This window comes from Nerophis lumbriciformis, linkage group LG06 (assembly GCF_033978685.3).
Source record: "Nerophis lumbriciformis linkage group LG06, RoL_Nlum_v2.1, whole genome shotgun sequence".
NCBI lineage: Eukaryota > Metazoa > Chordata > Actinopteri > Syngnathiformes > Syngnathidae > Nerophis > Nerophis lumbriciformis.
Window position 1 is genome coordinate 58,587,492 of NC_084553.2, and position 52,500 is coordinate 58,639,991.

Genomic DNA, 52,500 nt, shown 5'->3' on the forward strand with positions numbered 1-52,500 from the left:
TTGTATCCTCTTTGTATATAATTTAGTTTTGCATGTATCATGCATGTCTCGGCATTATCTGTATGTAATATTGGCTGCATTTCAGATAGTTGTTTGTGTGCCATGTTGTTCCAGACCACAGCGAACATTACCTAGCTTGCCAAAGATTGTAATAAATCCATTAGAAGAAGATAGCCTGACGTTTCCTTTAACTTGCACACACATCTATACCGTTGGCCATTAAAAGCCAGTCATTTCCAGAAGTTATCTCACCTTCTGAGTAGCCTCTAATTTACTAATGGTTTCTAATGTTGTAAAAATGGCTCGGGATCTTTCTGTGTGGAGTTTGCATGTTCTCCCCGTGACTGCGTGGGTTCCCTCCGGGTACTCCGGCTTCTTCCCACCTCCAAAGACATGCACCTGGGGATAAGTTGATTGGCAACACTAAGTTGGCCCTAGTGTGTGAATGTGAGTGTGAATGTTGTCTGTCTATCTGTGTTGGCCCTGTGATGAGGTGGCGACTTGTCCAGGGTGTACCCCGCCTTCCGCCTGAATGCAGTTGAGATAGGCTCCAGCACCCCCCGCGACCCCAAAAGGGACAAGCGGTAGAAAATGGATGGATGGATATATACTTATATATAAATATATATATATATATATATATATATATATATATACAGTATATATAAATATATATACATATATATATATATATAAAAGTTAAAGTACCAATGATTGTCACACACACACTAGGTTATATATATATATATATATATATATATATATATATATATATATATATATATATATATATTATATATGTATGTATGTATGTATGTATGTATGCTTGCATGCATATATGTGTGTATATATATATATGTATATATATTTATATATATATATATATATATATATATATATATATTTATATATATATATATATATATATATATAAATAAATATATATATTTATATATATATATATATATATATATATATATATATATATATATATATATATATATATATATATATATATACAGGGGTTAGGGTTAGGGATTTTGGGCCCCATGAAAAGAATCTTTACAGGGCCCCCAACACAGTGTCATTATTTTTTCTGTATTATAATTTCATCATCATTAGGGGCCTCTCTGGGCCCCCCTCCATCATGGGCCCCTAGAATCCGTCTCCTTTACCCCCCCTTTTCGGCGCCCCTGTATATATATATATATATATATATATATATATATATATATATATATATATATATATATATATATATATATATATATATATATACAGTTTGTATATAGATAGATAGATAGATATACCGACCCCCACACACATTTTTTTTCTCTAAATTTGGGCCCCCGAGTCAAAATAATTGCCCACGCCTGGTATATACAGTAATTAACTACTTTTTCTACATAAAGTAATTACTCATTGTACATACAGTAATTAACTACTCCTTTGTACATAGAGTAATTACTCATTGTACATACAGTAATTAACTACTCCTTTGTACATACAGTAATTACACAGTAATTAAGTTGACTAAACAAACATCTTCAGGTCACTTTAAATCTTTTTATTGTAAAAACACACACTCTGCAGAGATGAACATTTGACAACTTCAACCACGGCGCTACATCGTCTTACCTTAAATGCACTTCTTAGCTTATTTTTGTATAATACTGTAAAATATATACATTCTCCATTCCTTTCCGGCTTCATAATTTAACATTTAATGACAAAGAGAAAAGTAAAACAAATTATACTATTATTTTCTCATTTTGAATTTCAGTATTTATTTAAAAAAGTCAACATTAATGCATTGGAAGGTTGTGCAGTGTCAGAGCTTTTGTTTAAAAAAAAATGTTTTGCCCCACTTATTACTTAAACAAAGTGAGACAATTCACACTCATGTAGTTATCATAAACAATTGATGTTCAAATGCCTTATAAGGACTTCCTTCCAGCATGTAATACAAATGTAAGTATGCATTCAAAACAAAGCCATTGACATGTTTCATCAACATGGTGAATTATTATCTGGAAGCTTTGCATGTTTTGCAATGTTTTTCACTAAGTCCACGGCCACCGGTCCAAAGTCTGGACCCACTTTTCCATGCGATGCCAAGTGTGTCCTGAGTCCTGACCTTTGACTGGTGCTGCATATTTGCATGTCAATATTATATTTGTGTGCACGCGAAAGTGTGGTAAAATGCTGTTTGTTATTGTTTGTCAGTGAATGAGAGAAAACATTTTCTTTAAAGGTCCCCTGTTATGCAAAAGTCACTTTTTTATGAGCTAACAGTAACACTTCTGCTTGTTAATAAATACAAAACATGAGGGGAAAAAAACACTAATTAAAAAAAATGTATAGGTGCACGATCGCTCAGTTTTATAGTTTAGTGGACAAAAAAAGGCTTCACTACAATAATGTGCCAAGTAATCCTCACTCAGCCACAAATGTAGTAGCTGTAAATTTTTATCATTTTGTTTCTCCTAAGGGAACAGTTAAGTGTGTCCAAAGTGCGGCCCGGGGGCCATTTGCGGCTCCGAGCTAGTTTTTTAATGCCCATTAGTTAGCATTCTAATATTCAAAACATTGTGTTACTTGACCAATAATACCTCTTAGGATGTTAAGGTGGATACATTTTTCAGGTACACACTTCAGAGTAATATATTTTGGTACTTTTGACGCATGTTACAGTTAGCATTTTAGCATGTTAGCATTAGCATGCCAGCTTTTTTTTGCTAATTTTGTCGGTATATCGTCAAAACATTTTGTTACTTGACCAATAATACCTTTTTAGGATGTTAATGTTGATATGCTAGTTTTTTGTTTGTTTGTTTTTTTAGCAAATTTTGTAGGTATACAACTCACTCATTATACTTTTGATGCTTGTTACAATTAGCATTAGCATGCCAGGTTTTTTTTGTGCTAATTTTGCCGGTATACACCTCAGCGTCAAAACATTTTGTTACTTGACCAATAATACCTTTTAGGATGTTAATGTGGATACAATTTTCAGGGACACACTTCAGAGTAATATATTTTGGTACTTTTGACGCATGTTACAGTTAGCATGTTAGCATTAGCATGCCAGCTTTTTTTGCTAATTTTGTCGGCATATACCTCAGCGTCAAAACATTTGTTACTTGACCAATAATACTTTTTAGGATGTTAATGTGGATATGCTAGCTTCTTTTTTTTAAAGCAAATTTTGTAGGTATACAACTCACTCATATTTTGGTACTTGATGCTTGGTAATGTTAGCATGCTAACATTTTCAGGCACACACTTCATAGTCATATATTTTGATACTTATGACGTATGTTACAGTTAGCATTTTGGCATGTTAGCATTAGCATGCCAGCTTTTTTTGCTAATTTTTCCGGCATACACCTCAGCGTCAAAACATTTGTTACTTGACCAATAATACCTTTTTGGATGTTAATGTGGGTATGCTAGCTTGTTTTTTTAAAAGCTAATTTTGTAGGTATACAAGTCACTCATATTTTGGTACTTGATGCATGGTAATGTTAGCATGCTAACATTTTAAACAACATTTTTAGGTACACACTTCAGAGTAATATATTTTGGTACTTTTGTCGCATGTTACAGTTAGCATTTTAGCATGTTAGCATTAGCATGCCAGCTTGTTTTGCTACTTTTGCCGGTATACACCTCAGCGTCAAAACATTTTGTTACTTGACCAATAATACCTTTTAGGATGTTAATGTTGATATGCTATTTTTTATTATTATTTATTATTAGCAAATTTTGTAGGTATACAACTCACTCATAATACTTTTGACGCATGTTACAGTTAGCATTGGCATGCCAGCTTTTTTTTTGCTAATTTTGCCGGTATACACCTCAGCGTCAAAACATTTTGTTACTTGACCAATAATACCTTTTAGGATGTTGACGTGGATATGCTATATTATTTTTTTAAAAGCTCATTTTGAAGGTATACAAGTCACTCATATTTTGGTACTTGATGCATGGTAATGTTAGCATGCTAACATTTTAAACAACATTTTAAGGTACACACTTCAGAGTAATATATTTGGGGGCTTTTGACGCATGTTACAGTTAGCATTTTAGCATGTTAGCATTAGCATGCCAGCTTTTTTTTTTGCTGATTTTGCCGGCATACACCTCAGCGTCAAAATATTGTGTTGCTTTACCAATAATACCTTTTTGGATGTTAACGTGAATATGCTAGGTTTTTTTTGTTTGTTTTTTAGCTAATTTTGTGGGTATGCAACTAGTCATATTTTGGTACTTGATGCATGGTATTGTTACACACTTAGCATGCTAACTTGTTTAGCTATATTAGCTAGTATATAGCTCAGTGTCATATTTTAATATTTTGCTAATGCTAACTGTAAACATGTTTTTGTTAACATGCTAGCTTTTTTTTAGCTCACATTTTTTGTTACTTTACTATCTGGCCAGTGTGCTAACTGTTAGCAATTCAGTTCGGCTTTGGGTCTTCAGCATTCACACAAAACTTCTACTGAAATTGCATTTTGCAGTTCTTTTAACAATGATCAATATATTATACTGGTTATGAAGGTGAAAATATCAAAACGGCCCGCGCATTCCTTTGATTTGTCGGTCTGTGGCCCTCAGTGGAAAAAGTTTGGCCCCCCCTGGAATAGTTTAACCTTGCTTGATGTAAAAAAAATAAAAATATTACAAAAGGAACAATGTATGTGCATTCAAAGTGTTTATATATCAAAAATATATATATTTTTAAAATGAGTACTTTAATCATTAGCGTGTAAAGCATCAAAACGTCGAAAAAAAAAAATATATATATGTATTTAGTCGAGGTTACTGTGGTTTATCTGTTATACAGTGCTCAATACCGGATTAAAGCGGAATATACGTTACAGAGGCTATTTCATCCCTACAAACCAGCGAAACAGGCTTGTAGGGATGAAATAGCCTCTGTGTTTTTTCCTGACTTAACGCATATATATATATATATATATATATATATATATATATATATATATATATATATATATATATATATATATATATACATATATATATACTTTTAATTATGAGAATACATTTTTTTAAATACATTTTTAGGCCATCTCCATGCAACCAAAAATAGATTTTCTAACTTATAACCTGTTTTGAAAAGGTGTCATTATAATTATTATACCGCATCACACGTTGCGAGAATCAGGCTTCTATCGAGAATCGATTCTGAATCGAATCGTCACCAGATCGTATCGTTAGAAGCCCAAAGAACTCGCACCCTTTTTATTTAGTCACGGCAATGTAATCTCCAATATGCCACCCGGATTGAAAGCTAATATGAAAACTTCAAATGTCAATAAAGAACGATGTGGATGGATAAAAGTTATTTCAATTTTTAAAGTGTTTTTTTTTTATTATTTCAAGTTTTCAATAGATATTTTGGCGAAAAATGTAAAAAAAAAATGTTTTTTTTTTAGAAAAACTGCCATTAACCTCTTAAGGCCCAAGCTGTTGTTTACATGTTGTTGTTTTTTTTTTTCCTCTTTGCTATTTGGGCTTATTGGACCCTAATTAGAATAAAAACTAAGAATCATCTTTTTATATGATGTACTTAGTCCGTAAGTACACAAATGTGTACTTCATGTTTAGTGACATGCACATTTTTATTTTTACACTTTTTTTCCCCAAATTCCATTGTATGTTATACTCTTCTGACACCACCAGATGGCAGTATAAGTGTCCACATAAGCGGCCAAAAGACCCCAATTCAGTAGTGTACACAATTTTGGAAATAAGAGCTAAAAGGTGCTGTCCATGCATGTGGCCACTAAGTCCTTTAGAGGTTAAATAGCTGAGTCAGGTTAGCACTTTATCTCACATAGCAATACTAGTGTTGCTAACACTAACTGTCCCATTCCTTTATATTACGTTGTCGGGCGCGGTATTTCCAGACTGACTTAATCTGCGAGAGACAAACATATGTCGTTAGCATTAAAGCTACAGACGCGTAAACAAGCACACACTGTTTAAGTCAGGGGTGTCAAACATACGGCCCCGGGGCCCACAAACAGGTTTTTATCCGGCCTGCGGGATGAGTTTGCGAAGTATAAAAATGAACCTGAAATTTTTGAATGAAAGAAGCAGCTGTTCTAAATGTGTCCACTAGATGTCACAATAGCAATTCTTTGTATCTTTGTAGATGATGCTACATATGTACAAAATAAACCACATGATGCTAGTACGTCAGTCGAGGAAAATTATCAAACTACCGTATTTTTCGGACTATAAGTCACAGTTTTTTTCATAGTTTGGCCGGGGGTGCGACTTATACTCAGGAGCGACTTATGTGTGAAATTATTAACACATTACCGTAAAATATCAAATAATATTATTTAGCTCATTCACGTAAGAGACTAGACGTATAAGATTTCATGGGATTTAGCGATTAGGAGTGACAGATTGTATAGCATGTTCTATATGTTATAGTTATTTGAATGACTCTTACCATAATATGTTACGTTAACATACCAGTTGGTTATTTATGCCTCATATAATGAACACACATTTTCAGCCTGTTGTTCACTATTCTTCATTTATTTTAAATTGCCTTTCAAATGTCTATTCTTGGTGTTGGCTTTTATCAAATACATTTCGCCAAAAAATGCGACTTATGTTTTTTTCCTTATTTATTGTGCATTTTCGGCCGGTGCGACTAATACTCCGGAGCGACTTATACTCCAAAAAATACGGTACATAAATAACATACTGTAATTTGATTTTAATATAATGCTTTCATCTTGGTAGATTGAAAATTAACACCAATGACTTGACTGATTATTGACATTATCACATCATTTATTCAGAAAATATAAATAGCGACAAAAAAAGTGTACATACCATTGACCGCAACAGGTAATTTAAAAAAAACCCAACAACAACATTACGATTTGTAATACAATTTCAGAATGTGCTTGTTCTATTTTTAAATAACAGAAAACAATCTGAAGTTGTCTTTATTTTTATGTTATCAAAGCTGTGGTTTTACCAGTCCAGCTCACTTGGGAGTGGATTTTTCTCCATGTGGCCCCCCATCTAAAATGAGTTTGACACCCCTGGTTTAAGTAGTATAACATGGGGGCCTTGAAAGAAAATGCAGGTGACACAAAAACCTTAGTCAGCTGTTTCTAATACTTTGCCTTTTCATATTTGACATCATGTAAGCCAAATATTTAGCAATGAGCGTTGTTATTTTTGTGAGGGTGGTGACGAGAAGGTGGAGGAGCAGGGTAATAAAAAGCAGGCGGGGGGGCTATTTGAAGGCGCAAAGTCAGGGGAAGGAAGAGGAAGGAGGGGTGGTGTTCTGGGGAGGAAAAGGTCCATAAAACAATCTCACATGTGGGAACAAGGGGGCCGAATAGGGAGGGAGACCCAGTTGTGTTTGGGTGCTTCAGTTAATTGGAGTACTTGACTTCTGTCCCTATGACAAATATGAATGTGAATGGCGGAGGCCAAATATTTGTCGAAGGTCTTAAAAAAACTCCACTCCGAGGACCATTGACACCAAAGCAAACAAATGGCAGCTGAAACCGAAAAGGCAAAGTCTTAGATGCAGCCGGACTTTAGTGGTGGTGTCGGATTAGATCCTCAAATAACGGTCAGTCCAAAAAGTCTGTGGTAATCCGCAATGGTGGACTTAATCCAGGACAAACTGTCAGTGGGACTCCTGAATATAATGACCGGCAGGTGGGAGGGACCCCACAAGGCACGAGTCCAGGTTGATAGGATGAGGTGGTTCGGGCATCTGGTCAGGATGCCACCCGAACGCCTCCCTGGGGAGGTGTTGAGGGCACGTCCGACCGGTAGGAGGCCACGGGGAAGACCCAGGACACGTTGGGAAGACTATGTCTCCCGGCTGGCCTGGGAACGCCTCGGGATCCCCCGGGAGGAGCTGGACGAAGTGGCTGGAGAGACGGAAGTCTGGGCTTCCCTGCCTCCGCGACCCAACCTCGTATAAGCGGAAGAAATGGATGGATGAGGTTCTTGTTTAGCTCCTGTGTTCTAGTTCCAAACATCAGTCCTGGAATCCAAAAGTCCCCTTCTTCCAGGTGTCAATGCTGGTCTGTCAGATGTCAGGTTGAACGTTCCCAATGAGGAAAAAAGTCCGGTGGTCTTCAGTTCGACTTTTGTTGTAAGTCCTTAAGGGATCCCCCGGGAGGGGATAGACGGAGTGGCTGGGGAGAGGGAAGTCTGGGCTTCCCTGCTTAGGCTGCTGCCCCCGCGACCCGACCTCGGATAAGCAGAAGGAGATGAATGGATGGATGAGGTTCTTGTTTAGCTCCTGTGTTCCAGTTCAAAACATCAGTCCCGGAATCCAAAAGTCCACTTCTTCCAGGTGTCAATGCTGGTCTGTCAGATGTCAGGTTGAACGTTCCCAATGAGGAAAAAGGTCCGGTGGTCTTCAGTTCGCTGCTTCCCCCACAACCCGACCTCGGATGAGCGAAAGAAGATGGATGGATGGATGGATGAGGTTCTTGTTTACCTCCTGTGTTCTAGTTCGAAACATCAGTCCTGGAATCCAAAAGTCCCCTTCTTCCAGGTGTCAATGCTGGTCTGTCAGATGTCAGGTTGAACGTTCCCAATGAGGAAAAAGATCCGGGGGTCTTCAGTTCGCTGCTGCCCCCACAACCCGACCCCGAATGAGCGGAAGAAGATAGATGCATGGATGAGGTTCTTGTTTACCTTCTGTGTTCTAGTTCAAAACATCAGTCCTGGAATCCAAAAGTCCACTTACTCCAGGTCTGTCAGATGTCAGGTTGAACATTCCCAATGAGGAAAAGGTCCGGTGGTCTTCAGTTCGACTTTTGTTGAAAGTCCTGAAAGAGCATTTTCGGTAAAAAAGCTTAGTCCATCCGTCTCAGAGCCACATAAATCCCAAAGAGACGACCAGGAGCGTCCCAAAGCCGGACAACCTTTGAGCGGCCTCGGAATGGTCGCTGGAGTCTTCCTCCCTGTCCTGCCTGGGGTCGTAATCCTCATCCTCGTACACCTCGTCCACCTCCGGCTGGTCCGAGATGACCCCGTGATGGTCCCCCATGGCGCAGAGCTTGCTCATGTTCTCCTTGACCACCTCGCAGAAGGGCCTCTCCACGCCGTCGCACACGCAGCGGTTGAGCAGCGCCCCGTTGGGGATGTAGAGCATCTGCTGGATGGTGGCCTTGCACTTGGACGAGCACTTGCGCCCGTTGAAGAGCTGCCCGCAGTAGGCCAGGTAGGCGGCCAGGGAGGTGTGGCAGTGGCTGTCCTCCTCGCAGCGCTGGCGGGCCTCCATGCAGCCGATGCCGCCGGCGTCCGTGGGGTGCCTGCGCGGGAGGCACGGCTCGATGGCCCGCTTGGCGCCCAGGCACTCCGGGTCCTGGGCGCACTCGCAGCTCTCCAGGTCGGGCCCACTGCGGGTGTGGTTGAGGCGGATGAGGGCGTTGATGCAGTGGCTGGGGCATTGGCGCCTGGTGCCACGGATGTTGCCCTCACAGGCAGCGAAGTACTGGCTGTAGGCGAGGTCGCACTCGGGCTCGTCGTGGCAGCGCAGGAGCGCCTGCCAGCAGATGAGCTGAGCGTCCAAGGCCACCAGCACCCAGGGGAGAAGTGCCAGGGCCCGGCAGCAGCATCTCATGCTTGGGGGGAGCGCTTACCCTTCCAGCAGCAGCAGCAGCAGCACATGATCGGCTCTCACACGCTTAAAAAGTGGGAAAAAAATACAAAGTCTTCGAGAAGTTGTCTCAAGGGGACGCGTGGGCGCGTCGACACGAATTTCCCACCGTCACAACACGCTCCTGAACGCTCCCCCTCGACGTGCCGCTCACCTCCACGATGCGTTCACGGACCGGCCGCGTACACACACGCCGAAACGCCGCGCATATTCTTCTTTTAAACAAACAAAATAACAAAAAAAAGTTACCAAAAGTGTCGCGTTAGGAGCCGCAAATGTGCGCGTCGTTCTTTGTCCCTCCTTTCGCTCGTCTGCCTGTTCCGCTTCGCGCTCCGCCGAGCATTCCCTCACAACACCCCTCCCCCCCCTCCCTCCCCGCCGGGGAAGGAAAAGAGAAAGAAAAGTTTAGACCCCCGCCCCCCCCCCCCCCTCCTCCTGCCCCCCCCCCCCCCTCCTCCTGCCCCCTCCTCTCCTTTCTTTCCTCACTCAAGCATGTCCGTCATTTTCCAACCGCTTCTTCTGATTGGTCGCTTTAGAGCAGCTCAAACCCTCCCGTTGACCGCAGCGAGCAGGGGCGCACCTGCCGTGCCGGGGGGCACACGGGCAAGGCAGGTACAGTCCTGTCAGGAATGATGCATTCATGGACGGAGAGCCCCCTCACTTGTACAGGGGCTGCATTGCATCTAACTGTACACTATGTATGTGCAAGTACTGTAACCCGTGTACAAATACACACATAGAAGTATTTCACACATACTGGAAAAATACTGCAAAACTACAAACCCCGTTTCCATATGAGTTGGGAAATTGTGTGAGATGTAAATATAAACGGAATACAATGATTTGCAAATCCTTTTCAACCCATATTCAATTGAATGCACTACAAAGACAAGATATTTGATGTTCAAACTCATAAACTTTATTTTTTTTGCAAATAATAATTAACTTAGAATTTCATGGCTGCAACACGTGCCAAAGTAGTTGGGAAAGGGAATGTTTACCACTGTGTTACATCACCTTTTCTTTTAACAACACTCAATAAACGATTGGGAACTGAGGAAACTAATTGTTGAAGCTTTGAAAGTGGAATTCTTTCCCATTCTTGTTTTATGTAGAGCTTCAGTCGTTCAACAGTCCGGGGTCTCCGCTGTCGTATTTTACGCTTCATAATGCGCCACACATTTTCGATGGGAGACAGGTCTGGACTGCAGACGGGCCAGGAAAGTACCCGTACTCTTTTTTTACGAAGCCACGCTGTTGTAACACGTGCTGAATGTGGCTTGGCATTGTCTTGCTGAAATAAGCAGGGGCGTCCATGAAAAAGACGGCGCTTAGATGGCAGCATATGTTGTTCCAAAAGCTGTATGTACCTTTCAGCATTAATGGTGCCTTCACAGATGTGTAAGTCACTAATGCACCCCCCTACCATCACAGATGCTGGCTTTTGAACTTTGCGTCGATAACAGTCTGGATGGTTCGCTTCCCCTTTGGTCCGGATGACACGATGTCGAATATTACCAAAAACAATTTCAAATGTGGACTCGTCAGACCACAGAACACTTTTCCACTTTGCATGAGTCCATCTTAAATGATCTCGGGCCCAGAGAAGCCGGCGGTGTTTCTGGGTGTTGTTGATAAATGGCTTTGGCTTTGCATAGTAGAGCTTTAACTTGCACTTACACATGTAGCAACCAACTGTATTTAGTGACAGTGGTTGTCTGAAGTGTTCCTGAGCCCATGTGGTGATATCCTTTAGAGATTGATGTCGGTTTTTGATACAGTGCCGTCTGAGGGATGGAAGGTCACGGTCATTCAATGTTGGTTTCCGGCCATGCCGCTTACGTGGAGTGATTTCTCCACATTCTCTGAACCTTTTGATGATATTATGGAGCGTAGATGTTGAAATCCCTACATTTCTTGCAATTGCACTTTGAGAAACGTTGTTCTTAAACTGTTTGACTATTTGCTCACGCAGTTGTGGACAAAGGGGTGTACCTCGCCCCATCCTTTCTTGTGAAAGACTGAGCATTTTTTTGGGAAGCTGTTTGTATACCCAATCATGGCACCCACCTGTTCCCAGTTAGCCTGCACACCTGTGGGATGTTCCAAATAAGTGTTTGATGAGCATTCCTCAACTTTATCAGTATTTATTGCCACCTTTCCCAACTTCTTTGTCACGTGTTGCTGCCATCAAATTCTAAAGTTAATGATTGTTTGCAAAAAAAAAATGTTTATCAGTTTGAACATCAAATATGTTGTCTTTGTAGCATATTCAACTGAATATGGGTTGAAAATGATTTGCAAATCATGGTATTCCGTTTATATTTACATCTAACACAATTTCCCAACTTATATGGAAACAGGGTTTGTAGATCATTTTAACTCACACATACAAAGATATGTCGGTCAATTCATCCACACATAATGTAAACCTATCTATTCCAATAATGTAGACGTCATTATGATCATTTATATACACACACAAGGTAAACGTGTATGTCCATTCACATAACGTAAACATCAATATGATCATTCATATACACAAATAATGTAACGTGTCAGTCCATTCACACATTGTAAACATTAATATGATCATCCATATGCACACATAAGGTAAATGTGTCAATCCATTCACATAATGTAAATATCAATATGATCATTCATATACACAGGCAATGTAAACATGCCAGTCCATTCACATAATATAAACATCAATATGATCATTCATATACACACATGATGTAAATGTGTCAGTCCATTCACATAATGTAAATATCAATATGATCATTTATATACACACGGGATGTACACGTGCCAGGTCATTCACATAATGTAAACATCAATATGGTCATTTATATACACAAATAATGTAAACGTGTCAGTCCATTCATATACACAAATAATGTAAACGTGTCAGTCCATTCACATAATGTAAATATCAATATGATCATTCATATACACACATAAAGTAAATGTGTCAATCCATTCACATAATGTAAATATCAATATGATCATTCATATACACACGCGATGTAAACGTGCCAGTCCATTCACATAATGTAAACTTCAATATGATCATTCATATACACACGATGTAAACGTGCCAGTCCATTCACATAATGTAAACTTCAATATGATCATTCATATACACACATAGGTTAAATGTGTCAATCCATTCACATAATGTAAACATCAATATGATCATTCATATGCACACATGATGTAAATGTGTCAGTCCATTCACATAATGTAAAAATCAATATGATCATTCATGTACACAGGTGATGTAAACGTGTCAGTTCATTCACACATTGTAAACAACAATATGATCATTCACATACACTGGTAAGGTAAATGTGTCAATCCATTCACATAATGTAAATGTCAATATGATCATTTATATACACGCGTGATGTACACTTGTCAGTCCATTCACATAATGTAAACATCAATACGATCATTCATATACACACATGATGAACATGTGCCAGTTCATTCATATAATGTAAATATCAATATGATCATTCATATACACACATAAAGTAAATGTGTCAATCCATTCACATAATGTAAATATCAATATGATCATTCATGTACACAGGTGATGTAAACGTGTCAGTCCATTCATCATATGTTGTATGTTGTATGTTGTTCCATTCATCATCAATATGATCATTCATACACAAATAATGTAAATGTCAGTCCATTCACACATTGTAATCAATATGATCATTCATATACACTCGTAATGTAAATGTGTCAATCCATTCACATAATGTAAATGTCAATATGATCATTTATATACGCACGTGATGTACACTTGTCAGTCCATTCACATAATGTAAAAATCAATATGATCATTCATGTACACAGGTGATGTAAACGTGTCAGTCCATTCACATAAGGTAAACATCAATATGATCATTCATACACAAATAATGTAAATGTGTCAGTCCATTCACACATTGTAAACAACAATATGATCATTCATATACTCGTAAGGTAAATGTGTCAATCCATTCACATAATGTGAATGTCAATATAATCATTTATACACACACGTGATGTACACTTGTCAGTCCATTCACATAATGTAAACATCAATATGATCATTCATATACACACATGATGTACACGTGCCAGTTCATTCATATAATGTAAATATCAATATGATCATTCATATACACACATAAAGTAAATGTGTCAATCCATTCACATAATGTAAATATCAATATGATCATTCATATACACACGCGATGTAAATGTGCCAGTCCATTCACATAATGTAAACTTCAATATGATCATTCATATACACACATATAGGTTAAATGTGTCAATCCATTCACATAATGTAAACATCAATATGATCATTCATATGCACACATGATGTAAATGTGTCAGTCCATTCACATAATGTAAAAATCAATATGATCATTCATGTACACAGGTGATGTAAACGTGTCAGTCCATTCACATAAGGTAAACATCAATATGATCATTCATACACAAATTACGTAAATGTGTCAGTCCATTCACACACTGTAAACAACAATATGATCATTCATATACACTTGTAAGGTAAATGTGTCAATCCATTCACATAATGTAAATGTGTCAGTCCATTCACACATTGTAAACAACAATATGATCATTCATATACACTCGTAAGGTAAATGTGTCAATCCATTCACATAATGTAAATGTCAATATGATCATTTATATACACACGTGATGTACACTTGTCAGTCCATTCACATAATGTAAACATCAATATGATCATTCATATACACAGGCAATGTAAACATGCCAGTTCATCCACATAACGTAAACATCAATATGATCATTCATATACACACATAAGGTAAATGTGTCAATCCATTCACATAATGTAAATATCAATATGATCATTCATATACACACATAGGTTAAATGTGTCAATCCATTCACATAATGTAAACATCAATATGACCATTCATATACACACGCGACGTAAATGTGTCAGTCCATTCACATAATGTAAACTTCAATATGATCATTCATACACGCATGCGATGTAAACGTGTCAGTCCATTCACACATTGTTGACATCAATATGATCATTCATATACACACATAGGTTAAATGTGTCAATACATTCACATGATGTAAACATCAATATGATCATTCATATGCACACATGATGTGAACGTGCCAGTCCATTCACACAATGTCGACGTCATTACCATCCTCCTAATTCCCACATAATGTAAAGGTGTCAGTCCCTTCACACACCACCACTGTAGTAGTCATAGTTTGGGCAGTGTAGTATGAGAAGTATGTTGTTCTCCACCCAAAGCAGCATGATGGCCTCATCGCTGAGGGTCTTCCTTTTGGCAATCGGTCTAATTGTCAGCGAGGCTCCTCCCTCTCCTGTCACACATTCCTCAGCCCGCCAGAATGCTATTTTCTGGCCCGTTTCACTGCCATTGTGCCACATTGGCCATGCAGTGTCCCCACGGGGAGGATTGTTCACGCACCGCAGCTATGAATGGAGAAGGCCTTCTGCAGCAATATAATTTACAGCCAGCCCCTTTCACGCAGCACTTGAAAACTAGCAATAGCTCGGCCTTTACTGCCATTCACATGCTAATGACCTTCATTTTTTCTTTTTCTTTTTTTTTTAAACAGCATTTTTTTACGTCTGTCTGTCCCCCTGGGAGGCCTTGGCAGGTTTGCACAAAACCAACGTCAGGAGAGTAAAGAGACAGATAAACACTTGTGGACTAAGAATGCGACATAAACACGTGTGCACACATCAACTTAATAAACAATATATATATTTTTTTTATTATGAAGACAAGGTAAAACATACTCTCAACGATTAAAAGCGATGACGTCACACTGCAACCAAAGTCATGACATCATGCCACAGCTATACTCTGCAAAAGTGCCCTCTAGTGGCTAAAATAGGTAACGGCAACTTTAAAAACGAAATACGTCTGTCAAACATGTTTCCATGGAGACAATTAATTGTATTTAAACACTTTTGCGTTCCAAAATACTGGCCTTTTTTTCCTTCAAGATTTTGTTTGAACAGTAACACCAATAATGATGTATTTATTTGGTTTCTGTTGAGGAATTGAACAAACAAATTTGTAAGAAATTGCTATGAAATGGTAAAGTGTAAAATAAGCTTCTTACTTTATTGGCCACTGTATGCATGTTTAAAATAATTAAAACCATAATCTATTTGTATTTCCAAACAATGTAATTATCATTTATTTGCTGAGATGATTTATTATTTTGATCACAGGTTTAACTTAATATAAAAATTTGCAAGAATAATAATAATAATAATAATAATAATAATAATAATAATGATAATACTACTACTACTACTACTACTACTACTACTAATAATAATAATTATTATTATTATTATCTTGTATTACTAATACTTTACTTTAAAAAAAATAATAATTCACTGTCCACAGCAATGCCATGATTTTTGTCTAATATTATAACATGTGTGTATGGATTTAACCTCAAATAATTGATTTTGCCATAATCTGTTGGTGGTGAACCCCAAGATGCAGAGATGGCAGGCGTATCGCAGGTAAACATGACTTTAATGTCAAAAAGGAAATGCAGGGTAAACACGAACCAGGAAACAGGAAACCAGGCAACAGGAAACAGGATACAAGGAAACCAATCATCGAGCCCTGACTGGAGGGCGAGGCAGGCATACAAAGCATAGCCAGCTGCCAATCAGTAACAGGTGAGGGGAAATAGCAGTCAGGGAGCCAAGCAGGAAACGGAACCAAAATAAGAGCGCTGACAGGAAACAAACACCAACCAAGGAAACACAAGCTGACGTGAATGTGACAGATCGTCACAGATTTTTAAATAATGTGATTATTTTCATGAACATGTGTAATATATTTTGATCTGTTTAACTTTAAAATATCAGTACATCTTTTGCATTTAATGTATTTTTTAAATTTCTATTAATTGTTATACGTTTCACTTTTTAAACATACTAAAATTGTTAATTTACACTAAAATAGTGGATTAATTATATTTGTATCTCGTTTTTCTTTTAGTTCACGTTAAAAAAAACTAAATGTATTGTTTTAGGGTCCTCGATAATTTAAGTGAATTAACTCTTTATAAACACTGCTTTGAGAAAAGTAGCAACATCATTAGGATGATAATTAAAACTATACATTATTTAAAAAAGCTAAAATATGGTGAAAAAGACAACAATAATTATGAGGGGCTGTTAGGGACATTATTCAGTATGACCTTTTACATGCACTACTGAAACGCTCTCACATTAACAACTGAAATGTTTTTCTCTCACACACACTACTGAAACACTCTCATACACTCTCATACACACTCATCCACACTACTGAAACACTCATTACATACAACTGAAACACTCTTATACACACTACTGAAACACTCTTGTACACACTATTGAAAAGCTCTCACAAACAACTGAAATGTTTTTCTCACACACACTACTGAAACACTCTTATACACACTACTGAAACACTCTCATACACACTACTTAAACACTGTCATTACACACTTCTGAAACACTCTCATACACACGACTGAAACACTCATCCACACACTACTGAAATGCTCTCACATAAACAACTGAAACGTTTTTCTCTCACACCCACTACTAAAACACTGTCATACACACTAGTGAAGTGAAGTGAAGTGAATTATATTTATATAGCGCTTTTATCTAGTGACTCAAAGCACTTATACATAGTGAAACCCAATATCTAAGTTACATTTAAACCAGTGTGGGTGGCACTGGGAGCAGGTGGGTAAAGTGTCTTGCCCAAGGACACAACGGCAGTGACTAGGATGGCGGAAGCGGGGATCGAACCTGGAACCCTCAAGTTGCTAGCACGGCCGCTCTACCCACCGAGTTATACCGCCCCCCTTCTGAAACACTCTCATACACACGACTGAAACACTCATATACACACTACTGAAACACTCTTATACACACTACTGAAATGCTCTCACATAAACAACTGACATGTTTTTCTCTCACACACACTAAAATGTTTTTCTCTCACACACACTACTGAAACACTCGCATTACCACTACTGAAATACTCTCATACACACTACCGAAACACTCTCATACACACTACTGAAACGCTCTCACATAAAAAACTGAAATGCTTTTCTCTCACACACACTACTGAAACACTCTCATTCACACTACTGAAATGCTCTCATACACACTACTGAAACACTCTTATACACACTACTGAAATGCTCTCACATAAACAACTGAAATGTTTTTCCCTCACACACACTACTGAAACACTCTCATACACACTACTGAAACACTCTTATACACACTACTGAAATGCTCTCACATAAACAACTCAAATGTTTTTCTCTCACACACAGTACTGAAACACTCTCATACGCACTACTGAAACACTCACATACACACTACTGAAACACTCTCATACACTACTGAAACGCTTTCACATAAACAACTGAAATGTTTTTCTCTCTCACACACTACTGAAACACTCTCATACACACTACTGACACACTCTCATCCACACTACTGAAACACTCTCAAACACACTACTGAAACACTCTCAAACACACTACTGAAACACTCTCATACACTACTGAAACAATCTTATACACACGACTGAAACACTCTCATACACAGGACTGAAACACTCTTATGTGCACTACTGAAACACTCTCACATAAACAACTGAAATGTTTTTCTCACACACACACTCCTGAAACACTCTCATACACACTACTGAAACACTCTTATACACACTACTGAAATGCTCTCACATAAACAACTGAAATGTTTTTCTCACACACACACTACTGAAACACTCTCATACACACTACTGAAACACTCTTATACACACTACTGAAATGCTCTCACATAAACAACTGAAATGTTTTTCTCTCACACACACTACTGAAACACTCTCATTCACACTACTGAAACACTCTCATAGACACTACTGAAATGCTCTCATACACACGACTGAGACACTCTTATGCACTATACTGAAATGCTCTCACATAAACAACTGAAATGTTTTTCTGTCACACACACTACTGAAACACTCTCATACACACTACTGAAACACTCTTATACACACTACTGAAATGCTCTCACATAAACAACTGAATGTTTTTCCCTCTCACACCCACTACTGAAACAATCTCATACACACTACTGAAACACTGTCATACACACCACTGAAACACTCTCACACACACGACTGAAACACTCTCATACACACTACTGAAACACTCTTATACACACTACTGAAATGCTCTCACATAAACAACTCAAATGGTTTTCTCTCACACACACTACTGAAACACTCACATACGCACTACTGAAACACTCTCATACACACTACTGAAACACTCTCATACACAACTGAAATGTTTTTCTCTCACGCACACTAGTGAAACACTCATAAATAATAGAACATTCCTATGGTTCTTGTCTACTTATCTAACACGCATGTCGCCCCCTGTTGTCCATTGTTATGAATGCACTCTATGCATAGGAACGTGTATCATTTCCTAATCACACCGCTTACTTGCATTCAAGAGCCCCCAAAAAACATCGAAATGATCACACCAAACGATAACGTTATCTTAAAAATATTTTTTTTTATTGCAGTTTAAACTCCTTCTCACCCACAAAAAACACTCACATATTAAGACAGAAATGACACACATTTATAGGATTTTTATGACCCCCACAACTGGCAGCCACGTCCTGAATAAACCACCTGCACAGGATGACGACAATAATTGTTACATCTGGTAGTCATGGTAACCGTTATTGTTAGTAAGCACGCACACACACACACATACACACACATGTACAGCTTATGGCTTCACTTCCCCATGTATTACTATGATTATGTAAGAGTAGTATTACAGTAGTAGCCATGTTAGAAAAAACCCGACTTATTGCTACTTTTTCTTCTACTGCTCTTCTATCACACGACAAGAAGCTCACCTTTTTTTTTTTTTTTCATGTGACAGACAAAAGCATCGAGACACGTCACAAACGCCCCGACGCTTTCGTCCGCTCCGACGGATAACGACACGTTTCGCATTGAAAACACGCACTAATTTACACGGCGAAACTAAAATGGGCAGGCCTCGGCGCCACCGCCGCACGCACAACAAAAACCACGAAGGAGCGGTTCACCGAGACGTCACGTCAACACGGGCTGAACGACAGCAATCCATCGATACGAGAACGGCACCACTAGGACACGGCGGTTGCGGGCGTGAGGGGTTAAAGGTGACGCGCCCTCCCCCGGACATTAATGACATAAATAACGCCACACGGATATCGGACACGCTTTTTTTTTACAACAAAACCTTTGACCTCTAAAGCCTTACAGCAGCTTTTTATTTTTATATTTACATACCATAAACGCTCCGGTTAATGCATGGAGTCCAGTGGTTCTCAAACTCTTTAGCGCCGCCCTAGTGGCTTTCTGGAGCCTTTTTTTTTTTTTTTAAATTATGAAAATGGAAAAGATGATGGAAAAAAATATAATTTTTGTTTTAATATTCTTTCTGAAAGAGAGCAAACATGACACACACCTTCCTAACTGTCAGAAATCCCACTGTTTACATTAAATATGCTTCACTGATGAGAGGATTCGGCGAGCGCCGTTTTGTCCTACTAATTTCGGCAGTCCTTGAACGCGCCATAGTTTGTTTACACTTAGGTGCCACAGAAAGAAGTGTTTTATGCCACTCCTTTTTTTTTGTCTCATTTTGTCCAACAAACGTTTCATGCTGTGCGTGAATGCACAAAGGTGAGCTTTGTTGATGTTATTGACTTGTGTGGAGTGCTAATCAGGCACGTTTGGTCAGTGATGACTGCAAGCTAATCGATGCTAACACGCTACTTAGGCTAGCCGTATGTGTTTTACTAACGTTTTCCAATGTTACAAAAAATGTGTAGAATAAATATTACATTTAAACATTTCTATCAACAAAGATATGTGGCAGCCTGCGAAACATAGTCATTTTGATTAGGGATGTCCGATAATGGCTTTTTGCCGATATCTGATATTCCGATATTGTCCCACTCTTTAATTACCGATACCGATGTCAACCGATACCGATATCAACCGATACCGATATATACAGTCGTGGAATGAACACATTATTATGCCTAATTTGGACAACCAGGTATGGTGAAGATAAGGTCCTTTTTAAAAAAATTAATAAAATAAAATAAGATAAATAAACTAAAAACATTTTCTTGAATTAAAAAAAAGTAAAACAATATAAAAACAGTTACATAGAAACTAGTAATTAATGAAAATGAGTAAAATTAACTGTTAAAGGTTAGTACTATTAGTGGAGCAGCAGCACGCACAATCATGTGTGCTTACGGACTGTATCCCTTGCAGACTGTATTGATATATATTGATATATAATGTAGGAACCACAATATTAATAACAGATAGAAATAACCCTTTTGTGTGAATGAGTGTAAATAGGGGAGGGAGTTTTTTTGGGGTTGGTGCATTAATTGTAAGTGTATCTTTTTTATGTTGATTTAATAAAAATAAAAAAAACACAACAAAACCCTGATACCGATAATAAAAAAAAACGATACCGATATTTTCCGATATTACATTTTAAAGCATTTATTGGCCGATACCTCTAATTTTGATAGTTGATAGTTAATAGCTAATATAGACACTTACATCATGTGTTGCCTGCATTATCAGACATATATAAGGCTTTTAATTACATTTTTTATTTGTTATTTTTGGTTCAATATGGCTCTTTCAACATTTTGGGTTGCCGACCCCTGATCTAGTGGTACGTCAAAGAATCACTTGATGAAAGTACAGTGTTTTATTTTCCAAACACAGTGTTACTTTTCAAACCGTGTGTGACGTCACAGTGGCCGAAAAACAATATATATACTTCTTAACCTCTTAAGGCCCAAGCTGTTTGTTTACATGCTTTTTTTAAATTTCTCTTTGCTATTTGGGCTTATTGGACCCTAATTAGAATACAAATTAAAAATAATCTTTTAATATGATGTACTTAGTCCATAAGTACACAAACGTGTACATGCAAATTTTGATTTTTACACTTTTTTTTCTTCCAAATTTAATTGTATGTTGTACTCTTCTGACACCACCAGATGGCAGTATAAGTGTCCATATGTCGGCATAAGATCCCAATTCAGTAGTGTACACAATTTTGGAAATAAGAGCTAAAAGGTGCTGTCCACGCATGTGGCCACTAAGGCCTTTAGAGGTTAAATAAAACCTCTGCATTCTTTTTAATGAATACTTAGGCCTACCACGCTACTGGATTCTAATGCTGGTCATTATGGTGGTACTTGGAGAGTGTTTTTTTGAGGTGGAAAAAAGTTTGAGAACCACTGATCTAGGTAATGAAAACAGTCTACTAAAGCAAAAAGCATGAAGGGCTGCGGCTGTAGGCGACCTCCTGATGTATTTTCTTTATTAAAGAACTCCACAAGATGGCGTTATTTGCATGATCTTCCTCTGCATGAGCTATTAATGCTGAGAGGGCAGTTTGTTCCTTGACGCTGTTACAACCTTGGTTGACTTTTCGCCCTCCTTGTGTTTGTAATGTGATAATATTAATAATAATAATAATATAAAACAATAATAATCAGAGCGTTTACAGTATTTCATTAAGACAGCTGTCCTCCCTGGGGTGCACAGTTTGGGGGACGAACACAAACTGTACACAAAGAGCACACTTCCTGCTTGTAGATGGCTGCAGCAAAGATGGTGTAATGCTGCAAGATGCTCTTAATATGCAGAATATTTATTGCACACAGTAAAGTCTAAAAAGAGACCCGTTATTATTTAAAAAGAAAGGTTTGAGTAAACGACAACAAAAAAAAAGGTATGCATTTTTTAAAAGCGGCCACTTTCACGTGGGTGATGTCCTATCAGAGAGGCGGGACTTACTTGATGGACAACAGCAAAAAGTCTGGCTTTATTGTCTTTTATTTGTTATTATTATTTTTTTGCTACCCAAATGATTTACTTTAGCACTTTGAGATGTCATTGAAATGTAAAATACACTATAATTCAAATGTATTATTATTAAATTCACATGTTAGCTACTCTGCCACAAACAAGCTAGCCGCTAATGTTAGTTAGCTATCATTTCGGCCATTTTCCGAAAATGTTTACATTTTTTTCTCTCTCGATCTAACTATAATATAGTCTCGTTGTGGTTTGTTTTCATGGTAACGACGTCCCTGTCAGTGTTATCGTGTACAGTGCGGCCGGATAAACCACGGATACTCATTAGCGTGCCAAAAAAATGTCGGAACTTGTTCTTGTACCGTTTCAAGTACTCTAGCGGGCATTTACTTAACGTACGTCAAACCCTGAACGTCGACAAAGGCGAAAGTTTTCGATAAAATCTGCGAGGTAAAGTAGTTTGTTCGTACATGTGAAGTGTGTCATCGCCTCCTAGTGGCCTGCTATGGGCATTACAACGTTTTCTGTACGTCTGTTTTAATGCCACTTGTTTAAAAATAAAAAATACAAATAAAACGTTTTTACTAGATTGTGTCATGGCACAAAAAAAATGTTTGTGTCGGAGTGTAACTCGATTGAAAACATTGTCTGTAAACACGAAACGCAAAATGACTCCTTTGCCGTTGTAAAATAAAACAAAAAAATGTCGTCATTGTCAAATTATTTCTTCCGTATTTTTCGGCGCTGTAGTGAAAAAACAATCACCCAAAATTGCTACGGACCAGTTGTTTTGTTGGAAACATAAAACTGTTTTGTGGAAACTTGGCCAAATTAAACGTTAAGAAATACATTAGGAAGGGGATTCATATGGCCCCGTTCGTCGCCGTTTACCTGACACGTGAAAAGTGACGAATTTGGGGTGTGCACTATTCACTTAGGCCGTAGAGCGTTGAATATCTTAAAATGGGCTTTGTGGCAATTCCAACTTTGACCACAGTTGCTATGTAGCGTGGCCCTTTCCGTCATTTTCAGCAGATTCAGCAAAATGATCCACCCAGTAATGGGGCGGTATGAATCCCTTCCCTACTGTAAACAAACCAAACGTGCTACTTCCTCCTTCCCAGAAGCTCCGCCCCTTCTGATGCCGTCACTCATCGTCACGACATCACATGAGGCTGCAGTTCTCCGTCTGCTTTTTCAGGTCTTCCAGCGTGGCCTGGGCCTTGTCCTTCAGCTGGTCCATGTCCACGTTCTGCAGGTTGGACAGCTGTCCCAGCACCGACTGCTTGTGCGCCTCCTCCTGGCCGTCCTCGGCGATCATCTTGGCCAGCTCGGTGGGCAGGACCACGTCGTCGCCCGCCTGCTGGATCTGTGTCTCGTCCAGTTCGTTCTAAATAATAGGTACACACACATCATTGAATATCCTGTTTTTACGAACTTTTTTGTTCGCTGAACGCAGGTCACACTTTTACTCGGATCGTGTTCAAACTTGGTATTTTTGGAGCAGTACTATAGATCTCGACATGTGCCAAAAATGATACGTTTAGCTTCAATTTTAAAGGAGTTATGACGTTTTTATTCAATCAAAAGACAGTGTATTTAAATACAGCAGCTGGTGTCCAAAGTGCTGCAAAGTTTTGTTTGTTTTTGTTTGATTTGCTTTGCTTCTTAAATACAACTTAACAAGAAAATTACATAAGAACCCCAAAAAAATGCAATAAGGCGAGAAAAACTTGAAATGTTGATACTAATAACACTAATAATTAATATACTTTGTCACCTGTGAACACAAAATTGAGATTTGAGATACAGGCTATATATATATATATACCGTATTTTTCGGAGTATAAATCGCACCGGCCGAAAATGCATAATAAAGAAGGAAAAAAATATATATAAGTCACACTGGAGTATAAGTCGCATTTTTGGGGGAAATGTATTTGATAAAAGCCAACACCAAGAATAGACATTTGAAAGGCAATTTCAAATAAATCAAGAATAGTGAACAACAGGCTGAATAAGTGTACGTTATATGAGGCATAAATAACCAACTGGTATGTTAACGTAGCATATTATGGTAAGAGTCATTCAAATAACTATAACATATAGAACATGCTATACGTTTACCAAACAATCTGTCACTCCTAATCGCTAAATCCCATGAAATCTTATACGTCTAGTCTCTTACGTGAATGAGATCAATAATATTATTTGATATTTTACGGTAATGTGTTAATAATTTCACACATAAGTCGCTCCTGAGTATAAGTCGCACCACCGGCCAAACTATGTCCGAAAAATATGGTATATAGTTGGTACTTGACGCATTCTGTTAGCATGCTAACTTTTTTAGCTTATTTTACATGCGTATGCTTCTTGGTCATATGACTCGGTACTTGACGCATTCTCACTGTTACCATGCTAACGTTAGCATTTAATTTCGGCTTGCGCATTTCAACAGCTTGCACATTTCATATAAAATGCGTATTGTAGTTTTTTTGTGTAATATTGTAATCCGGAATATTTTATTTTGTCTTAAGAATGTGTGTGTATGTATATATATATATATATATATATATATATATATATATATATATATATATATATATATATATACATACACAGACAAAATTATATATATATATATATATATATATATATATATATATATATATATATATATATATATATATATATATACATACAGTCGCGATCAAAAGTTTACATACACATGTAAAGAACATAATGTCATGTCTTGAGTTTCCAATCATTTCTACAAGTCTTATTTGTTTGTGATAGAGTGATTGGAGCACATACTTGTTGGTCACAAATACCATGCATGAACTTCACAAAGAGCACAAAGGCTAGAATTAAGGTTTTGGAATGGCCTTACCAAAGTCCTGACTTAAACGTGTGGACAATGCTGAAGAAACAAGAAAACCAACAAATTTAGCTGAACTGCACCAATTTTGTCAAGAGGAGTGGTCAAAAATTCTACCAGAAGCTTGTGGATGGCTACCAAAAGTGCCTTATTGCAGTGAAACTTGCCAAGGGACATGTAAGCAAATATTAACATTGCTGTATGTATACTTTTGACCCAGCACATTTGCTCACATTTTCAGTAGAGCCATAATAAATTCATAAAAGAACCAAACTTCATGAATGTTTTTTGCGACCAACAAGTATGTGCTCCAATCACTCTATCACAAAAAATAAGAGTTGTAGAAATGATTGGAAACTCAAGAGAGCCATGACGTTATGTTCTTTACAAGTGTATGTAAACTTTCGATCGCGACTGTATATTTACAGTATGTATACAGTATGTATGACAAATACCAGTACAATAAATAGCAAGGGTGTCCAATGTGCTGCCCATTCTAAAGACAAAATAAAACATTCCGAATTAGACCATTACACAAAAAAATACAATATAAAATTTTGGGAGAAATTTTGTGTGAATGCTGGACTGTGCAAGCCGAACTTAAATGCAAACGTTAGCATGCTGACGGTTAGAATGCCAAGTCATATGGCCAAGAAGCGTATGCATGTAAAATTAGCTGAAAAAGTTAGCATGCTAACAGAATGCGTCAAGTACCAACTTAGTGATATGACTAGGAAGCATGCACATTTAAAATTAGCTAAAAACATTAGCATGCTAACAGAATGCGTCAAGTACTAACTTAGTCATATGACTAGAAAGCGTACACATGTCAAATTAGCTTTAAAAGTTTACGTGCTAAAATAATGCGTTGAGTACCAACTTTGTCATATGACTAGGAAGTGTACGCATATAAAATGAGCTTAAAAAGTTAGCATGCTAACAGAATGTGTCAAGTACAAACTTAGTCATATGAGTAGGAAGTGTATGCATGTAAAATTAGCTTAAAAATTAGCATGCTAACAGAATGCGTCAAGTACCAACTTAGTCATACGACTAAGTCTGCATGTAAAATTTGCTAAAATAAAGTTAGCATTCTTACAGAATGGGTCAAGTATCAACTTAGTCATACGACTAGGAAGCGTATGCCAGTAAAATTAGCTGAAAAAGTTAGCATGCTAACAGAATGCGTCAAGTACCAACTTAGTCATAGGACTAGGAAGCGTACGCATGTAAAATTAGCTTAAAAATGTGCATGCTAACAGAATGCGTCAAGTACAAACTTAGTCATACGACTAGGAAGCGTATGCATGTAAATTTGCTAAAATAAAGTTAGCATGCTAACAGAATGGGTCAAGTACCAACTTAGTCATATGACTAGGAAGCGTCCGCATGTAAAATTAGCCAAAACAAAAAGTTTACATGCTAACAGTTTTCATGTATCAAGTTATATGACTGAGGTGTACAGCTGTAAAATTGTCTAAAATAAATTACCATGCTAGTATTAGTATGTTAGAATGCTAACGTTAGCACGGTAACAGTTAACATGTGTCTGGTGCCAAATTATACGACTCTGAGGCGTTGGGCGGCAAAATATGCCAAAAAAAGTTAACATGCTAATGTTAGTAATGTTGCTTGAGCCTGAGCCAATCAGTGGCCACGATACTAAACAGCCCGGGCTGATTGTTTTGGTCACCCCTGATATATATATAAATAAAGTTGATTTGATTTGATTTGATATATGATATGTATAAAATATGATACGTATATCATCCCTTGATATACATTTTGAATATAATCTGTATTGGTTTTAGCTGTTTTACAAAATAAAAACAGGAAAAACGACTCCATATACTTACTTCTACACTAGCATAAACAATTGCAAGATGCCCAGTAGGATTCATTGTAGTTGTCTACTCACATACATCGTAAACATCAAAAACTATTTTGTCTTCTGCTAGTATAACGTACATATTTTAGTCTTTAACCAAGCTAACATATGTGTTTCGTAAACATCAAAGACTATTTAGTTTTGTGCAAGTATAACGTACAAATTTTAGTCATCAACCAGGCCAACAAATATTTCGTAAACATCAAAGACAATTTAGTTTTTCTTCTAACCTAGCTAAGTATTCCAGTCTTCATTCAAGCTAACTCATGTATTCAAACATCAGACTATTTAGTCTTTTGCTAACCTAGCCTACGTATTTTAGTCGTCAACTAAACATATTTCGTAAACATCAAAGACAATTTAGTTTTCTTCTGACCAAGCTAAGAATTTTAGTCGTCAACAAGCTAATACATGTATTTTGTAAACATCAGACTCTTTGGTCTTCTGCTAACATGTCCGTCATATTTTAGTCGTCAACCAAGCTAAAACACGTAGTTCGTAAAACACCAAAAAATATTTAGTTTTCTGCTAATGTAACGTACATATTTTAGTCTTCAACCAAGCTAACTCACATATTTCGTAAGCATCAAAGACTATTTAGTATTTTGCTAACCGAGCCTACGTATTTTAGTCGTCAATCAAGCTAACACACGTATTTCGTAGACATCAAAGACTATTTAGTCTTTTGCTAACCTAGCCTACGTATTTTAGTCATCAACCAAGCTAACACACGTACAGTATTTCGTAAACATCATAGACTATTTAGTATTTTGTTAACCTTGTCTACATATGTTAGTTTTCAACCAAGCTAACACACGTATTTCGCAAACATCATAGACTATTTAGTGTTTTGTTAACCTAGTCTACATATGTTAGTTTTCAACCAAGCTAACTCACATATTTCGTAAACATCATAGACTATTTAGTCTTTTGCTAACCTAGTCTACGTATTTTAGTCATCAACCAAGTTAACACACGTATTTCGTAAACATTATAGACTATTTAGTATTTTGTTAACCCAGTCTACATATGTTAGTTTTCAACCAAGCTAACTCAAATATTTCGTAAACATCAAATACTTTTTAGACTTCTGCTAACCTAGCCTACGTATTTTAGTCTTCAACCAAGCTAACTCACATATTTCATAAACATCAAAGACTTTTTAGACTTTTCCTATGTATTTTAGTCTTCAACCAAGCTAACTCACAAATTTCGTAAACATCAAAGACTTTTTAGACTTTTGCTAACCTAGCCTACGTATTCTAGTCTTCAACCAAACTAACTCACATATTTCGTAAACATCAAAGACTTTTTAGTCTTTTGCTAACCTAGCTTACGTATTTTAGTCTTCAACCAAGCTAACTCACATATTTCGTAAACATCAAAGACTTTTTAGTCTTTTGCTAACCTAGCCTACGTATTTTAGTCTTCAACCAAGCTCACTCACGTAGTTTATTTCATAAACATCAAAGACTATTTAGTCTTTTGCTAACCCAGCCTACGTATTTTAGTCTTTTTTGTTTCACAATACAAACTTTTCGATTTACGGACCCTCTTCAAGAACCAATTAAGGTTGTAACTCGAGTTTCCGCTGTGTATAATAATTATCCGCTGGTGTGTATTTATTGTTTACCTTTGGTAGTCTGTACTTATCCCGAAAATGACTCCTCACTGTGGCTCTCTCCGCTTTCTTCTGGGCGACGCTGGCCTCTCGTTCTTGCCTGGAACGACAACACAATTATGTAATATTCTGTATGAACTATATTTTAAGTATTACCATTTTCAGGATGAACTTAAATACGCCCCTTTTATCATAACTCTTTAAAACGTTCTCATTTATTAATACAGTTGTCCCCCGTTTATCGATGTTAATCGGTTACGGACATGACCGTGATAAATGAATTTCCACGAAGTAGGAATTATTGTTTACAAATTAAATATTTTCATAGCTACAGCATGAAAAACGGGTCATGACCCTTTAAATATATTTTATTTTGTTTCAGACATGAAATAACACCCTTCAGCCACTTTAATCCAATATTGTAATGCTGCTTGAGGCTGAGCCAATCATTGGCCACGATACAGGCCAGTGGTTTGGTCTCCTCTAGTGGCCAATTCTACTGTAATATTGATATTTTTACTTCAATTGGCTATTTTTATGCTTGAAATGCTTAATTTAGGACCCATAAAATTGTTCACTATGCTTTTAAAAACAAAAAAAGAAAAGTGTTGTGGTAAGATGCAATATATTATATGTAATATATCAAATTATAATATTTTATTCTTGCTCTCTGTAAGCCCTTTACTCTGTTATGTTTCCTGTGATTTTTGTTTTTATTTTTTACCATAATATTTTTATTTTAGTTTTTAAAATGCGCTCTCGAAATAAAATATTATTATTATTATTGTAACTACATTAATAATTATTTCACTGTTGTAGTATTGAGTAATAACATTAGTAATTAATTTTTTTAAAATCAAATTATTGCATTAGCATTTAGTTAATTACAATTACTGTATAATAACACTTAATAAAATAATTTATAAAAGAATTTATTATATATTTTTTCTAATTCAGAATTATCCAAAACAATAATTATTTGAACTTATTTAGCAACAACGTGCAAACTACAACCTATATAATAAAAAATAATTAAGGCAATGACATATTAATACAATACAATATGAATACAAGTTGTCTCAAACAGGTGATTTTTGACAGGCAGTTTAAAAAAATATGCAATGAAAAAAAATAAAACATCAATAATAAATATATTAATAGAAATGTTAAACTTTTAAAAATCAAAATATTGCATTACTAATTAGTTAACTACGTTCTATTATGGCGAATTATAATAATACTAATAAAATAGGTTGTAATAATAATAATGTATCGTACTAATAATATTTTTTCAAAATATATTTTTATTTATTCAAGATTATCCAAAACAGTAATCATTTAGTTTCAATTAGCCACACGAGAAAACTATGTCTTATATGATACAAATAATGATGGTGATGACACAGTACATAATAATAAATTACAATATATAAATATGAATAAACGTGTCTCGAAAAGGGGATTTTCGACCAGGCAGATTAAAAAAATAGATATGTAATAGATACAAATGAGTAGGTAAATAATATAATGTAGCAGTGTAAATAATGTATTAAAACAATAAATAGTCCAATTATTATCCCTGAAGACTGTTATTTTCGATAGTGCGCTTTTTCAGTGTTGTGTCGTTACATAATTCATCCAGCAGAGGGCGCCACTTTCCACGGAAGTCCCCCTCAGTGAGACATTCCTATGCCCCAGTTAGCTCACACAGTTGTGCCTCAGAAAAATTGCTTAATTTGCTGGGAGGGCGTGCGTGTGTGTGCGTGTGTTTGTGTGTGTGTGTGTGTGTGTCAAGCTGACATAATGTCTGACAGATGTGGCGTGTGCGGTGAAGCCGAAACAGCACGAGTAAACACCCAAATAAAATAAATATAGAATATGCAGACGGAGGGGGGTCTGCAACGCTCGACTACAAAGATCATGACATGCGAAGGCGATGCTCCCAATGTGTCAGCACGAGGTGCTTTTTTGCTGCGCTGAGAGGCGCTGTCACATCAGGACAAACGCCAAACGGCGTGGACGTCCGTCAAGGGCGGGAGATGACCAGCGTGGCCTCTCAGGCTGATGAAATGTCTTCATGTCAGCACGAAAGCTGCCGTCTTTCCGCTAATAATTCACTGCAAGGTCACATGACGTGCACATAACGCTACCTCCTCACCAGTAGTACATCAAAAGACAGCACGAATCCCATAAACCTACTGGGTACATCAATGAAGTCCTCGGAAAATATCAAAGTCTTGATTGTTTTCTCGTTTTGTTTAGTCTGCAAAACAACTAACGTACGTTTCTGTTAATACAATTTTTGTAAATATCTTTGTGCATATTCTTGTGACATTTTCGCAAACATTGAAGACGGTTGAGAGTCGTCAATAATCCTTATGTACGTAGTTTTGTAAAAATAGAAGATTTAGCGTCTTCTACGAATTTATGTGTTTTCGGAAACATTAAAGACAATGAGTTGTCGATGATCCTAAAGTTTTTATAGACTTTAATTGAGACGACTTCAACGTCTAATGAATTTAGTGTTTTTTTAAACATTGAAGACAATTAGTTAACACAAATCCTAAAGTTATAGAGACGACTTTCACGTCTTTAACAAGTTTAGTCTGTTTTCGTAAACATTGACGACAATGAGTTATCACTAATCTTAAAGTTTTCATAGACGTTATAGAGACGACTTTAATGCCTTGAACAAGTTTAGTCTGTTTTGTAATGAGTTGTTGCTAATCTTTACATTTTCGTAGACCTTATAGAGACGAATACTGTCTTTAACAAATTAAGTCTGTTTTTGTAAACTTCAAAGACAATGAGTTGTCGCTAATCCCAAAGTTTTCGTAGACTTTATAGAGACGACTACTGTCTCTAACGAATTTAGTCTGTTTTCGTAAGCATTGACGACGATGAGTAGTCGCTATTCCCAAAGTTTTCATAGACCTTATAGAAACGATTAGTGTCTCTACCAAATTTAGTCTGTTTTCGTAATCATTGAAGACGATGAGTTATCGCTAATCCCAAAGTTTTCGTAGACTTTATAGAGACGGATACTGTTTTATAGAGACGGCTTTAGCGTCTTGAACAAGTTTAGTCTGTTTTCGTAAACATTGATGACAATGAGTAATCACTAATCTTAAAGTTTTCGTAGACCCTAAAGAGACGACTTTAGCGTCTTAAACACATTTAGTCTGTTTTCGTAAACACTGAAGACAATAAATTGTCGCTAATCTTTATGTTTTCGTAGACCTTATAGAGACAACGTTTGCGTCTTTAACAAATTAAGTCTGGTTTTGTAAACTTTGAAGACGATGAGTTGTCACTACTCTTTACGTTTTCATAGAAATTATAAAGACGACTTTAGCGTCTTTAACAAGTTTAGTCTGTTTTCGTAAACATTGAGGACAATGAGTTATCACTAATCTACAAGTTTTTGTAGACCCTAAAGAGACGACTTTAGCGTCTTAAACACATTTATTCTGTTTTCGTAAACACTGAAGACACTGATTTGTCGCTAATCTTTACATTTTCGTAGACCTTATAGCGACGTTAGCATCTTTAACAAAGACGATGAGTTGTCGCTAACCCCTAAGTTTTCGTAGACCTTATAGAGACGAATACTGTCTCTAACGGATTTAGTCTGTTTTCGTAAGCATTGAAGACAATGAGTTGTCGCTAATCCTAAAGTTTTCATAGACGTTATAGAGACGACTTTAGCGCTTTGAACAAGTTTAGTCTGTTTTCGTAAACATTGATGACAATGAGTTATCACTAATGTTAAAGTTTTCGTAGACCCTAAAGAGACGACTTTAGCGTCTTAAACACATTTAGCCTGTTTTCGTAAACACTGAAGACAATGAGTTGTCGCTAATCTTTGTTTTCGTAGACCTTATAGAGACAACGTTAGCGTCTTTAACAAATTAAGTCTGTTTTTGTAAACATTGAAGACGATGAGTTGTCGCTAATCTTTACGTTTTCGTAGACTTTATAGAGACGACTTTAGCGTCTTGAACAAGTTTAGTTTGTTTTCGTAAACATTGAAGACAATGAATAATCACTAATCTTAAAGTTTTTGTAGACCCTAGAGAGACGATTTTAGCGTCTTAAACAAATTTAGTCTGTTTTTGTAAACATTGAGGACGATGAGTAGTCGCTATTACCAAAGTTTTTGTAGACCTTATAGAGATGATTAGTGTCTTTACTGAATTTAGTCTGTTTTCGTAAACATTGAAGACAACGTGTTGCCGCTAATCCAAACGTTTTCGTAGAAATTATAGAGACGACTTTGGGTTTTTAAAAAAAAATTAGCCTGTTTTCGTAAACATCGAAGAAAAGATAGTCTTCAACAAACCAACCATATGTGTTTCACAAAACATTTGAGCTAATCAGAGTCTTCTACGAAGGTAAAGTACACATTTTTTGTAAAATTTTCACAAACATTAAATACAAATAAATTTCCCTTATTTTCTAAAACATTATAAAGATCTAGCGTCTTCTACAGATTTAGCCTGTGTTTACATAAACATCACATAAGATTTTGTTGTCAAAAAACCTAACATACTCGTTTTTGCAAAAAATCTGAGCAATCACATTATCACAAACATTAAAGATTGAGAGTTGTCCATAATAATCGTAATGTATCAGTTTTCGGAAATGTTATTCAGAAAATTTTGCATCCTCCACAAACTTAGTCTTTGTGTTTTCATAAACCAAGGCAACATACGTATTTCGTAAACATCATACACTACATATAGTCTGCTAATATAAAGTACACATTTTAGTCAACCAAGCTAACTTACTAAACATCAAAGACAATTTAGTTTTCTTCTAACCAAGCAAAGTGTTTTAGTCTTCAACCAAGCTAACTCATGTATTTTGTAAACATCACAGACAATTTAGTCTTCTGCTAATATAACATACGTATTTTATTCTTCAACCAAGCTAACACATATTTTGTAAAACATCAAAGACTAATAGGTTTGCTGCTAATATAACGTATATATTTTAGTCTTTTACCAAGGCAACATAAGTATTTCGTAAAACATCAAAGACTACTTACTCTTCTGCTAATACAACGTACACATTTTAGTCAACCAAGCTAACTTACTAAACATCAAAGACAATTCAGTTTTCTTCTAACCAAGCAAAGTATTTTAGTCTTCACCAAGCTAACTCGCATATTTTGTGAACATCAAAGACAAACCTAACCTACGTATTTTAGTCTTAAACCAGAAAACATAGGTGTTTTCTGTAGACGTCAAAAACAAGTAGATATTTTAATCTTCATCCAAGCTAACTCACGTATTTCGTAAACATCAACGACAATTTAGTCTTTTACCAATATAACGTACATAAGTTAATCTTTACCAATCCAACACACATATCTCAAAAGCATCAAAGACAAACCTAACCTACGTATTTTGAGCTTAAACCGGGGGTCAGCAACACGCGGCTCTTTAGTGCCATCCTAGTGGCTCCCTGGAGCATTTTTAAAAAAGGATTGAAAATGGAAAAAGATCGGGGAAAAATAAAGTTAAAGTTTTAGTATGTTTTTTGTTTGAGGACAAACATGACACAAACCTTCCCAATTGTTAGAAAGCCCCCTGTTTAAAATGTTTGTGTGTATGCTTCACTGATAAGACTATTTGGTGAACATCGTTTTGTCCTAATAATTTCGGCGGTTCTTGAACTCACCATAGTGTGGACTGTGACGCACATGTAAAATCTTCCACTCCTTATTTGTCTCATTTTGTCCACCAAGTGTTTTATACTGTGCGTGAATGCACACAGGTGAGCTTTGTTGATGTTATTGACTTGTTGGAGTGCTAATCAGGCATATTTGGTCAGTGCACGACTGCAAGCTAATCAATGCTAACATGCTATTTAGGCTAGCTGTATGTACATATTGCATCATTATAACTCATATTTGAGCTCATTTAATATCCTTTACTTTAATCCTCTTTGTTATCGCACCTTCTGAGTAGCCTCTGATTTATTAATGGTTTCTAATGTTGTAAAAATGTGTAGAATAAATATTAAATTTCAACATTTCTGTCAACGAAGATTTGCTTCAGCTTGCGACAAATAGTCATTTTGATAGTAGGTTATTATAGCTAATAATAATAATAACTTACGTCATGTGTTGCCTTCATTATAAGTCTTATATACAGCTTTTCATTTTTTGCGGCTTCAGACAGATTAGTTTTTTGGTCCAACGTTTTGGGTTGCCGTCCCCTGTCTTTAAACCAAGATAACAAGCATGCTTTTGCAAACATCAAAGACAAGTCTGTAGTCTACCATCAATTGATAAACGTGGACCCCGACTTAAACAAGTTGAAAAACCTATTGGGGTGTTACCATTTAGTGGTCAATTGTACGGAATATGTACTGAACCGTGCAATCTACTAATAAATGTCTCAATCTCTCAATCAATCAATAGTCTTCAACCATACATATTAAACTGCACATTGGGAGATCGGCACGCATTGTAGGTCTTAGCCCGGGATCGAACCTGTACCCTTTGCTGTGCGTGTTTACTAACGATCCACTATTCCAGCTGCTGTATCGCCACTTTATGAGACATGCGATACATGCTATGGATGGCATCGGCAATCGATAATGATCATCAATCATACCAAAATACATAGAAAATGTCCACTGCAGAGGACCCTGGTTCTCATGCGCGAAAATGTATTATTTTACATTGAAAACATCATTTAAGCGTCCACAGAGGTGACTTGTATACAGTTCTTTGCCGTGGACTGCAAGACTGGTATTAGTTCCAGTCAGGTGGACTTTATGAGACATGTGATACATGCTATGGATGGCATCGGCAATCGATAATGAGCATCAATCATACCAAAATACATAGAAAATGACCACTGCAGAGGACTCTGGTTCTCATGCGCGAAAATGTATTATTTTACATTGAAAACATCATTTAAGCGTCCACAGAGGTGCCTTGTATACAGTTCTTTGCTGTGGACTGCAAGACTGGTATTAGTTCCAGTCAGGTGGACTTCGTGGCCCGCGGGCCGAACAGGTTTTATCCGGGTTTGAGTTTGCCAAGTATAAAAATGAGCCGAAATTTTTGAATGAAAAAAACTGCTGTTCTAAATGTGTCCACTAGATGTTGCAATAGCAATTCTTTGTATCTATGTAGATGATGCTACATATGTAAACACAAATTTTACCACATGATGTTAGTGCACCAGTTGAGGAAAATTAGCAAACTACATAAATAACATCCTGTAATTTAATTTTGATATAATTGTTTTATCTTGATATATTGAAAATTAACACCAATGAGTTGACTGATCAACATTATCACATCCTTTTTTTTTTAGAAAGTATAAATAACGACAAATAAAGATAGAAAGCTATTAACCGCAACATGTAAGTGTAAAAAAACACATTATTCGTACATTTTCAGAATGTGCTTGTTCTATTTTTTAACAAAGAAGACAATCTGAAGTTGTCTTTATTTTAAAGTTATCGTGCCGTGATTTTACCAGTCCGGCCCACTTGGGAGTGGATTTTTCTCCATGGGGCGCCCGATCTAAAATGAGTTTGACACCCCTGCCGGCTAAAGTCGAGGTGGGAAGATCGATACTATCGATACCAGGCCGGTGATGGTATCGGATGGTGAGATTGACATTTAATGTTGTGGTTTTGAAGTATATAGTTTACAAATATTGGACACAGTACAGGTTTGGGGGGGGAAACGTGTCTTGGCTGAATGAGCAGGTATCGAACACCTCGGTCTCCTTGGACGCATCCTCGCTCATCCATGCGGACTGGACACTGGGCGAGAGTTAGTGGGCGGCCGAGGGTGGAGTCGGCTCTCTTGGTTGCTTTGTTGGGTCTGCTCCTATCTCTGGCCATGCTCCACCAGCAGACGATGGCATGGAACACCGCAAAGGCCACCACAGTGTATATGTTTTGTTGTTGTTCTTGTTGTTTTACTTTTGTGGCTGTATGTAAAAGTGGCTGGTTGCATCAGCTCTGCTCTTTTAATGTCTTTAATGTCCTTTGTGGGCGGGGTGGCGTGGCGTAGTTGGGAGAGTGGCTGTGCCAGCAACCTGAGGGTTCCCGTTTCGATCCCCACCTTCTACCAACCTAGTCGCGTCCGCTGTGTCCTTGAGCAAGACACTTCACCCTTGCTCCTGATGGGTCGTGGTTAGTGCCTTGCATGGCAGCTCCCGCCATCAGTGTGTGAATGTGTGTGTGAATGGGTAAATGTGGAAATAGTGTCAAAGCGCTTTGAGTACCTTGAAGGTAGAAAAGCGCTATATATAACCCATTTACCATATACCATTTGTGTTCTTTAATGTTTCCCTCTTACACACATGTTTATGTGTGCTATGGCTAGGTTTCCCCCCCCTTGGCCTCAGGCTAGACCCCCTCTCCAGGGGCCCAGGCTTAGACTGATTTTTTTTTTTCTTACCTTCCCTGTTTTTCACCTTTTTTGTAAGGGGCGCCAGAAGTTGGCGAACCTGTCAGCGATCCTGTTCTGTCTCCCTGGAATGTTTGTCTGCTCTTGAATGGGATTATTCTGAAAATCTTAATTTCCCCTCGGAAATTTGTTTATGTGTGCTATGGCTACGAGGTTTTTTTCCTCTTTGGCCTCAGGCTGGACCCCCTCTCCAGGGGCCCAGGCATGGACTGAGTTTTTTTTCTTTCTCACCCCCCCGTTTTCACCTTTTTTTGTAAGGCGCGATCCTGTTCTGTCTCCCTGTAATGTTTGTCTGCTCTTGAATGGGATTGTGCTGAAAATCTTTAATTTCCCTTCGGGGATTATTAAATTATTTCTAATTCTAATTCTAATTCTAAAAAAAACCCCAAAGGATTTGAATGAAAGCCGGATTCTGTTTCATGAGTTTCAGCTCATTTCAGTTCAGTTTCAGTTTTTTGACTTTTAATTCCAATCAGAATCGGCTTTATAGTCATGATCATTATAATCCTTCCCCATCCTTAAACGTCGGATTGGATCGATTAAAAAAACCCATAGTATCGGCCACCATTAAAAGGTGTCCTCCTGTGCGCCACGACCGCGCGTAAAGGACGCGAGCTCCCGTGCGCGTTTTTACGCACGGACCCCGGGAAGCCTTTGAACGCACCACGAGCTTACATCGTCGTAAGAAAAAAAAATCACCGTAAAAACCGTAATACCGCGACATCGACTTACTTCTCCTCCTCCAGCTGCTGCTGGTACTGTTCGAACTCCTCCTGGGTCATCCCCTGCGCCGCCGCGTCCGTCTTCTCCGCCTCGGGCTTCTCCTCCGTCAGCCCACCCGTCAGGTTCTTCAGCTGGCCCCCCACCACGTGCTTCACCATGAACGCCATCGCTTCTTTGGGGGTCCGGCGGGGGTCCTTGCTGGGCTAGAAGTTTTGCAGACTCGATGGATTCTCACACCTATAAAAAAAAAATCCTCCTGAATGCGCGCAATCGGAGTGTAGTCCCGGATTTGGTTGCGTTCGGCAGCAGCTCGGTGGTCCAGCAGGAAAATGATGATGATGATGATGATGATGATGATGATGAAGAGGAGGAGGAGGAGGATGCTGACGAGCAGCTCGGTTATGAGTCAACAAGTTTGGCGCTCCGTCCTCCAATCGTCTGTGTCTTCCTCCCTCCGCCCAGTCCGGTGCACCAGCAGGCGGCCTGCAGGAGACCTCCACCCCGGTGGTCTTCTGGTCCGGACCACATTTTGGCTGCCTTCACTTTTATCACATAAATATTCATTTAATAGTGTTACTAAATACCCCTGATGTACTTTTTACATCAATGACACTAAAAAACTATAACATTAAAATAAAAAAATAAAAAAATTAACAATTGAGGTTTTATTTTAAAACATTTTATTATTTTTTAATTTTTTTGATAAACCTTTATTTATAAATTGCAACATTTACAAACAATCGAGAAATAATAGTAATCAAAATAAGTACAAAAACAGTACAGCAACAGTACAACCCCTGATGTACTTTTTACATCAATGACACTAAAAAACAATAAAATAAAAATAAAAAAAATAGACAATTGAGGTTTTATTTTAAAACATTTTAATATTTTTTTAATTTTTTTGATAAACCTTTATTTATAAATTGCAACATTTACAAACAATCAAGAAATAATAGTAATCAAAATAAGTACAAAAACAGTACAGCAACAGTACAATTCCTGATGTACTTTTTACATCAATGACACTAAAAAACTATAACATTAAAATAAAACAATAAAAAAATAAACAATTGAGGTTTTATTTTAAAACATTTTATTATTTTTTAATTTTTTTGATAAACCTTTATTTATAAATTGCAACATTTACAAACAATCGAGAAATAATAGTAATCAAAATAAGTACAAAAACAGTACAGCAACAGTACAATCCCTGATGTACTTTTTACATCAATGACACTAAAAACAATAAAATTAAAATAAAACAATTAAAAAAATAAACAATTGAGGTTTTATTTAAAACAAATGTTTATTATTTTTTTCTTTTTTTAATAAACCTTTATTTATAAATTGCAACATTTACAAACAATCGAGAAATAATAATATCAATCAATCAATCAATGTTTATTTATCTAGCCCTAAATCACAAGTGTCTCAAATAATCAAAATAAGTACAGAAACAGTACAAAAACAGTACAAATCAGTGCCAGGGGGTTGTAAACCCAATAAAGTAACTAAAATAGAATGCAATATATATATATATATATATATATATATATATATATATATATAACAAAGTGCAAAGCCATAGGCTCACACAAGTTCAGTAAATAATTTAAATTTGGAAAACAATTGAGGTTTGTGTGTTCACACGTCGCGGGGGCAGTAGCCTAAGCAGGGAAGCCCAGACTTACCGGTACCTCTCCCCAGCCTCTTGGTCCAGCTCCTCCCGGGGGATCCCGAGGCGTACCCAGGCCAGCCGGGAGACATAGTCTTCCCAACGTGTCCTGGGTCTTCCCCGTGGCCTCCTACCGGTCGGACGTGCCCGAAACACCTCCTTAGGGAGGCGTGACAAGACAAATTAGTGTCGTATTTAATCCAACCCCCTTGATATATTTCATTTCTTCACTGTGATTTAAAGGTTAAAAAAATGTTTTAATGTCTTTAAAAACTACCATATATTTTGGTAAAAAAAATAAAAATAAAGCACTGTCGTCATAGTTTTACTGTAAAAACAACTGTGGTACTGAATTTCAATTTACAGTAATGCACTGTAAATAGATTTTACCGTGATAAAAAATGGCAGCTCAGTCGGCAGAATTTTACCGTAAAAAAGGAAAGTGGTACCGTATTTCAATTTACAGCAATGTCCTGTAAGAACGACTGTAGATTTTGCGATAAGATTTTTACTGTAAGAGTAACTGTAAGAATACTGTTTACAGATATGCAAAATCAATAACCGTCGATTTTGAGGTACAAACTAGAAGCTCCAGTGCCAGAATTTTACTGTAAGATTAACAGTGGTAAAAAAGTTTCAATTTACAGTAATACACTGTAAAAACGACAGCTCAGTCGTCAGAATTGTACTGTAAAAGACAAATGTCAGCTTTTTGTACTGTAAAAACAAGGACCATAGATTTCACGGTTAAAAAAAAACCTGGCAGCTCTGTCGCCATAATTTTACTGTAAAAACAACTGTGGTGCTGAATTTCAATTTACAGTAATGCACTTTAAAAACAACACCATAGATTTTACGGTAAAAAAACAAAACAAAAAGAGAAACCTGACAGTTCTGTCGCCAGAATTTTACCGTAAAGATAACAGTGGTATTCATTTTCAATCAATTTAGATTTTAGAATAAAAAACGGCAGCTCAGTCGCCTGAATTTTACTGTAAAAGGCAAGTGTCGCCTTTTTTTCAAGTAACATACTGTAAAAACAACGACTGTAGATTTTAAGGTGAAAACGGCGTCTAAGTCGCCAAAATTTTCCCGCAAAAAATTTACATTTTTCCATATAAAGTAATCCAGTAAAAACCCATTGTACAGTTTACGGTACAATTCTGACGATTGAGCTGTTTAAAATCTATAGATTTTTATTTACAGTGTAATTATTCTTTACTAATGTTTTTATTCCACCAACTAAAACTTTTCAGGGCTTTTGCAAACTCCAAATCTTTACAAAATAGTAATGCACTGTAAAAACGACGACCATAGATTTTACCGTGATAAAAAATGGTACCTCAGTGGCCAGAATTTTATCGTAAAAATGAAAGCGATACTGTTTTTCAATTTACAGTAATTCCCTGTAAGAACGACTGTAGATTTAACGATACAAAAGATTTTTACTGTAAGAATACTGTTTACAGATATGCAACGTAAAAACAATAACCGTAGATTTTGAGGTAAAAACTAGAAGTTGCCAGAATTTTACCGTAAGATTAACAGTGGCATAAATGTTTCGATTTACAGTAATGCACTGTAAAAACAACTGTAGATTTTACAGTAAAAAGTGGCAGCTCAGTCTCCAAAATTTTACTGTAAATGGCAAATTTTCAAATTAAAGTAACGTACAGTAAAACAAGGACCATAGATTTCACAGTTAAAAAAAAACGGCAGCTCAGTCGCCAGAATTTTACTGTAAAAATACAACTCGTACCGTTTTTAAATTTACAGTAATGCACTTTAAAAACAACACCAGAGATTTTACAGTAAAAAAAACTAAAAGAGAAACCTAACAGTTCTGTCGCCAGAATTTTGTCGTAAAGATAACAATGGTATTCATTTTGAATTTACAGTAATGCAATGTAAAAAAACGATTGTTGATTTTACTGTAAAAAAAAAAAAAAAAGGCAGGTTAGTCCCCAGAAAATTACAGTAAAAAGTGGTAACGATTTTCAATTATCTTCATGGTCATTCACTGTAAAAGCAACTTTTTATGCAGTGTAAAAAAAAACCGATTGTAGTTTTTACTGTACAAAAAAAAAAAGGCATCTCATTTGCCAAAAGTCTACTGTAAGAATAACTGTGGTACCGTTTTTCTATTTACAGTAATTCAGATTCAGATTTTATGGTAAAAAAAATGGCATCCCAGTCGTCCAAACTTTACTGTAAAAATAACAGTGTTACTGATTTTCAATTTACTGTAATGCACTGTTAAAACAATCATAGATTTTACTGGGAAATAAATGTCATCTCAGTCGCCAATATTGTACTGTAAAAACAACGACTGTAGATTTTACGGTAAAAATGGTGTCTAATTCGCAAAAATGTTCCCTCAAAAAAGAAATGTTTTTCCATATAAAGTAATCCAGTAAAAAAAACATTGTACAGTTTACGGTAAATTTCTGGTGATTGAGCTGTTTAAAATCTTTACATTTTTATTTCCAGTGTAATTATATTTTACTACTATTTTTATTCCACCAACTAAAACCTTTTTAGGGCTTTTTCAAATTCCAAATATTTACAAAATAAGATTAATAATGATTAACACACCAAACTGCTTGCACACCAGTCAGGAACATGTACAGTATCTTTATGATTGGACATTTTGTTGACTATTATTCAAAATCAATAGAGTTCTCTCTCAGACAAATCACAGAAAAAGATACTATATATAGATGTTATAAGTATATATATAGATGTTATATGTATATATATATATATATATATATATATATATATATATATATATATATATATATATATATATATATATATATATATATATATATATATATATATGTTATATATATATATATATATATATATATATATATATATACATATATATATATATATATACATATGTTATGTAGATGTATATACACATATATACATACATATATACATATATATAAATGTATATATATGTACATATATATGTATATGTCTATATGTATATATATATGTATGTATATATATATATATATATATATATATATATATATATATATATATATATATATGTATGTATGTATATATATATATATATATATATATATATGTATGTATATATATATATATATATATATATATATATATATCAATCAATCAATCAATGTTTATTTATATAGCCCTAAATCACAAGTGTCTCAAAGGGCTGCACAAGCCACAACGACATCCTCGGTACAAAGCCCACATAAGGGCAAGGAAAAACTCACCCTAGTGGGACGTCGATGTGAATGACTATGAGAAACCTTGGAGAGGACCGCATATGTGGGTATATATATATATATATATATATATACATATATATATATATATATATATATACATATATATATATATATATATATATATATGTATTATGATAAAGTCTTTATATATATGTGTATATATATACATATATGTAAACACTTTATCATAATTTGACCTTTGAACTCATCTACCTTGTTCGCCCCATGTTGGACACTGTTCAAAACCAATAGGGTTCTTGGGGAGAAACAGATTAAAAGCCAATGGCTTGGAAAATATCAAAGGAAAACTGATTGCTAAATCGCCACAAGGAACATGTATAACAACAATTTGACCTTTGAACTCAGACACATTTTCTCGGATCAATTAAAAATACATAGGGGTTCTGACTAGATGATTTGGAGGAATATCAAATAAAAAGTGACTTTTAGAAGGAACATATAATCCTTCACCTTTGAACTCTGCTACCTCTGCCATTTTGTGTTGCATGAGTTCAAAATCAATAGGGTTCTTCCTCAGAGAAAAGTCTTACATCTGATTGTTGAAAAATTAAGTGCTGGCAAATGACATGTTTTGGTTTGACCTTTGACCTCAGCCACTACAACTTTGTGTCAGATGTCATTAAAAATGAATAGGGTTCTTGCATAAGAGATGGGTTCATGACCATTGGCAAGGTGAAAAAAGATCAAAGGAAAAGTGCGATGGTTAAAACTTGATAATATACTGCACAGTAAGTGTTAAAAATCAATAGGGTTCTTGGTAAAGAAGTGGGCTCACAACTACCGACAGTTTGAAGAAAAGATGAAAGGGAAAGTGTTGTCTTTTACAACGTGTGTTGAATGTGCTGCTTGATAATGGTGCAGAATAGTGTAAAAAATCAATAGTGTTCTTGGCTAGAGGTGGTTTCACAACCACAGACAGTTTGGAAAAAAAATCAAAAGAAAAGTGTGAGGTTTAAAACGTATGTACTGGATGATAAGTGTTACAAATCAATAGTGTTCTTGGTAATGATGTGAGTTCAAAATAATTGGAAGTCTGAAAAAGGATCAAAGAAGGAGTGTGGCATTAAAACACGAATAATATATTGTTAAAAACCAATAGGGTTCTTGCTCAGATACGAGTCACAAATCGCTGATTGGTCGTAAAATGAGGACAGAGACACATGTTTCAGTTTGACCTTTGACTTTAGCTCCGACAGTTCAATGTCACTCTATGTCTGGTATTCCAAAACCAATAGGGTTCTTGCTTAAATGTGTGTTTTTTTTACAAGTTAAAAAAAAAAGATCAATGCAAAAGTTTTAATATCACCTTTGACCTTGGCTTTCAAAGTCAATAGGGTTCTCAGACGATGGCTAACGACTGATGATTGATTTTGATCTCAGGTTTTTTTCCAAAACCAATAGGGTTCTTGCTTAAATGTGGGTTTGTTACCACAGTTAAAAAAAAAGATCAATGCAAAAGTTTTAATGTCCCCTTTGACCTTGGCCTTCAAAATAAATAGGGTTCTTAGGCGATGGCTGACGACTGAAGATTGATTTTAATCTCAGATTTCCCCCCCCAAAACCAATAGGGTTCTTGCTTGAATGTGAGTTTGTTACCACAGTTTAAAAAAAAAAGACCAATGCAAAAGTTTTAAATGTCACTTTTGACCTTGGCCTTCAAAATCAATAGGGTTCTTGGACGATGGCTGACGACTGAAGATTGATTTTGATCTCAGATTTTTTTTCCAAAACCAATAGGGTTCTTGCTTGAATGTGGGTTTGTTACCACAGTTTAAAAAAAAAGACCAATGCAAAAGTTTTAAATGTCACCTTTAACCTTGGCCTTCAAAATCAATAGGGTTCTTAGATGTTGGCTGACGACTGAAGATTGATTTTGATTTCAGATTTTTTTCCCCAAAACCATAAGGGTTCTTGCTTGAATGTGGGTTTGTTACCACAGTGAAAAAAAACAATCAATGCAAAAGTTTTAAAGTCACCTTTGACCTTGGCCTTCAAAACCAATAGGGTTCTTAGACGATGGCTGACGACTGAATAATGATTTTGTTCTCAGATTTTCCCCCAAAACCAATAGGGTTCTTGATTAAATGTGTTTTTTTTTTTACCAGTTAAAAAAAAAAGATCGATGCAAAAGTTTTAATGTCACCTTTGACCTTGGCTTTCAAAATCAATAGGGTTCTTAGACGATGGCTGACGACTGAAGATTGATTTTAATCTCAGATTTTCCCCCCCAAAACTAATAGGGTTCTTGCTTGAATGTGGGTTTGTTACCACAGTTAAAAAAAAAAGACCAATGCAAAAGTTTTAAATGTCCCCTTTGACCTTGGCCTTCAAAATCAATAGGGTTCTTAGACGATGGCTGACGACTGAAGATTGATTTTGATCTCAGATTTTTTTTCCAAAACCAATAAGGTTCTTGCTTGAATGTGGGTTTGTTATCACAGTTAAAAAAAAAAAGACCAATGCAAAAGTTTTAATGTCACCTTTGACCTTGGCCTTAAAAATCAATATGGTTCTTAGACGATGGCTGACGACTGAAGATTGATTTTGATCTCAGATTTTTTTCCCAAAATCAATAGGGTTCTTGCCTTTGACAGCACGAGTCAAGTCGCTTGTTTAACCTGGCAGTGGGCGGGGCTTAATCCGGTCCAGTCACATGACAGAGTGGCTATGGTAGAGCAGGCAGACGACATCATCGCCGTAGAGAAAGTGAAAGTAGATGAAAAAGAACATCCGAGGTCACGGAGGACCAATCAGGGCGGCAGCAGCTGTGTTTGTTCAAGGCGCCACGCGAGGAGGCGGAGGCGGCGGCGGAACGAAAGGCTCCCGGACGAGCGCGGAAACAACATTACTCCCCGAATCTAAAAATAGACGCGTGTCAGGGCCCCCGCAGCCTCTCTGCTCCGCTTTTTTATTTTTATTTTACTTTTGCTGTTTTTTTGGACGGCCTGCTCCGTGTGTCTGACGCCCATGATCAGCGTTTATGGCGGCAGGTGTGCCTGGTGGATCGAGTGGCCTCTTTATTAGGCACACAAACAAGGGCAATGATCTGTTCCGGGGTCAAACTGTGGCCTCCCTTCAGGGGCATTTTTTAAAAGTGGCGCGTAAAAAGAAGTCAAAGACACAAGACAGTTTTTTCCAGGAGGCGTCGACATCCTGGATGGTGCTTTTAGACACGCTGAGTGGGGGTGGGAATCATTCCTGGGGCGACCATTCCATCCAGAATAGATCCTCGATTCAAACCGATTATCAACCATCCATCCATTTTCTACCGCTTGTCCTTTTTGGGGTCGCGGGGGGTGCTCATTTGGTATAATAATTGTAATTAGACTTTTTCTATACAGGTTGGAAAAATTCCTTTTAGTTGCATGAAGATGGCCTAATAACATATTAAAAAATTTTTTTTATGCTTATTAAAAATTAAAAATAATATATATATATATATATATATATATATATAAATGTATATATATAAATATATAAACAAAATATATATACTTTTTTATATATATATATTGACATATACATACATATATAAAAATAAAATATATATTTTTTAAATATATCGACATATAGATACATATATGCATATACATACATACATACATACATATTAAGTTAATGTTAAAATACCAGTAGGTGTGGTGAAATTTGTCCTCTGCATTTGACCCATCACCCTTGTTCACCCCCTGGGAGGTGAGGGGAGCAGTGAGCAGCAGCGGCGGCCATGCCCGGGAATCCTTTTTGATGATTTAACCCCCAATTCCAACCCTTGATGCTGAGTGCCAAGTAGGGAGGTAATGGGTCCCATTTGTATAGTCTTTGGTATGACTCTGCCGGGGTTTGAACTCACGACCTACCGATCTCATATATACATATATATATATACATATATATATATATATATATATATATATATATATATATATATATATATATATATATATATATATATATATATATATATATATATATATATATATATATATGTATATACATACATATATATATATATATATATATATATATATATATATATATATATATATATATATATATATATATATATATATATATATATATATATATATATATATACCAGCAGATGACATGGCACCCCAAACCATCACCCAACCATGCAAATTTTGCATTTCCTTTGGAAATCGAGGTCCCAGAGTCTGGAGGAAGACAGGAGAGGCACAGAATCCACGTTGCCTGAAGTCTAGTGTAAAGTTTCCACCATCAGTGATGGTTTGGGGTGCCATGTCATCTGCTGGTGTCGGTCCACTCTGTTTCCTGAGATCCAGGGTCAACGCAGCTGTCTACCAGCAAGTTTTAGAGCACTTCATGCTTCCTGCTGCTGACCTGCTCTATGGAGATGGAGATTTCAAGTTCCAACAGGACTTGGCGCCTGCACACAGCGCAAAATCTACCCGTGCCTGGTTTACGGACCATGGTATTTCTCTTCTAAATTGGCCCGCCAACTCCCCTGACCTTAGCCCCATAGAAAATCTGTGGGGTATTGTGAAAAGGAAGATGCAGAATGCCAGACCCAAAAACGCAGAAGAGTTGAAGGCCACTATCAGAGCAACCTGGGCTCTCATAACACCTGAGCAGTGCCAGAAACTCATCGACTCCATGCCACGCCGCATTAACGCAGTAATTGAGGCAAAAGGAGCTCCAACCAAGTATTGAGTATTGTACATGCTCATATTTTTCATTTTCATACTTTTCAGTTGGCCAACATTTCTAAAAATCCCTTTTTTGTATTAGCCTTAAGTAATATTCTAATTTTGTGACACACGGAATTTTGGATTTTCATTTGTTGCCACTTCAAATCATCAAAATTAAATGAAATAAACATTTGAATGCATCAGTCTGTGTGCAATGAATAAATATAATGTACAAGTTACACCTTTTGAATGCAATTACTGAAATAAATCAAGTTTTTCAAAATATTCTAATTTACTGGCTTTTACGTGTACATATATACACACACACAGACATTTACATAAAATATATATATATATATATATATATATATATACAGTATATAGCGCGGCCCCCAGCCAAATTGTTTTACCCCAATGCGGCCCCGGAGTCAAAAAGTTTGGGGACCCCTGTTTCCATTCAACCAGAAGGAGCTTTTCTTACCTGCAACTTGTTTTTAAAATAGTTTCATTATAATTATAATTATTAGACCAAATAATACATTGCAAGAATCGTGTTGAATGGAATCTAATCTTTAGTTGGCCAAAGATTCACACCCCTACTGAACTGACAAACATCAACTTTCCAATTCCAACAACTGTTTCAGGACGCACAATAACCGCTGATTGCTCTCATTATTTTGACTGGTCGCTTGTTGCTAGGCAGGATTGGCCACACCGAAATATTATGAGCTGAACTGACCAATGAAAAATGAATGTTAAAATGACTAATTAGCCTTACTTAGGAAATAAGAAATGACATTGACATCTATTCATTTTCCAATCATACCATTGCTCTGTATTCATTATAAAACACGCTTCCTCTGCTGGGATGCGGTTGCCACGACACAAAAAGCGCCATCGGTCGTTTAGTGGAGGAGTTGCTGAGTGGATCATTTTACAGCAGCGCCTTGGATTACCATCTTCATCATCGTCATCCTCGGAAGGCGACCTTTGCTTCCTCACACGAGGGATCAGACACGCGCCGCCATTAGCGAGTCACCACCACGCTTACAAGAGCGTGACACGCGCTCGCCCCCCTCGTAACGCCAAAACCAGCCCAATCCCATTTAGCGCCGCAAACTACACACTGGGTGAATTTCCGAGGGGGGCGGGGCCACAGCAGCCGCCATATGGAGGCCAGCAAGGAGACCCAGTGGCGGGCGCTTGATGCCCGGCGGGATGTCGAGCGGGTGGAAAAGTGCGCGCGGCGTGCAGACGAGGGAAGTGTCCATTCCACTAACATCACATCTACGCAACACCTGTGCTGCTTTAAGGTCAAAGATCATCTATGAGACAAGAGCGTTTTGCTGTTTCGAGGGATCTGCAGCAAAAACCCTGGTCCAAGATCTCGTCAATGATCGAAGATTACTTCCGTTTTTATGGTGCTGCTGAAAAAAAAAAAACTCTTGTCAAAGATCCTTCATATGACAGGAGCGTTATACTTTTTTTAAGGATCTACTAAACAAAAACGTTTGTCAAAGATCCTTCATATGACAGGAGCGTTATAGGTTTATTTAAGGATCTACTCAACAGAAACGCTCGTCAAAGATCCTTCATATGACAGGAGCGTTACACTTTTTTTTAAGGATCTACTAAACCAAAATGCTTGTCAAAGATCCTTCATATGACAGGAGCGTTATACTTTTTTTTTAAAGGATCTACTAAACAGAAACGCTTGTCAAAGATCCTTCATATGACAGGAGCGTTATACTTTTTTTTGAAAGATCGAGTAAACAGAAACGCTTGTCAAAGATCCTTCATATGACAGGAGCAATATACTTATTTTAAGGATCTACTAAACAGAAACGCTTGTCAAAGATCCTTCATACGACAGGAGTGTTACACTTTTTTTGAAGGATCTACTAAACAGAAACGCTTGTCAAAGATCCTTCATATGACAGGAGCGTTATATTTCTTTTTAAGGATCTACTAAACTGAAACGCTTGTCAAAGATCCTTCATACGACAGGAGCGTTACACTTTTTTTTAAAGGATCTACTAAACTGAAACGCTTGTCAAAGATCCTTCATATGACGGGAGCGTTATACTTCTTTTAAGGATCTACTAAACAGAAACGCTTGTCAAAGATCCTTCATACGACAGGAGCGTTGTACTATTTTTAAGGATCTACTGAGCAAAAACGTTTGTCAAAGATCCTTCATATGACAGGAGCGTTATAGTTTTTTTTTAAGGATCTACTAAACAGAAACGCTTGTCAAAGATCCTTCATATGACCAGAGCGTTATACTTTTTTAAGGATCTACTCAACAGAAACACTCGTCAAAGATCCTTCATATGATAGGAGCGTTACACTTTTTTTTAAGGATCTACTAAACCGAAATGCTTGTCAAAGATCCTTCATATGACAGGAGCGTTATACTTTTAAAAAAAAAAGATCTACTAAACAGAAACGCTTGTCAAAGATTCTTCATATGACAGGAGCGTTATACTTTTTTTTGAAAGATCGAGTAAACAGAAACGCTTGTCAAAGATCCTTCATATGACTGGAGCAATATACTTATTTTAAGGATCTACTAAACAGAAACGCTTGTCAAAGATCCTTCATACGACAGGAGTGTTACACTTTTTTTGAAGGATCTACTAAACAGAAACGCTTGTCAAAGATCCTTCATATGACAGGAGCGTTATATTTCTTTTTAAGGATCTACTAAACTGAAACGCTTGTCAAAGATCCTTCATATGACAGGAGCGTTACACTTTTTTTTAAAGGATCTACTAAACTGAAACGCTTGTCAAAGATCCTTCATATGACGGGAGCGTTATACTTCTTTTAAGGATCTACTAAACAGAAACGCTTGTCAAAGATCCTTCATACGACAGGAGCGTTGTACTATTTTTAAGGATCTACTGAGCAAAAACGTTTGTCAAAGATCCTTCATATGACAGGAGCGTTATAGTTTTTTTTTAAGGATCTACTAAACAGAAACGCTTGTCAAAGATCTTTCATATGACCAGAGCGTTATACTTTTTTAAGGATCTACTCAACAGAAACACTCGTCAAAGATCCTTCATATGATAGGAGCGTTACACTTTTTTTTAAGGATCTACTAAACCGAAATGCTTGTCAAAGATCCTTCATATGACAGAAGCGTTATACTTTAAAAAAAAAAAGATCTACTAAACAGAAACGCTTGTCAAAGATTCTTCATATGACAGGAGCGTTATACTTTTTTTTGAAAGATCGAGTAAACAGAAACGCTTGTCAAAGATCCTTCATATGACAGGAGCAATATACTTATTTTAAGGATCTACTAAACAGAAACGCTTGTCAAAGATCCTTCATACGACAGGAGTGTTACACTTTTTTTGAAGGATCTACTAAACAGAAACGCTTGTCAAAGATCCTTCATATGACAGGAGCGTTATATTTCTTTTTAAGGATCTACTAAACTGAAACGCTTGTCAAAGATCCTTCATACGACAGGAGCGTTACACTTTTTTTTAAAGGATCTACTAAACTGAAACGCTTGTCAAAGATCCTTCATATGACAGGAGCGTTATACTTCTTTTAAGGATCTACTAAACAGAAACGCTTGTCAAAGATCCTTCATACGACAGGAGCGTTGTACTATTTTTAAGGATCTACTGAGCAAAAACGTTTGTCAAAGATCCTTCATATGACAGGAGCGTTATAGTTTTTTTTTAAGGATCTACTAAACAGAAACGCTTGTCAAAGATCCTTCATATGACCAGAGCGTTATACTTTTTTAAGGATCTACTCAACAGAAACACTCGTCAAAGATCCTTCATATGATAGGAGCGTTACACTTTTTTTTAAGGATCTACTAAACCGAAATGCTTGTCAAAGATCCTTCATATGACAGGAGCGTTATACTTTTTTTTTAAAAAAAGATCTACTAAACAGAAACGCTTGTCAAAGATTCTTCATATGACAGGAGCGTTATACTTTTTTTTGAAAGATCGAGTAAACAGAAACGCTTGTCAAAGATCCTTCATATGACTGGAGCGTTATACTTTTTTAAAAAAGATCCAGTAAACAAAAACGCTTGTCAAAGATCCTTCATATAACAGGAGCGTTATACTTTTTTTTAAAAGATCTACTAAACAAAAACATTTGTCAAAGATCCTTCATATGACAGGAACGTTATACTTTTTTTAAGGATCTACTAAACAGAAACGCTTGTCAAAGATCCTTCATATGACAGGAGCATTGCACTTTTTTAAAGGATCTACTAAACAGAAACGCTTGTCAAAGATCCTTCATATGACGGGAGCGTTATACTCTTTTTAAGGATCTACTAAACAGAAACGCTTGTCAAAGATCCTTCATATGACAGGAGCATTACACTTTTTTAAAGGATCTACTAAATAGAAACGCTTGTCAAAGATCCTTCATATGACGGGAGCGCTATACTTTTTTAAAAGATCTACTAAACAGAAACGCTTGTCAAAGATCCTTCATATGACAGGAGCATTACACTTTTTTAAAGGATCTACTAAATAGAAACGCTTGTCAAAGATCCTTCATATGACGGGAGCG

The 52,500-nt window shown here is 36.7% G+C and overlaps 2 protein-coding genes across 2 annotated transcripts; both read right to left on the reverse strand.

Annotated features, from left to right (window-relative positions):
• Positions 1 to 8,887: 8,887 nt before the first annotated feature.
• On the reverse strand, positions 8,888 to 10,024 carry LOC133608931 (growth arrest-specific protein 1). The gene has a single exon (XM_061964587.1). The coding sequence runs from the start codon at positions 9,659 to 9,661 to the stop codon at positions 8,906 to 8,908; it is 756 nt and encodes a 251-aa protein (XP_061820571.1). The 5' UTR covers positions 9,662 to 10,024; the 3' UTR covers positions 8,888 to 8,905.
• Positions 10,025 to 19,364: 9,340 nt separating this feature from the next.
• On the reverse strand, positions 19,365 to 38,650 carry cplx3b (complexin 3b). Its single transcript, XM_061964588.2, has 3 exons — positions 38,303 to 38,650; positions 29,137 to 29,224; positions 19,365 to 24,124 (listed from the first exon to the last, which is right to left on the reverse strand). Exons 1-3 carry the CDS (start codon positions 38,458 to 38,460, stop codon positions 23,900 to 23,902), a joined length of 471 nt encoding a protein of 156 aa, XP_061820572.1. The 5' UTR covers positions 38,461 to 38,650; the 3' UTR covers positions 19,365 to 23,899.
• Positions 38,651 to 52,500: the final 13,850 nt, after the last annotated feature.

Coding starts and splice junctions, on each gene's coding strand:
- LOC133608931 (XM_061964587.1), bottom strand. CDS start 9,661: ATGAGATGCTGCTGCCGGGCCCTGGCACTTCTCCCCTGGGTGCTGGTG.
- cplx3b (XM_061964588.2), bottom strand. CDS start 38,460: ATGGCGTTCATGGTGAAGCACGTGGTGGGGGGCCAGCTGAAGAACCTG. Junction 29,225..38,302: donor CAGCAGCTGGAGGAGGAGAA/GTAAGTCGATGT, acceptor TTGTCGTTCCAG/GCAAGAACGAGAGGCCAGCG. Junction 24,125..29,136: donor ATAAGTACAGACTACCAAAG/GTAAACAATAAA, acceptor CCTATTATTTAG/AACGAACTGGACGAGACACA.